This window comes from Sorex araneus, chromosome 4 (genome assembly GCF_027595985.1).
Source record: "Sorex araneus isolate mSorAra2 chromosome 4, mSorAra2.pri, whole genome shotgun sequence".
NCBI lineage: Eukaryota > Metazoa > Chordata > Mammalia > Eulipotyphla > Soricidae > Sorex > Sorex araneus.
Window position 1 is genome coordinate 114,951,314 of NC_073305.1, and position 72,089 is coordinate 115,023,402.

The 72,089-nt window shown below is 39.0% G+C and overlaps 1 pseudogene; it reads left to right on the forward strand.

The window, feature by feature from the left end:
• The first annotated feature begins 7,617 nt into the window (after nucleotides 1–7,617).
• LOC101544773 (NEDD4-binding protein 2-like) lies at nucleotides 7,618–54,763 on the forward strand (annotated as a pseudogene).
• Nucleotides 54,764–72,089: the final 17,326 nt, after the last annotated feature.

The following is a 72,089-nucleotide window of genomic DNA, read 5'->3' on the forward strand; positions in this document are numbered from 1 at the left end:
ATGAAATGGAAAAAAAATGTGTTTATTATGCTTGTTAACTAGCTGTCATGATTTTCCATGATCAAAAATAGACTTATAACATGGTGGACTTAATTTTGTTAGTTTTGAATAATTTTGGGGGGCCACATCTGGCTGTGTTAAGGGTTTATGCCTACCTCCATTCTCAGGGATCAGTACTGGAGGGGTTCCAGGGATCATACATGATGCCTGAGATTAAATCAAGGTCAGTTGTCTGCAAGGCAAATGTTCCACCTGTTGTACGATCTTTCTGCTCCAGTTTTGAATAGTGCTTTTTCGGTTTTCTTTTGGTTTAAGGGTCATGCTCAGAAGTGCTCCAGGCTTAGTCCAGTCTCTCTGCTCAGGCATCACTCCTGGTGGGACTCAGGGGACCATACAGGATCCCAGGGATTGAATCCAGAACTGCCGCATGCAAGACAATTGCCTTATTCGCTGTGCTATCTCTTCAGTCCCAAGATTTGAATAGTTCTTAATGTTTTATTTGAAGAGGACTAAGTGGACTCTTTAATTAGTCTAGAAATCCACAAACAGTCCTCCACAAAGAAACCACCACCTTTCTTAAATTGTTCTACTTTGGGCAAGGAGTAAGATTTTATGCCAAACATCTAGATAATATGTTAGCTAATCTGAATATGTATGATATAGTTAGTATAAATAATATGATTAATTAAATATTAATATATTACAGTTGTGGTTTCAGAGTATATTAGGCTTTTGATAATTATGTTTGTTATTTCCTGATGAGATAGCACATTAGATTTTTTTCCCAGAAATGCCATGCTGTTAATGCAGTGGTTATAAAATGCTTGGGCTTGTGAATTATTTCATCAAGGGTTAAAAACAGACCAATGGGACACACATCCCACTACTACCACCAGTTCTTATTTTCTTTGCCATCAGCTTTTCTTTTATGAGGATGTTTGTTTGCTTGCTTCACAAAAAATTGCCTTACTCTGTGTTTATGTGATGCACATGAATTACATCATAATTTTCTAGTTTGCCCTTGATATTAATAAACATGATTTTCTCATGGTTATAAGCATGAATGTTATCAATTTATGTGCACACTTGATCAGTTGTTTTCCTCATGCCTGGAAATGACAAGTTGAGAATCAGAACTCTCCAATATTATTGGAGAGTTGTACAGTCAGATATGGGGACTTCACGTACATCTGAGATTCCTCAATTTGCATGGAGAATTGTTATTCTCCCCTTTATTCACAGAAAAGATAATGAACTGTGTTTTCAGGGTCATGGAAGGCAGTGGACCTTCCACAGATGTGTGTAAATTGAGAAAAACATTAGCAACAAGCTATAGAACAATCCCTTGATCTTGCTCCTAAAGCTTCACACACACCCACTCTCTCTGACACCTCTTTATCTTGTTTCTAAAGCTGCAGGAGAAATGCCTGGAGTTAATAGCTATACTCATTGCCAGCTCCAACTGAAAAGCCCTTGGAAAGGATGGAAAAATAAAGAAGGAATAGTTTCTCTTCTCCTCAATTCAGGCGGGAACTCTGGCAGTCTCTCAAGGTCAAGAAGAGTACCAAAGTGAAAGGAGGATTTCTGAAAAACACTCCAAGGCCCATTGGAAAATGCATACTTTTATAACAGTGTTTTCAGTACCACAAGTTTTCTGGATAGAAGTGATGGCTTGGATTGCTAGGTTTCTGATCTTGACTTATATAATCAAGAAAAGGTAGGAAGATGGATTAAATAAAAGAAAAATATCACTTAGGCATTGATATCAGTTGTTTAAATAGTACATATTCATTTTGATTTAAGAAATTTCAGCCTGTAGTATAAGAATCCATGGTAAATTTCATTATATAATTTACAATCCAAATTGCCATGAAACATTTTGCCTCCAGGAGACTCAGTGTTTTTTATAATAAAGGAGGGAAAAGCCAAAGGAAGGTTTTGAAAACCTACATAGAAAGCCTTCTATGAAATATTTGTGATATGGTACATTTTTATAGTTTCCTCACTATAAGGGGCTAGAGCAATAGCACAGCGGGTAGGGCATTTGCCTTGCACTCGGCAGACTGGGTTGCATTCCTTCACCCCTCTCGGAGAGCCTGGCAAGCTACCTGGAGTATCACTATAAAGACTTTCAATTGCTTCGTTTTTTTTACTCTATTGACTGCAGTTAATAAGGATAAATGTGGAGGTTTCTGACAGTGGAAAGTGATAGAAGTCAAGAGACTTGTATTTTGCTTCCAGCTCCATTGCTAACTGTGCTCCTTTGGACAAACTATACACTCTCTTAAGATTCTTGTTTGTTATTCTGTAAAGTAAATGACTTAGGGCTCATAGAGATAGCACTGGGGTTAATAGAGAGATAGTATTTGCATTGCATATGGTCGACTCAGGTTTGATTCCATACCAAATATGGTCCTTCAAGCGCCATTGAAAGTGATCCCGGAGCACAGAGCTAGGAATAAGCCTTGAGCGCCACTGGGTGTGGTCCAAACCCACCCTCTCCCCCCTCAATTAAAGTAAGTTATTTGTTCATTCTTTCATTGAAAATGTGTTTTGGGTGTTCATTTAACTGAGCCGCTGTGATAAATTCTCAGAATCAAAAGACAAATAGATTCTTTCCTTAGCTTTTAAAACACACAATCAAGCAGGAGGCTATTGCAACACAGTCAAGATAGGAAAGGGATAGATGCCCTCCTGGAAAAGCAGAAGAGGATCAAGAAAAACAGGAACATACAAGGAACATACACAGAGCAATTTCTAGGGGTTCAAAGTCTGAACTCAAGACTTTAAAATAAATAAAGGCCATGATCTCAGAGACTCAGAAACAAATCTCGGAACCCAGCGGCTTTTGGCAGAAATCCCTCCAGATTTAATAATTAAAATTTCAGAATTCCAAAATCGTCATGACCACGCAACATCATATGCATTCATAATTGGCAATAGCCAACAAATTGTCTAATGTTGCCTTTTCAGTAGATCTGAGTGTTGCGGTAAAATCTCAAATATTGGTGGGTCTGGTGTTGAAATACTGAATGCAATCAAAGTAGAGAGAGGGTAATGTAGAAACCACCTGCTACACAGGTAGGGGGAGGGTGTAGGATGGGGAATATACTGGGGTTTTTGGTGGTGGAAAATGTGCACTGGTGAAGGGATGAGTGTTTCATCATTGTATGACTGAGATTTAAACCCAAAAGCTTTGTAACTGCTCTCACAGTGATTCAATAAATAAATTTATAAAAAAATAAATAAATAGGGTGGATCAGAAGAACTATAATAGAGGAGTGAGCCAGGGGATGCCAAAGGACTTTGCAAATCCAAGAATCACTAAGGAAAAACACATGAAGATACGAAACAATATGCCCCGATAGAAAAATTACTGGGGTACACTGTAGCTAGAGAAAAAGTTAGGAGGCAAAAGGTAAAGCATACTAAGGTGTTCGGATTTTAATAAATGGAAGCACTCTTGAAACAAGATAAAGAAGCAAGATGAATTTGCATTTGGAACGATGACTCCAACAACTAAGAGGCTTGGTGGGGAAATTAAAAGGGGAATGGTCTCCCCTGGTCGACAAACCCTTCTAAGAGAAGCAACCATATTCACTGACCCTGCTGAAAATAATTCAACAGTATTAGCTACAATATGACTCCACACTTTATATAAGATACTTAGTTCCAAGAGGTCAAATTTAGAGTTGCATGAACTGACTTGAAAAGATGAGCTATATTACAGGTTCACTTTCACAAAATTCAGAAAGCACCGTAATAAGTATTCATGAGGTTTTAGAGAAATGGCAACCCTTAGACTTTATACACCTTACTAGCTACAGCACTCTTAAAGGTGTAAAGCAAAAGAATAACGTTACTGATCAATAAAGGAAGGTATACACAGTTGTTTGTTGTAGTGCAGTTTTGAAAACAGGCAGTTGGAGGCAACCCAGATGTCTATCACTGTAATAATAAATAAGTAAAACATAATGGATGCATATGTTAGGGAAAACTGTGTAATCACAAGTACAAGTAGACACATAAACATAAAATTTTAAAATAGTGTTAAGAGAAAAAAGAAACAAGATGAGAGTAATACTACAGAAACTCACACAAAACAACACTATATAATTTTTCAAAGACATACACTATCCAAGGACTCATATTAATTACATATATTAAAGTCAATGCTTTTGGTGCATTTCTGTCAAAAGATGAAAAGACAAGGATAAGAAATAAGATTTAAAACAATGCATTTAGCCTTGTATAGCATGCCCAAGGATTAATTCCATTCTATACACTTGAGGTCTGGTTTAATAAAAGTAAAATGTGAGTTTAAATATTCATATTGTTACAGTGCACTTAGACCCTTGTCTTCAAGCAGCCAGAATTGGAAGTAGTACACCAGAGAAAACATGGCTAAATTTGGAAGAGATTTTCTTTTAAGAGACAAAAAAGAGGACAGGGAAACTTTCTTATGATGGGAGTGATATCCTAGATAAGATTCCAGGGAAAAATGGAAGCCTTTCTATTTTATATCTTCTTTCTTTTTTTAAATTTCTTATTAAAGAGCTCTGATTTACAAAGTCATTGATAGTTATTTTTAAATATGTCAAAAACTGTTTAGGCTATCATAATCCAACACCAATCCCCCCAACAGTGTCAACTTTCCTCTCTAGTGTTCCCAGATTCCCTCCTCATCCCAACCCCCACCACATCCCTGCCTGTTAACTGACAGGGACATTACAAAGTTTCAGTGGTTGCAGCTTAGGTCTCATGTTTTTGGTTTTATTGAGTCTGCATTTTTGGTTATATGGCTATACCACCCACTCATATCACCGGTACAACTGAAGCCTTGTATATAACGTGTCCATGTATCCATATGACAGATTATGTGTCTTTAGGTGTCCAATGACAGATGAATGGATTTTGAAGATGTGGAATACTATGCAGCTGCAAGGAATGATGAGATCATGCAATTTGCTGCAATGCGGTTGGAACTGAAAGATGTCATGTGGGGTGAAGTAAATCAGAAGAAGAAAGACAAACACAGGATGATTTCATTTATCTTTTTATATTTCTTAACTAAGGAGAATGTATAAGCACTTTTCATTGGGTGTAAAGTGTGCAGGATGGTAATATGGGGGGAGCAGGATACTGTGATGATGATCTTCTGATCTATATATGATTATATATATGATTATATATATATATATGATTATAGAGCAGATATAATGACTTTTCATCTTCCGATACCAGTCTAATCTAGCTCTGCTTCATATCCCCAACATGCTCCTGTCCCACCTGTCCTTCCAATTCTTGTCAATAATTTGTATGAAATAGGATGGAAATTGCATTTCTAATGAGTAAGCAAGGGATCTAAGTTCCATTTTTAATAGGATATCAAATGGAGGTTGTGCAAAATAACTCAAATCTAGCCTACAGAGAGCCTTTTAAAATATGGAAACACCTTATAGCTCCTCTCTCCTTAAAATTCAAACTGCCTTTAGTAGTTCTTTGTTGCTGCTCTCACAAGAGACCCAAATAGAATGTACATGTTCAAGAATATGACCACAGAGAGGTACACAAACCAATCTCGGAACCCAGCAGCTTTTGGCAGAAATGCATCTGGATTGAGCATTAAACTATGACACCATGCCACCCTGGATGGGGAAAGGTGTTTGTCCCTTCAACCTTCCCCCCTCTCCCCTCCCCTCCACTCTACCACATCAGACACTCAGGACCTAATGGGATGGGGGTGGGGTTGACTGGCCCTTCTCCCTGCCCCTACAGGCCCCGAATTGCCACCCACGAACAGCTCCTCTGTCTCCTGAATGGCCATGATCCCAGAGGCACACAAAACAATCTCCGAACCCAGCAGCTTCTGGCAGAAATCCCTCCATACTTATTACTAAAATATCAGAAATCCAAAATTGCTCGGCCACTTTGAGGCTGTGCGACATCATATGCTCTTCATAATCAGCAATAGAAAACAAATTGTCTATTGATGGCTTTTCAGCAGGTCTGATTGTTGGGGGAAATTCCAAATAATAATGGTGGATCTTTTGTCGAAATATTGAATGTGATCAAAGTGGAGAGAGAGTAAAGTGGAAATCATCTGTCACACAGGCAGGGGGAGGGGTGGGTTTGGGGGTATACTGGGGTTTTTGATGGTGGAAAATGTGCACTGGTGAGGGGATGGGTGTTTGATAATTTTAGGACCGAGACTTAAACTGGAAAGCTTTGTAACTGTTCTCACTGTGATTCAATTTAAAAAAGAAAAGAATATGACCACAATCAAAGGGTCTATTTATTAAGACATTCCAAGAAGAACAATGAATAGAGGCGACCAGAGCAATATAGCAGTGGGTAGGGCGTTATGCCTTGCCTTCGGGTTTGATCCCTGGCATCCCATATGGTATGCCAAGCACTGCCTAAAGTAATTTCTGAGTGCAAAGTCAAGAGTAACCCCTGAGCATCACTGGGTGTGACCCAAAAAGCCAAAAAATAAATAAAAAGAATAGCTAAGATAAAATGAGCAATAGTGTGTATACATCAACTATAGAAGACTTTTGAAGTCCTATAGGAATGAATGAGAACACAGTTATAAGTAGAGGGAAGAAAGTGGTCTTTTAAAGCATTATGTTAGGAGACATAAACCAACAGAAGTTACAGAAAAGGAATGAAATAAAAGTGAGATTCTTCTCTCATTTAAACCAACAGTTTTGAAGATGGGCAATCCTTATGACCTGTGGCCATCTATAAGGAAGGTATCAAATCCCCAACACTTCTCTTTTCTCTTTTCTACATAAAGATATAACATAATGCAGCTGTACATAAAAAACTTTAGGTGGATTCTGATCTGTGATCAGGATAGCTACACTCACAAAATAATTTCTCTTTAGCTTTATTTTTAAAATTAGGTATTACCTTATTTTAGAATTTTCTTTTGTAATTATAAAATAAGAAGCAATCAGGAGAAAGATAAAGACTTCATTTGCATATGTCTGCTCTAGAGGAAAAACATACTTTTCATTTTTTCTTGATTATATCAGCAAAAAGCATTCAGAACACAATGTTTTCAAATTACTGCATCAGGTTCTGATAAATTTTAAAGTTGTCATAAAATATTAGTTAAAGAAAAAATGATGAAGGAAAATCTCCAATTTTTCTGAACTATACCAACTAGTCATATGTTTGTGTTCAGAAAATAAACTTTAGAAGTTTTGATGGTGCCGCCAACAGGTCAGCCTGTACCTGTGGGGCAAGTGCATCAGCCTTCAGGCTTCCTGATACTCAAAAATTGCTGCTGTGCCTTTGGCCAAAACCCAACAACTCAGGGCCAAGTTTACCAAGAAATTAAAGGCCAAAAGTTAGGTATGTGGGAGCCACTCCCACAAACCACCTGCAGTTCAGCTAAACAAGCTCATTTATTGGCCTTATTTCAGAGACACATAAATCTCGAAAGAGATCAAAAGCCCAGTTAGAGGCAGCAGCGCAGCGCAATGCGGGAGAGCGGGTGTGCACTGCAGGGCATATGCCAATAATTTATTTCTCTGGAAAAGATGGAAACAAGGGCCATGATCCAAAGACATGCAAAAGAATCTCTGAACTGAGCATCTTGCTGCAGAGATGCCTCCGGACTTTAAGTCAGGCCGTCTTCACTGGGGTGCCTCAGATGGAGGCAGGTGCCATCGCTCCATCTGTCCCCTAAAAACCCTGGCAGTCGCCAACTTCCAGAACCCAATGAGAAGTGCAGGTACATGGGTTCAATGACAGAAACCCCAGGCCTCAAGGGATAGGGATGGGCCAGTCTCTCTCCAGACTCTAATTAGCTAAAATTTTAGAATTCCAGGAGCATGCAGCTGCTTTTGCGGCCGTGCAACATCTTATGCTATTTGTAACAAGCAATACAGAGAGAGTATAGGGGAGATTGCTTGTCATAGAGGCAGGGGGAGGGTGGGATTGGGGGAGGAAGATACTAGGGACCTTGGTGGTGGAAGATGTGTACTGTTGGAGGGTTGGATGTTCGATCATTGTATGACTGAAACTCAAATAGGAATGCTTTGTAACTGTGTCTCACGGTGATTAAAGAAAAAAAGAACAAAGTAAATTTTAAAAAAATAAATAAAAGTTTTGATGCAATATAATACAGTGAAAATTGTCCTATCTCAGGAAAGGGGGATGGGAGAATTTCTAAGTGCAGAAATGGATTTCATATGTTCATTGTCTTTGGTTTTGATATATGCTTAATGATATTGCATTCTAGGAGCAGCTAATTTCCATATAAAGTGTAGCTACTTTCAATTTTACTATGTCTTGTCTGCGGTGGAGGCTTTGATTTGTGTGCCCTAGGCTAGACCAGTGCAATGCATAATTTTCTTTAAGTTCTTTCTGTCACACACAATCGGGGAGTTCCAGTGCCAATTATAACACAGATGTTTAGAAAGACATAATCCAAAAGGAGAAATAACATAAATGGTATCAATAAAGGTTAGAAAAATCAAAGAAAAGGTATCAAAGAGAACCTGATGTCAGCTCCCCTGAATTGTATGCATTTGCATAGGTCCTCATGAGTTTAGGTCTGTTTTGACGATTATAACAGCCAATGCAAGACTGATAGCAGAGGGAAAACGCTGCAGTCATATCAAAGCATCTGCCATCACTCAGCTCCGGTGTGATGCTTAGAGCATGCTACCAAGAGTCTTGGTGATGCTCACACCAAGACTCATAGGAGATGTGGCTTATGGAATAGCATAAGACTTCATCCCCAAATATCTCCTAATGGCATTCTTTCATTTTATCTGCTCCCTCAATTCCCTTTGAAGATGTATGCTTTTGAAGTAGATCAAGGAATTCTGCTACCTGGAGGGGAATAAAAAATTGAGTCACACAATATCAGCCTATATCATAAATTAATTGCTTTTTTGGATTACCATTTAATGTAAAAAGAAAAGAATGAGGACACCTGAATTTTAGACCCAGCCCTGTAACAATGCCCTCAGAGCAAATCATGTATCATTTGAAGCTTCAGTTTCTTCATCTAACAAATGATGAGATTTGTCTTACTAGATGGAAATACCAACTTTGTAAGCACCCATAACTTAGTAGCTAAAAGGAATGGGACTCAGGCGAGTTTCATTTTTCTGGGTTTGATGATGAGAAAGGGAAAACTGATGAGTCATCTCCAGACAAGTTAACAAATTCTTAGATGCACAGCATTGAAAAATATAAATTGGGAAAGAAAACAAACTTCACATTCTATATTTGAGTTATTATATATTTATGGAATATTTTTACTTTAAAAATATTAAAAACTGGTCTTCAAAAATATCTTTGTTGGGTTGGATTTGTAGTATCACTATAAAAATTTTAAAAGAAATTATGTGACCTCATCCTTATTGTACATTCTGTAGGATTATCTTGTAAGATGATCATTACTAGGAGCTAGGGGCTCTCAAGCATATACATTAAATAATTTTCAGAATTTTTCAATCATATTCATTAAATAAGCAATTACATATACCTATATACATATATGTTTTCTGTATTCCCTCTGCCATAACAGGCTCCTCTTTATTTAGTCACTAGACTCACTGGACAGGACAATCCTCTCTGTATACTACAGGGCATATGTCAGGAAAAAATTCTGTACATTTGTATCTTAATTTCATTGCATTTTAATGGGTATAATTTTATTTATTTTGATAAGCTTAATTTTATTATACTTTAATAAGTTTAACCACAAAGAGATTCAGGAAAGTGAAGTTACCAAGCTAGATTTAGGCACTCTAAAGTGAGCTAAACTTTGCCAGGTTTCTTCAGAGCTAGAAGTAGAGGTTTATGTGTTAGAACTTAGATAAATCCAGGTAGCAGAAATGAGAGAAAGGAGTAAAGTGAAGAAGGATGGAGTAATGCCCCTGCTCAGATACATGCCTTATTTAATTGGCTGCCCACAAGAAATTCACACCAGGTCCATCCATTTAGGCTGAGTCAGTTAGAGAAAGAGTGATAGAGGAATATGCATTTGTTGAATAGATCTGTCCCCCACTGATTAGAGATTGATCTCGTGGAATGGAATGTTCACCGCCCCGCCTCCCACCCCAGCAACGTAAGTCTGGACAAATTTAGGCCTATGTGCACGACCCTGTGAAGTCCTGAATTGTGGTGTCAATCCAAGAAGCTTTGGAGTGGGACAAGAAGAGTCAGTTTGTACCTATGTGAACCCCACCTGAGAGACTATACTAAGTGATATAGTCTGGAAGAAGACAAGGTGAGGTGAAGACAGGAAATGAAAATAAAAGGTATGTACTGGACTGGAGCAATAGTACAGCAGGTAGGGTGTTTGCCTTGCATGCAGCCGACCCAGGTTCAAATTCTCCATCCCTCTCAGAGAGTCAGGCGAGATACTGAGAGTATCTCATCCGCACAGCAGAGCCTGGCAAGCTACCCGTGGCGTATTCAATATGCCAAAAACAGTAACAACAAGTCTCACAATGGAGATGTTACTGGTGCCCACTCCAGCAAATAGATGAACAACGGGATGACAGTGTTACAGTGTTACTGTAAATCACCAAACACGTACCAATTTACACTTCCACCACCATGCAAAGGTGTCCTCCCCTATACTTGCAATCAGGGCTTTACCAGCATTATAGTGAATGTTGGTATTATTCCCTTTCCTTTTGTTTTTCTATATCTCAGAGGTTGAATACCTTTGCATAAGTTTGCTATCCTTTTTATTTGGTCTTCTGAGATTTGTCTACTGCATTCTTTCCCTTTTCTCTGTTGTGTTGTTCTTCTAGGCCTAGGCCTCACTTTATTTTTTATTTTTTTTAAATTAATTTATTTATTTTTAATTCGTGAATCACCCTGAGGGCACATTTACAGATTTATACACTTTTGTGCTTATGCTTCCCTCATACAAAGTTCGGGAACCCATCCCTTCACCAGTGCCCATTCTCCACCACCAGTAAACCCAGCATCCCTCCCACCCTCCCCGATCCCATCTCCCCCCACCCCACCCTGCCACTGTGGCAGGGCATTCCCTTCTGTTCTCTCTCTCTAATTAGCTGTTGTGGTTTGCAATAAAGGTGTTGAGTGGCCACTGTGCTCAGTCTCTAGCCCTCATTCAGCCCGCAACTCCCTTCCCCCATATGGCCTTCGACTACATTATAGTTGGTGATCCCTTCTCTGAGTTGCCTAGGCCTCACTTTAAAAAACAGAACAAGAGTACTACGCCATGAAGTTCACTTTCATGGAGTTTTGTGAATATTCTCTTATCATCTGAAATACTATTATGCTGCTTTCCACTTGACCAGTTTCCGGCATTTAGTCTGAAAATGATGCAGTACTTACTCACAAATATAGTCTTTGTATTTTTGAAATTGCTGTATTTTTCAGAGTTAGAGTTAGAGCCCATTATATTTAATGGGTAATAGAAGATATGGTTTTTATTTAAGGATGAGTGCATTTTATTTACAAATTATTTTCAGACGGAAGTTACAGTTTTAAACCCTTCTTCTCATTCTTTGTTCTTTGGAATAATGACTGCATATACTTTTTTTTTCCTGGCAGAGAAATCTATTATCCTGTCATAGTCCAACTCCACTCTTATTGCTCCTTGTTAAATGGCTTCTGAAAGACTACAAGGACTTTTCTGTAACCTGCTCATGATATCACTTCAGCTCAAATAGTGCAACTGCCACTTATGATTTTGTCATTCAGTTATCAACCAACTAAGCAAGGTCCTCTTAGTTTTTTCCCTTGTTCTACAAATCCAACTTTTTGCTCTTTTCTGCCCTTTCACTGTCATAATAAGTGCAAGTACCTGGAGCTTCACTGTATCACTGTCATCCCATTGCTCATCGATCTGCTGGAGCGGGCACTAGTAACATCTCCATTGTGAGACTTGTTGTTGCTGTTTTTGGCATATCGAATATGCCACGGATAGCTTGCCAGGCTCTGCCGTGCGGGCGTGATACTCTCAGTAGCTTGCCAGGCTCTCTGAGAGAGGCGAAGCAAGGTCGGCCACGTGCAAGGTAAAGTCCCTACCCGCTGTGCTTTCCCCCAAGTATTTTTTTAAGGGCTGGAGCGATAGCACAGCCCACCCGGGTTTGATTCCTCTGCCCCTCTCGGATTGCCTGGCAAGCTACCGAGGGTATACCTCCCACACAGATACCCGTGGCGTATTCGATATGCCAAAAACAGTAACAACAAGTCTCACAATGGAGACATTACTGGTGCCCGCTTGAGCAAATCTATGAACAATGGGATGACAGTGATACAGTCATTTCTTTTAAAAAAGTGCATTAATGAAAAACAAAAATGCAGAAAAACAGTAAAGACTTTTCTTAAGGAGGCTGCTCTGAACAAGGTCATCACAATTATAAAAGATAAATTCTGAAGGAGATGTTATGTGATTTTATAATTGAGTATTGATTATAAAAACTAAATTGGATAAGTCTGATTGTCTAACTATGGGTTAAAACAAAATACTGAATGAGTAATTGCGTACATGTCACTTATAAAAGTATCTTCTAGCAGCATAATTCCTAGATAAGTCTTTCTTAGACAAACAGGATTTATGAATAATTTCTTTTGAACATTAAAAAGTTTGGATGTGAGTCAGGAGAAAACAACCAACTTACAATTCCAGGTTATACTATATTGGCCAGAGATGATCCTGTTTCCTTTATCTGAGTGATAAGGTCAAAGAGAAGTCTTGATGAGGAACCTGGAAGGAAAAGTGCTTTTCCCTAAGCAAGAACCCAGGAAGATATTCTATCTTCGCTTCTCTGTGTGCTATTGTGTATGATAATTATACCTTATGTGACTAGTTCTTACATACCTTATGTGTCTGAGTCTCTGATGGTGCCATTGAGCCACTGAATGAATTCACCTTAGAAGTTGCCCTGTCTCAGGCAGCAGGTAGGGCGTTTACCTTGCACACGGTGGCCCAAGTTTGATCACTGGCATCCCATATGATTCCCCAATCACAATCAGGAGTAATTCCTGAGTGCAGAACCAGGACTAACCCCTGAGCATTGCTGGGTGTGACCCAAAAAGCAAAAAAAAAAAAAAAAGAAAAGAAGTTGCCCAGTCTCTAGATTTTCTCTTATTTTGATTGTCATCAATTTGAGTTGAAACTCTGTTTTCATAAACCAATGCAACTAAGTTCCTTTTCAACTGGGTCATAAGGTTATGGAATTAATCTGGAGCATTAACCCTTTTCTTATAAGGTCCAGAGAAATTATTTATTGAACTGGCATATTTTCAGACTCGAAAAAGCAGTTTTCAAATTTTTTCAGAATAAAAACCACAAGACTCACCGTCTGTTTCCCAAGTGCCTTGTGATCTTAGGCAAATTGCTTTATTGTTTCTGAGCTTTGATTCTTTTTTCAACTTTAACATAGACATAATAAACATAATAAATATGGATGTTGTTATTTCATTGTTTACTTTAGAATTATATAGCATTCTGTATATGTTATGATTATTTTTCAGTTGTAATGTGGACATAATCATGATGATATAGTTATTATAAGAAATAACGGAAGATAACAATTAGACAAAGTTGAAAGTGACCTGAATGTCTTCTAGATTTCTTAAGCAGAGAAAATAAGTGCTAATGTGATAAATATTGCTGATTTTATACAAATCAGCATTTATAAGTTAATAATCTAATTATAATCATTCTTTTTAACTTTAGTTAAACACAGGATTTACAAAGCTGTTCATAATACAGTTGTTACAGGCTTTTCATGTTCCTACACCAGTTCCACTGTCGGTGTGACCTTCCCTCCACCATTATCCCCATTTTCCCAACCACTTTTCCAAGCCTGCCCTTATAGCAGCCATACAATAGTTTGTTTCATATTATTGCCTACAACCAAGTGGTTGAAGGAATTATCAAAAATACTTGAGCAAAAGAAAATTTGTGAGAGTTGTTTTATCTAACCATGGGGTTGTTAAGTCTTTGAGAATTTAATAAGCTGTTCACCACCAGTTGAGCCTTCTGTTTTTGTTGAGTTTTGTTGGCTTCTATGCTACTTTATCTAATTTTGTGTGCTCCTACTGTAATTTCATTACTGTGAGATTTGGAGGTGACATGGCAGTGTGGTCCACAAACTTCAGGATCTATAAAACTGAGGTGAGTCTGCAAAGATTTTTTTTATTTTTTGCTTTTGAGCCACACCTGGAAGTTCTTTTTTTTCTTTTTAGTTAAGTTACCATATAATAGACCATTATAAAGCTACTCATAACTTGGTTTTGTTTTTACAATGTTCCAACACCCATCCCTCTGCCAGTGTAAATTTCCCACCTTCAAAGTCCCCAGTTTTCCCCCTCTCACCATCCCACCACCCTCCAACACCTAAACACCTACCATCCTACCATTCCCCCAACCTGCCTTCATGGCAGTAACTTCTCTCCTCTCTCTCTCTCTCTCTCTCTCTCTATATATATATATATATATATACACATATGCATATATATATCTCCTTTTGTACATTATGGTTTGCAATACAGTTACTAGGTATTCATCATGTTTCCTCAGGGAATTCACTATTTTTATTGGGAAGGTACAGCTGGAGAAGCTTTTTTAACTGAGTGGCAGCTTTGGGGTGTGGATGTGACTGCTGGGGCTCCAGGAGTACAGGGAGGTGGGGGAGAGGAGGTAGCCAATTCCAATTCCAAGAAAGCTGGAGATTTCAGTCACAGAACCCAACATACCCAAATTTTCAGCAAATTAATATCTCAGTGAGGTCTGTCCCAAGACGGTGGAGTCTGGCCCAGGGCATGATGGTGATTTTGGCTTGTGGGGGCAAGCGGTTCTGTTTGAACGTACACTGGGTTAACCCACCCCTGCCCAATGTGCCCTGGGTTATTAAGCCATGTGCAGGTCCAAGATTTCCTGTGGCTTTTGATCTCTTTCGAGTTTTATTTATAAGTTTCTTTGGTAAAAAGCCATGGTCAATGGGCTTGAATGGCGGAGTCAGAGGTGGTGTGTGGGCGTGGCTCCTGTATACCTAAATTTTGGCAGCTTAATTTCCCAGAAAACTTGGTTTGGAGTTATGAGAGTCCAGCTAAAGGCACAATGGCGAATCCAGGGCATCAGGAAGCTGGAGGGCACCATCAGGCTGCTGATGCTGTTGCCCCATTAGACCAGGCTGACACTAGGTCCCAGTGGTCACAGCAGCACTGGCCCTGGCCAGGACAAGGACTGAGGCCAGAGGAGTTACTGTTTGCCGTTCAGTCACTCAGGGAAAGCCACAACCATCCACCCAACAAAACCTGACTAAAGAGGGGCTGGAGCGATAGCACAGCAGGTAGGGAGTTTGCCTTGCATGCGGCCGACCCGGGTTTGACAATGATCCTTATGGTTCTCCAAGCACTGCCAGGGGTAATTCCTGAGTGCAGAGCCAGGAGTAACCGTTGTGCATCTCTGTGTGTGGCCCAAAAAGGAAAAAAAATCCTGACCAAAGGCCACTCGATCCTGTCTTCAGGTGCCGAGGCCTCCTGAGTTTGCACCCCCACCACCCCAATGGTGGGAACCTGAGGCACCCCCTCAATTCCAGGACCCACACTCTGCTGCAAAGGTGCCAGGATGGACCCAAAGAGCACTAGTAATTCATGCCAAAATCCTGCCACCTTGGCAGACTACAGCCGATAGCTCTGTCAGCGTTTAACATTGTGCATCTGGTGCCAGTGTTGTCTTCTTCATATGCCCCACTCTGAACACTGAGATTTTTCACTTAGAGGCACTTTTTTTTTTTTTGCTTTTTTGGGGTCATACCCGGTGATGCACAGGGTTTACTTCTGGCTTTGTATTCAGGAATTTCTCCTGGCAGTGCTCAGGGGACCATGTGGGTTGCTGGGAATCCAAACCAGTTAGGCTGCGTGCAAGGCAAACGCTCTACCTGCTGTACTATCACTTCAGCCTGAGGCACTCTTTTTGACCAAGAAGAATTAAAGATAGAAGAATTAAAGGGTACTGACATTCATTCACACAGAAATGTTATGACCCCACCGGTCAGCTTTTCAAAGCGCTGAGAGCTGCCGCCAATCTGCCAGCTCTGGTGCCCGCCACTGCTGCCATCTTCTGCAGAGATTCTTACTGAAGCACTGAAGTTAGGCTATAGGCTGTTGGCATGGTGGCAGCAGTGACATGTGTGTGCCAAGGCTTTGGCAGGGTAGGGCTTTCAGTCCAACCCCCAACCCCCCACTCAAAAGTGCCCAGAGATTTTTTATTGGGAGGGGGTACCATTGCGTCCATGAATTTCAGCTGTTTGGCTTGCATCTCCTCAGAGATTTGGTTAGTGAATATGAAGAGAGGCCAGTGGGTAAGTTGACATGGTGGCATCTATAAGAAGTGGCTGTGGCTTCTGGGGCTCCCAGAAGAACAGTGGGTGGGAGGTTCTATGAATTCTTCTGTCTTCAGTTCCTTAAAGCAATTATTAACAGTTGTTTTCTAAATAAATGAAACTAGTTATTTTTCCAACAGTGAATACTTTCCTCATCAATATAAAATTTATGCCCTACTGTTTTGTTTCCATCCATTTCTCTGTACACAAGTTCTCTTTATCTCTATCTCAAACTATAGCATAATATTTTTAAATGTATTTAAAATGACAAACTCAATAAATGTAGTGTCAATTACACACCATTTACTGTAAGATACCAAATGTGAAAAACATACATCTTAGAATTGACGTAATAGAATGTTCATGAAATGACTCCCAGAGATATTTGGAGGGGTCAAGAAAGAGCAAATGTCCTGGTGTTTAACATCGTGCATCATTCAAATGAAAAGAATCAGCTAATTGTGTAAAAATGCTTTTAAAAATACAGATAAGTGATTTGAAAAGGTAATTTAAAGAAAAATACCATTTTCCCTCTACCAAATTAAGAAAGACTCAGAAGATAAAAAACATTCAATTTGGTGCAATAAAAGAGAAATGGACATTTTCAGGTACTGCAAGTATTAATTTTTATGGAAGAAAGCTCTAAGGCCTCCCTGACTTTATTTCTTTTGTACTTGGGTACTTGACAGAATAATTTGTTTGACCTTAATTTCACTATCTAATAGAAAATACAGAAAAGTACAGGCAATGAGGTGAGAAAAATATTAAAAACTGGCACTGAGTTCTTAGGGAGAAAATAGTCTTTGGGAAGGTTCTAAAAAATGTGTGTGACTGGAGGATCTCAACACCCATTCTTGAACCTCAGACCCTGAGTGTGGACTTCCAAGGACAAGGGAAGGGTGACTGCTTTTTATGAGGCAGTGTAGAGCCACTGACACTCTATAGAAGGGAGAAAGCAGCTGACAGAAGAAGGAAGGAAGAAGTGAGGGAGGAAAGGCATAGAGAGGGAGGAAGTTAGGGCAGACAATTCATAGCTGGAAGCAAAAGCACTGAACTTTAAGAATGGTGGTGTTAGGGAAAGAGGGGGCCAAAAAGGCCTAATTGGAGCAGTTCTATGAGGAGTACTGTAGTCTCAAAGTAAAGAATGCGTCACAACCAAGAGAAGCAAGGCATCCCCCAGGTATGAGAAAATTTATCAACGAAAACTGCCATCACCCAAGAGATTCAAATCTGCAGAACAAAGAATTTTGGACAAGTTCACAGCTAAGGAACATTTTCCCAGGGTGTGTGTGTGTGTGTGTGTGTGTGTGTGTGTGTGTGTGTGTGTGTGTGTGTGTGTGTGTGTGTGTGTCTGGAGGGCAGGGCGAGTGAACTCGAGGGAGGGGAGAAGCAGAAACTGAACAAGAAATGGGGTCAGCAAGTCTGGCAAGTTCATCACTGTCTCTGTCACTGTCATCTGTTGCTCATCAAATTGCTCGAGCAGGCACCAGTAACGTCTCCATTGTGAGACTTGCAGTTACTGTATTTGGCATATCGAATATGCCATGGTAGCTTGCCAGGCTCTGCCATGTGGGCAGGATACTCTCGGTAGCTTGCTGGGCTCTCCGAGAGGGGTGGAGGAATCGAACCCGGATCAGCCATGTGCAAGGCAAATGCCCTACCCGCTGCACTATCGCCTTGCAAGTTCATAGTGGACAGAAAATACCAATCTAAGGAGGCAGAGTGCTGAAGGCGAAGGACTTACAGGATATTGGTTTTATACTGGAACTTTCTAAGTGCAAAGAAGACTTGGGTCATATTGAACCCAAAAGGGAGCTACCCCAGCTTTAGCAGAGAGCGACCATTTCTGAAGTGAGTCACGCCCCATAGGGTGGCTGTCTCTGCTTCCTCTGACTGGCTCATTTCAAAGCTCAAGCTGCTCCCCCCCTCCCAGATAGATTTGTGCCAAAGTGCTGAGTAGTTACGGTTTCCAAAGAATCTAGTTTTATACTGTAACTCATGAATTGTGAAGTCTTGAGACTTGATAAACCAAATAAAAGATGGTTCCACCACTCAGGGCTTAGTCTGGCATCAGCCTTGACTGAGGTCAGCCCTGCTCATTATAATCACAACCCGACAGCCTCCTTGGGCCTGGGCCTGCCTGACAGACACAGCCTTGCCCTGCCCTGACAAACTAAGAAACTTTGACCCATAGGTCAGGCTCTTGCTGTCAAACCATCTTCCACCACAGCCAGAAAGGAATCCAAGAAAGATCCCCCAAATAGGTGCACCAAACTTCGTCCTCAATCTAAGTTAGAGGACACTAAAAAGGGACCTCCAAAGGTACAGTTTTGTGCCTGTGCCTATTGTGTCAGAAAGAAACCAGGACCTAAAAGTACCCAGCACAGAGTATGGCCACAGCAAGAGGCACTTACTCCCAAGAAAGCAATTGGAAATCTGTCACCCCAGATACCCCACTTTGTAGAAGATACCCCAAAGGTGAGCACCACTCCTGAGGCCCTGGCTCAGGGCAGCCATTCCCAAACCAGCAGTGGCAAACGCAAAAATCCTCCCTTAGCTATGAAAATCAGATTCTAAACAGCTTTATTGGGAACACATGGCCAAAATATGCTGTCTTTGCCCAAATCTGATAGACTATGACACCACAGAAGCTACAAGACTCTGGCCACTAATCACAAAATTCAGCATTACCAAGCAGTAATGAGAGGAAAGAGAAGTAATATGTGGACAGTAGTAGAGGGTTATGGGTATGTTGGTGGGGGTCAAGATACAGTGACTTTGTAAATCAAAATCATGAATGTTACTACTGTTAGAACAAAATAAGTTTTAGAAAGAGGTTCAGGGAGATAGCGCAGGGGTTAAGCGTTACAGTCAGTGAATAAATTCAATCCCTGGCATTGCATGTGATTCCCCCAAGCACTGTCAAGAATGATCCCTGAGCACAAATCCAGTAGTAAGTCCTGAGAAAGAATAGCTATGTTCCAGAGACTAAATAAATAAATAAGCAGAATAAGGTTGCTCATGTTTGATCCACTCTTCCCAAGAAGTCCCCACTAAGTTAACTAAGGTAACAAATGCTTGCTGTCAGCATTTTTTTAAACTGTAGGATTTTTATTTTAATGGAATCAACAGTAACAATAAGTCTCACAATGGAGACGTGACTGGTGCCCCCTCGAGCAAATCAATGAACAATGGGACAGCAGTGCGACACTACACAGTGCAATGGAATCAAAAAAGTACCAAATGACATGCTAAGATTACTTGGTGTGAATCAAAAGCAGGATGGGTTTCACAAGTCCCTCAGGATTAAAGGTCTCATCTTCCCATCACTACCACTAAACCCCTATTCACTCCCCACCTTGGTGAAATTCACAGTAATTGCTGGAGTAGTCTTGATTTTCTGAGCAACGGGCCGCAGTGTGATTCCTTTATTTGGTCCATATTATTGCTCAATAGCTATACGCCAGGGACTGTTCTAAATGACACGAAAGAATCGAAGAAATTCCTGTGCAGGAATTGACTGATAAAAAGTATTATTCAATGTCCTTTTTTCATGACTGCTTTTGAGAAATGAAGGCAGGGTGAGGAAGTGGAGATTGATAGGGCAAGAGTGAGTGCCTCACATGGCCAGCAAGCATTTTAGGCCTGAAAAGCAAATTAAAAGTCCCTGTGACAGGAACCATCTGGTTGATGTGTGTGAGAAGTTGTGCAGGGCCAAGGGGCAAGGGAAAGAGGTGCGAGAAGGGTCAAGGAGAGACACAGGGGCCAGGTCTTCAGAGAACACGACAGTCATTGCATTTTATTCAGAATGCAGCAGAGGCTTTGGAGGGACAGGAGTGATCAGGTCTGATTTATTGTTTGCTTGTTTAATATTTTTCCATGGGAACCACAGCTGGTAGTACCCAAGGCTTACTCCTGGGTCAGTGCCAAGGGATCACTACTGGTGGGAGCTGGGGGATCATATGTGGTGCCAGGGATTGAACTCAAGTTAGTAAGCATTTTCCCTGCAATACTAGCTCTCCGGTCCCTGATTTGTTTTGTTAAATGACACTCTGGGATCATGTGGAGAAGGTCCCATGACCTGGAACAAGTTAAGATGAGAAAATGATGGTCTATGCATGGATTTAGATATAGGTAAAGAAGGGTGGGGCTGGATATATTTTGAGAGAGGACTGACTAGACTAGCTTCTAGATTTGATATGAGATTTGAGAAATAGAAAAGAATGAAAATGACACATAGGTTCTGTTACTTATTTGGAGTGAGGGCAGTTGCAAGGCAGTTCTCGGGACACCTGGGGCGCCTCCTGATCTTAGTCAACCTGGCAAGTAGTTCAATGTCAGTGCCTGAAAATGTTGGTGCTGCCCAGCCCCTGCAGTGTTGAGATTACTTTAACTACCTGAGCAATTGTTCAGGGACCTCCAGTGCTACACCCAGTGTAGCGACCATATGGTTCTGAGGGTAAAAATGGGGTAGGGTACATGCAAGAGAGTTGCTATAAGACCTGTGCTATCTGTCCAATCCTACTTAGTTCTGTTTTTAAAACAATTTATTTTAATTTTAAAAGGAATATACATCTTCTGTAGGAAATTGAAAGAATCCAGAAGAAAATAACAGATAAATTGCTTAATAATATACATACATGAATATACATATATAAAAATGTTACACATGTAAAATATACATATATAAAATACATTAGTCATATATAGTTAGAAATATGAGATAGTAACTCTTTAGACTGTCTTTTCAGAGCATTTTATTTTGAGCTAAGTTTAGACTAAAAAATTAAAATGATTGGCAAAAGAAAAAACTAGAGTCCCCAGTTTCCAAATATAGTTCCCCAAACAGTAGCACCTAACCTACAATTGTTATTCAAAACCAGGAAATTAGTATTGGTATGATACTATTAATTAAAGTACGAATCCTACTCAAATTTCACCCACTTTTTTTTTCACCGAGTTCTTTTTCTTTTTCAGCATCCCACACTGCATTTAGCTGTTATTTCTCTTAATCTTCTCCCATCTGTGAGAGTTTCTCAATCTTTCCTTATCTTTCATGACTTTGGCACTTTTGAAGAGCACTGATGAGTTATTGAGCTATTTTGTAGATGTTCCCCAATCTGGAGTTTGATATTTTTCCACGACTGAAATAAGACTGTGCCTTTCTGATAGGAATCGCACAGAAGTGTTCTCCTTTGTCAGTACTGCGTCAAGGGCTTTGTGATGTTGATGTGCCTTATTAGCTATGATGCCTATAAATTATGAGCCCTTGATGAGGGTGGTATCTGATGGCTTTTCTCCCCAGTAAAGTTAATACATTTTCCAGTATAGGTAAATAATCTAGGAGTGATATATGAGACTGTGAATTGTGTTTCTCCTATTTATTTCAGCATATCTAAATACCAATAACTTGTGTTATTACTGTGAATTTTCCATTTCTATTCTTTTTTTCTCTATTTGTCTTTCCATCCATAGTACTAATTGAAATTCTACTGTAAAAAGATCTATCCCTCCTCCCCATTTTTGGATTATGTATATGAATTTGTAGATATATATTTTATTATGCACATTACAATTCAGTGCTACCAATATTTACTTGATTGTTCAAATTAGTCTAACTGGTTACTGAAATTCTTTAAGACTAGCTTCAGTGACTTTTAGACAAACCTTTAAATGGCCTTAAAATTGTGAGCTTCTTTACTTTCAGGAAAGCAATCAGTAATATAAAAATATATCTATAATATTAATAATATATGAAAAATGTATTTCTAAAATTCATAACACTTTAACCACAGTAATTGGATAAGGATATAGCAAAATGGAAGATGAGAAGGATGAAGAAGAAAATTAGTATTGGTTTCAGATGTGTCTGAGATGCCTGTTAGTTATCCGGTGAAGGACATTAAAGAGAGAGCCAAGGCTCAAGGCAGTTGTCAGGGCTAATCAATGAAACTGAGGGTCCCAGGCTGACATATGGGTTAAGGACAAAGAAATATATTCTACCACTCAAAGACAAATGCTTCTAATAAACACTTTTAAGTAATTCCTTCCAATTCCTATTTTATAGGGCTAAGATACACTGTTTATACAATTTTGCATTCTTCTTTGCTAATATTATAATATAAATAGTTTTTGAGTCTTTATATGTGGAATATATACATATTCCACATATTTATACATACCTATCTCTATATAAGATCTACCTCTACATAAAACTCAAACACATGAACATATGTTTCATGAAATAAACATCACATTTCATGGTTTATTCATAACATTTTAAGAATGTTCCCATATAGATCTTAATTTTAGAGTTTTTTCTTAATTTTTCTGGCCTTGCCAATTCTTCTTAGCTGTTTTCTGGACCAGAGTAGGTCCTTTCCCACACCTTGTAACTCCTTCTATAAGGACCTGCATTTGTGTTTAGACTCAATTTTTAAGTGTTCATATTTGGAAATGTATGATTTATACATTATACATTAAGGGTACTTGTCTTATTTCCTTTCAAATGTTAATTTTTAAATTAACTTTTTTGTTGTTTTCTCAAATCTTTTGAGAATTACTATTGTTGTAAGACTAGAAATTATCAATTATAATTGGTAATACAAGCAGATGTTTTTAAAGATTTTTTTAAATCTTGGGACATACTGCTGACTCACTATTTTATTTTACAATGGCATCATTAGGCATCTTAAACATGCAATTATATTTATAATCTCAACCTATAGATTTTCTAGCTAAGCTACCACTTAAGCCAAGCTTTTACTTAAGTCTCATATCAAATCCAGCCATTTTATATCTTCATTCCTCAGAGGAACAAATCTTTTCATATCCATCAGTGTGCCAAGTGAAAAATATCTGGGGAGATTATTTTGTTCTTTCTTTCCTGTGGCAAATTGTTCTCAGAGATTTGTGTTCTTCTTCTTCAATTTAGATAATGCTATATTTCTTAGAAGCCAGCTGTTCTTTTTACTTTTCTTTTCTTTCTGACTCTTTTTCTAATATCACTAAGATCTTTTAAAACAATATTGGGGCACAATGGAAAACTTCTCCATTCATCTGGGTTGTTCATGGGCTGGTTGAGTAATCAATACAGCAGAGACTGGTTGTCAGGAAGAAAATGATCAGTTTTGTAATGTATGCCCAGAAAATCTACAAGGGTTCAGTGACTCCCCAACTCAGTGGTACCAAGAGGAGAGAAGGGGAACTTGACATGACAAAGAGGGCAGAGGATTTCTATCCCCTCTGAAATAGAATGTCTCAAATAACAGACACATCCTAGGGTGGAGAATATAGCTCAACAGTAGAGCACTTGCCTTGCACATGTAAGGACCTGAATTCAACCATCGGAATCATACAAAATGAAGAAAAGTAAAATACAACAATTGAATTTCCCAAATATGATCCTAACCTGGATAACACTTGCCAGTCTTCATTTTTTGAGATAGAGAAAGGAGAACATTTACAACCCCGAACAATGGCTTCTTTCATTCAGAGGAAAGCAAGAGTTGCTCCTTAGCATCCAAGACTTCCATTGAGCTTAACTGAAAAAAAAAAAAAAAGTCTGCCTTCCAGTCTTGGGGAGACCAGTTCTAACAATCTTAGGCCGTGAGAACAGAGAGGTAGTACAAAAATAAAGGCACTCACCCTGCAGATGGCTAACCCTGGTTCAGTCCTCCCATACATACCACAAAGTCCCCAAGAATCACCTAGAGCATGTAAATCACCCTCCCCACCCTCCCGCCCACCAGCACTGAGAAGCTTAAGCAAACACTGCATTCTGGGACCTTCATATTGAACCTTTAGTCTCTCTGACTGAGAATTAGTAGGAGGTGTCCCCGGAGTTCCCGAGTACCAGTTGGGAGTCTGCTTGGCTCACAATAGATTAATATCATGCAATGTTGTTTTGAGCACCTTCCAGAAAGAAGTGTCTACAGAAATCTAAGTTTGTCAGGACACGTATATTGTACTCTGCCGCTGCTGGTCCTCTGAGTACAGGATTGATTTCTAAAGTGTGTGGGCAGCCTCTCTTATCTGTTGATTGGCAGGTTCTGGAGAGCTGAATAAAATCTGTCCATCAGAAGTACTCATCTGTTACAGAAGCTAAAATACCTTGTATTCTGAGACATCACTGAAATTGAAAGTCATCAGATTAGTAATCATGCTATATATACATTATACCACAATCAATGATATATGTAATGCATACAATAATAATTAAAGATATTGAAAGGATATGTACCATGGTTATTAAAAAGTAAAAATAGAGCCCATCTTCTCTGACCATAATGTAATATCATAGTCATGAAGAGGTTTCTTTTATTTGGGTGGGAGCAGGCCTAGTCGTGCTTGGAGGCTATGTTACTCCCAGGTCTGCGCTTGAGGGTCACTCCCAGTGGTCCTTCAAAACCATGAGATTTCAGGGATTGAACCTCCTACATATAAAGGAATTTTGTGCTTAGCCTATTGAGCTCTCTTTCCAGTCCATAATAAATTTTAACACATTTAAACAAATAACAAATTCCCCATAACAAATTTTAACAACTTAATCTCCTGTTGCAAGTTTTTAATGTGATACATTATTCAAAGATGGACATTATTAAGCACAATTCAGATATGATACAATTAGCACCAAATATTATTGTTAAATGTAAAATTTTTAAGGTGAGAAAAACATGTACGTGGCAAATTAGTGATGAAACGTGAATGGAATTGCAAGCTAACCTGCTTCTAACCTGAGTGTAAAAACTCACAAATGGACCAGCATCCTTGAGACATTGTACCCTTGTTATACAGAAAATTTAATGGTTGTATTATCCTATGAACTCTCAACTGAAGGTTTTCCCATCTTCCTTTGCAAAGAAAAATTGAAAGCAAACCAGAACCAGCTTCTCATGCAAGCTATTACTGGAAGTACACAATTATACTACAGTAAACAATATCAATGTTATTTCACTCATTCTTTCTTGGGGAAGCATTTTTCTTTCCCTTCTACATCCTTATTTGAAGGTCCCTTCTATGGAAGACCTGTAGGCTTATAGGAACCTTCATGATTTTTCTAGTCAGTATTCTATAGTTCACACACAGACTCTAAGGCTGATTTCTTAGTTGTGACCTTCCATTTCATTGCCTCATTAGATTAGGATTTTTTGAAAGCAATACAATTCTCAAGGAGCGTTTAGCAGCATAACTGTACTCTCTTCAAAGAGGAACAATGAAAGAAAGGCAGCATATAAGCCTGGTGTATCAAAAACATGTCTTTTCCTTAAAGATCTTAAATTTTGTGCTGTCGAAACCCAAATCATAAATTTCAAAACTCAAACAACAACCACCATCAAATGATGACAGCAAAATCTAAACGCACTCATCCAGAAATGCAGACCGGAAGATATAATGACACTCAGGAATGCAATTGCTTTCACCCAAGAGCTCTGACAGCTGAGAAGGAGATCAAATCAATAAGATACAGAGAGTAGAAATGACACATACTGTTTAATTAAGCACTTATCAAACAGCTCTTGATTTTTGTGCAAATTAAGAAGAGATGAGCCAGTATACCATCAGTAATAAATATATCATTTAAGAGTTCCTGAAAATCTCTTGCCCCATGCACCTCAGCCTCGATCCCAACTCTGTTTCTTCAATTCCTCAAGCTCCAAGCTTGGGTTAAGGTTCTTAAAGCCTCTGTTTAAATCTAACTATATTTTCAAAAATTAATTAAAAAAACCCTTTCCTCTCCCCTTTCCTTCCCAGTTGTTTCCTGAGAGTAACATATTAAGAAAAAAAAATTTAACTCTTAGTTGATCAACTTTGTTACACCTATGAAGTAATGCAACTCTAAAAAGAAACATTTACATACTAAAAGATTCTTATTAAATTCATGTATGGTGTGGTTTTCAAAATCAGCAGTACAGAAAAGCGTGTAATAAGAACAGCTAACTGTTAATTAAGTAGCTCTTTGGAGCAATTAATGTCTGGAGTATCCAGGAAGCAGCCTGAATGCACTATAGCAAGATAGAGAGGACACATCAGGGAACAGAGAAGATGTACTGAGATGAAATTCTACCTACTAAGTGATTTTTTGGGGACAGGGGGAACTTTAGCTTTGAGGGAGGAAGAAGAAAAACAAATTTTAAAAAGTAAAGTTAAATTGTTCTTTTCATCTACTTTTTCGATCATTTCTAATTCCACCTGTAAAGCATTATTTCACTACTTCTCTTATTTCTGGTTGAGATACTGATCTATAGCAAAATGATATTAAGGCAGCCAGGTAGGCAAAATAAGTGATATAAAAAAGTGCACATAGTTACTCAGAGGAAACAGGTGGTGTTTCAGTTTTTATGCAAGGGTAGTGTCAGCAGAGTCCCAGAGCAGCTGAACTTCCACCAGTCCTGAGTTTGATAAGATGAAATGAAGTCCACCCACTGCGATTCCACTCCCCAATTTAAAAAGAGCCAGTAGAGCCTAGAAGGGAGCTGACCCTCCACATCACCCTATACCAAAAGATAAAAAAAAAAAAATTGCACAATCTCTGCTTCCCTCCAAATAGAAGTGGTATGGTATTTTTCAAGTGTTAAAAGAAAAAGATAATTAACCCTGAATTCTAAACCTAGCAAAATGTTCTTGAGGAATGAAGGGCAAATAAAGATATTTTCAGATGAAGAAATACACAGAGAATTTCTTGCCAGCTGCTTTATCCTTAAAGAATGGCTGAAAGCATTTTTCTTAATGGATAGCAAATAATAGGTGGAGACTAGAATTTTAGAAAGAAAAAAAGATAATGGATTGGGCAAAATAGCACTGCACTATAGCACTGTTGTCCCATTGTTCATCAATTTGCTTGAGTGGGCACCAGTAACGTCTCCATTGTGAAACTTGTTGTTACTGTTTTTGGCATATCGAATACACCACGGGGAGCTTATCAGGCTCTGCAGTTCGGGTGGAATACTCTCAGTAGCTTGCCGATCTCATGAAGAGGGACAGAGGAATTGAACCAAGGTCAGTCGCGTGAAAGGCAAATGCCCTACCCACTGTGCTATCGCTCCAGACCAGATTGGGCAAAATAGAAATGAAAATGGTAAACTTTCCATTTTTCCTTGAGTTTTTAAAACTGTGTTTAATGGTTTAAACAAAAATTATAACAAGTGCTGTTGTGGTGTGTTATTTACATTGAGGAAATACTTCACTGTCATTGTCATCCTGTTGCTCATCGATTTGCTTGAACAGGTACCAGTAGTGTCTCCATTGTGAGAGTTGCTACTGTTTTTGGCATATCGAATATGCCACGGGTAGCTTGGCAGGCTCTGCCATGCAGGGAGGAAATACTTAAGACACATATTTAAAGTAAAAAAGATACAAAAGCCAAAATGAAAGTAAGATTTTTCACACTTAGAGTGGTAAAATAAATTGTGATATAAAACATGTATATTATAATACGGGTTGGAGCAATAGCACAGCAGGTAGGGCGTTTTGCCTTGCACATGGCCAATCCGAGTTCGATTCCTCTGCCCCTCTCAGAGAGATCAGCAAGCTACTGAGAGTATCTCGCCTACATGACAGAGCCTGGCAAGTTACCTGTGGTGTATTTGATATGCCAAAAACAGTAACAACAAATCTCACAATGGAGACATTACTGGTGCCCGCTCAAGCGAATCAATGAGCAATGGGATGACAGTGACAGTGATATTATAATATGCAGCTGTATCTCTTCTTAAAAGAACACATATTTCAATATTTTATGAATTAAAATACTATTTTGTTATTGGAGGAGTATTTTGGGCCACAGTCGGTGGTACTCAGGGTTTATCACCAGGCTGTGCTAGGGGTGTCTCCTGAAAATGCTTCTATCATGTGGTGCTGGGGATCTAATAAGGGTTGGCCACTTGCAAGCAAGCACCTTAATCCCTTTACTATCTCTCTGGCTCCTAAGACATAATTTTTTAAATGTTCAAATAACCCACAGAATTGGCACTTTGGTACTGAGTATGGTGTGATAACACTGTGCCCTTAAATCACAGACATTTGCTTTCTTCAATTCCTCAATTCAAAACAAGTAATACATAAGAAGAGATGAAAACATGGATAAGAAACACAATGAACAAAGGAAAAACAATAAAGGGACATACCTTATATATCAATACTTGGGTTTAAATGGAAATGGTATAATATAATATCATAATCAAAACAGAAGATTGACATTGACATAGATTTCAAAAATAAGTCCTGGAGGAAATATCTCAAAAGGCTCAGTGCATTGTTTTGCATATGAATGTTTTTATTTCAGTGCTAGGGCACTGCACTCAGATCGTGTCTGAATACTGTCCAATGTGAAAGTAGCTTCTGAGTCTTCTCAGAACTGCTCAGGAGGTCAACTCCAAAATTAAAATATAAATCAAAATATAACCCAACAATATACTATAAAGAATATCTTCAAATCTAATATGGAGCATATGAAAGTAAAAAGATGGGGGGTGGAAATGATGTGTGAGTATTGCAAATGAAAACCAGGAATGGTTGTGTTAATGTGAGCTACGATATAATTCAGAGTGAAGGATATTATTAGGAACAAAGAGAAACATTGCATAATAATAAAAGGACCAGTCAATTATTAAAATTTAGGGTTCTCAAATCAGCATATGCCAAAGTTTCAAAATACATGAAGCTAAAGTTAAAAGATGTGAAAGAAAAGTGTACATGAATCATGAGGCTTTTAATTGGTTTTGATTTTTAATTTTTTTCATTTTAATTTGAAAATAATGCAGTAACGACCAATTGTAATTCCTTCAAACGGTATCAAGAGCAGTACAAGATTACAGCTTTCTCATCTGCGTTACTTTTCTGAAAAGGCACAGAGGTTTCAGCCACAGGGACCCTGTACCTGCAGTTTTGGCAGGGTTAAGTTCTCTGGGAAGCTCAGTACACCTGAGATGATAGAGTCCAGTGGCTTTGGGGTGTGTAAGTGAGCAGCTACCAGGGCATTGTTTCAGTGGGTGCTGGCCTTGTCCCTTCCAGCCATGGACAGGTGCCAAGAAGTTTTTGCAACTAGTTGATCTCTTTCGAGATTTACTTATGAATCTCTGGAACAAGGCAAGAAAAGATGAGCTTACATGGTGGCAGAAGCAGATTGTAGGTGTGACTGCCAAGGCTTCTACTTTCTCTTATTTGCCTAGCATTTATCGAGTAAACACTTTGGGCTAATGGCATTATCTAAAATCTAAATACTATGTGATCATATAGCAAGAAGAACAGAATAAAGTGGCAAAGAGAACCATAGAAATTATCATAAAATAAATGAGAAGTCACTAAGTACAAGAAGCATAAATAACAAGTGTGTAGAACTTTCTACCCCAGACAGAAATACATAGATGAAAAAAAACCCAAAAACAAGAAATCAGACTGGCAGATTGAGGATAATATTTTGAGATTTGTTCTTTCTTGTACTCAAATGGCCTACTAATACTACCAGTTCATCACTTTATGAAGAGATGTAACATCAGATCAATCTGACTGAGATTAGGAACTGATTAAAAACATCTTCCTTCTCTACACCCATAGGTCTCACAAATAAAACCGATGGAGATCATTATCTCATTGTGTGCTTTCTCAAATGGCTTAGGGGAAAATCTATAAAATATATAGTTACTGAATATGATCATGTCTAAGATGAATATCAGTCAACAGAGATCTTTCTTCAGGAATACACCTATTCCTTCTCATTACCCATAATAAAGGAGATAATTTAGGGTTTACAGTACAGCAGTAATAATATAAACTGAGATACATCCTGAAAAATTAAGATAATGCCACTAGAACTGCATGTTCATATGAGAATAATTTGATATTGAGAATTTCAGTCAGTATAAAGAAAACAGCAGTAAATAAACTCTTCCAAACCAAGCAAAAGTAAATGAATAAAATATCAGTGATTTATGTTAAACTTAATATTTATCTTCAAAACAATGGAAAGGATATTAGCTTTAAAAAAGCATTAACAAGAAGTCATGAAAATAAATATGAAATGGGGGCTGGAGAGATAGCACAGCGGGTAGGGCGTTTGCCTTGCACGTGGCCGACCCAGGTTCAAATCCCAGCATCCCATATGGTCCCCTGAGCACGGCCAGGGGTAATTCCTGAGTACAGAGCCAGGAGTAACCCCTGTGCATCGCCAGGTGTGACCCAAAAAGCAAAAAAAAATAAATAAAAATAAAAAAATAAATATGAAATAATGCACATGAGAAATAAAACAGGTGAATAAAAATCAAGACTAAATAAGAATAATAGTACAATTACAACATGTAAGTCAAATGATGAGGTTAAAGAATTGACCCCTGAACACAGCACAGCGCTGAGGTATCTTGTATCATTTGTCATCCTGTTGCTAGAGTGGGTGCAGTAATGTCTCCATTCATCCCTGTCGCATGCTGGTGTAGCCCAATGGCATCTGCTCACTCTAGGAACACAAAGAGCCTCAAACCATTTATTTGTTCAGGGTCTTGACAAAGAAGTCTGACCATCTCATAGGTGGATGGCCAGGCGTTCTTTTGAGGTCCCGTGGAATCCAGTCGGTAACACTTCTAGTCCATTGTTTGTCTCCAAATCTCATTACGTGTCCGACCCATCTGACTTTCTATGCCTTGGCAGATGAGACAGCATCCCTGATTCTCAATCGTCGATGGAAGTGGAACTCCGGAATACAGCAACTAGATATAAAAATTATTTTTAAGTTAAGATACAGAAGTACTGATAGGCAAATTAACTAAAAGCAGAGTAAATAAAAACACAAAAGAGAGAATATACAGTTTTAAAAGCCATTAAAAAGTTCTTAAATTCTAAAAAAAGAGAGAGAGAGAGAATATAGTGATAAACCTCTCAGAAATAAGACAAAGAAACTCAGATGGGAAAGGTTCAGAAAGGTCAAGTAGATTAAAGATAAAGTAATAATTCACTTATTATGATGAAATTTGATCATCTAACTTTAGAGTGAAATTCAGTAACACTCAAAAGCTTCTAGAAAGATTCTATAATGTCTTAAAAAAAAGCAAGAAACAGATTTTCATCTGACTTCTCAATAGCAACATTGAATTCAAGGGGACAATAGACTAATGTTGTTTTAATATTGATGAGAAAAATATTCCAAATTAGAAATAACAGTCTTACTGCCATCTAAATGTAGGATATGTCCAAGGAGAAAACACTTGATACTATTAATATATATTAGTCTAGTCCTGCTTAATTTGGCGTCTTAACTTTAAGGATGTATTTATAAGCATCCCAGATTACACTGAAATGACAGTTTTACTTTTGCTCATTAAATACTGATGAATAGATATGTGATACCAGCAGTTGGATAAAGAAATATATTGCAGGCATTGTTATTTATTGTTGCATCTAGTTTAAACACACTTGATCACTAATCTTCAAAATGTTATTCTCTTTGAATGCCAAATGTACTTCTGTGAATGCAGATTTAGTAAATAATAATGATATAAGTGAAAGGAAGATGTTTAAAATTGGAAAACTCAATAAAATAGTCTATATTGTCAATCATACTATCTGATCTGACATCACTGGTCTTCAAAAAATTAATTGTAAGTGAAAAAGTAAATAAATGCAAGTGATAAATTTTAGGTATATAAAGTTTTAAAAGTTGCCAGCCGTGACCCCATACCTGCCCAGGAGGGGAAAGGTATTTCTTTCTCGCGCCTGTCCCTTCCCGGGGATGAAGGGCATGGGGACTCCACATTATGACGACCACAGATGGGATTTTACGACAAAAACTGCAGCAAAAGGGCACGAGGGTGCTCTTGGGAAGGTGGGAGGCACCGGCCCCTCCCACCGCTGCTGAGATGTGACCCCGGGGGCCGCACGCACGTGCAGCTCCTCCGCAGCTGCACAAGCGTGAATCCAGACCCAGCTGAACCAACTTCAACATGGGCAGCCACTTGCAGAATGTCTCTAGCCTGAGAACCAAGCCAGGACCCCATGCCCGCCCAGGAGGGGAAAGGTATTTCTCTCTCTCTCGCCTATCCCTTCCCGGGGATGAAGGGCGTGGGGACACCATATTATGATGACCACAGATGGGATTTTACGACAAAAACTGCAGCAAAAGGGCGCGAGGGTGCTCTTGGGAAGGTGGGAGGCACCGGCCCCTCCCACCGCTACTGAGATGTGACCCCGGGGGCCGCACACGCATGCGGCTCCTCCGCACCTGCACGAGCGTGAATCCAGACCCAGCTGAACCAACTTCAACATGGGCAGCTACTTGCAGAATGTCTCCAGCCAGAGAACTAAGCCACGACCCCCATGCCCACCCCGGAGGGGAAAGGTATTTCTCTCTCGCGCCTCTTCCTTTCCAGGGATGAAGAGTGTGGGGACTGCCATATTATGACGACCACAGATGGGGTTACAAGCTTGCAATGATCCAATATCTGGAAGAAATCTCCCTGGACTTAGTTGTTAAAGTACAGAAATCCAAAACCTCATTTCCCTTCACAACAGGTCTGACTCTAGTGGGGTACTCCTAACAATAATGGTGAGGACTGTGTTGAAATATTGAATGTAACCAAAGTAAATAGAAAGTAAAATGAAATTTATCAGTTACAAGGGGGGGTGCGGGGGTGGGCAGGATGGGAGGCGTACTGTGTGTGTGTGTGTTTTTTTTGGTGGTGGTGGGATATGGGCACTGGTGAAGGGATGGTTGTTTCAGCATTGTATGACTGAGACTTAAGCCTGAAAGCATTGTAATTTTCCACACGGTGATTCAATAAAATAAAATTTAAAAAATATATTAAAAAAGTTTTAAAAGTTGCCACATTAAAATATAAATTGCTTCAGTCTCTGGAAAATGTACTGGAGATGACTTGAAAAAAAAAACGCAAAACAGAAATTCTATATGATACCACCCCCAAGTATTTATCTAAAGGATAAAAAATATTAATTCAAACACATGTGCAGAGTTGGAGAAATAATTTATTTGACTGGAGTACATATTTAGAATCCAAAAACCCTTGATTTGATCCATAGCAAGCCATAGACCGAGAGCAACACCAGGAGCAATCCTTGAACACCAAGCCTAGAGAAGTCCCTGAGTATTCATTAAACAGAAACCAAAGAATATTTATATGCCTCTGTTTAAATGAGCATTATTCACAAAAATCAAAACATAAGATCAATCTAATGCATAGCCATGTGGCCCCAAAACGAACAAAAAGAACAATTTTGGTGTAAAAATTTATTCCAAAGACATGTAGCATGACTATGAAGAACTTCCAAACAGATTTAGAAAGACTCTATAAGAAACAAGGAGATTAAACAGCATCAAGTAACTTGGAAAATGTAACACTTAAAAAGGTGATCATCAAAAATAGAAATATGTATAAAGCAAATAAAAACAAGGAGAAAGCATTCATAACAGCCTAAAACTCATCTTTAACATGGTAAATTCTGAGAAAGAAAAATTGTTAGAGACAGTGAAGAAGATAATAGTGTACAAAAGCACTAATTCTGCTCAGGGAAACATATGGGACAAATACATCGATTAATATTTACATAAATTAATTTTAATGTACACTAGTATAAAATTTAAGTATTTAGTCACTAATGTCTGAATGACAGATATAATAAAGAATTTTCAAACTAAAGTTGAGTTAACCAAGGGAAGATTTTAGGGAAGGAGAAAATAAATAAAGATCCTAGGAAGAAATCCTTACAAAATAATTTTTAAAAGACAGTTTGGGGCTGGAACAATAGCACAGCAGGTAGAGTGCTTGCCTTGCATACAGACAACCCTGGTTCAATCACCATATATGGTTCCCCAAGCCCTGCCAATAGAGATTCCTGAGCAAAGTCATGGATAAACCCTGAGCATTGCCCCAAAAAAACAAACACAAACAAATTTAACATATTACACTCATTCCAAAGACATTAAGCATGAATTAAAAAAATAATACCCTCTAATATTATCATACTGCACTAAATTTTATATAAAGAACTTAATAGTTGAATTCAAAAGATGTGAAAAAGAGGTTGAAAGTGATAGTACAGCAGGGAGGGCATTTGCCTTACACATGGCTGACCTGGGTTTGATCCTTGATATCCCATATGGTTCTCCAAGAACTTCCAGGAATAATTCCTGAATACAGAGGCAGAACCCTTGAGCATCACTGGGTGTAACCTAAAAAGAAAAAAAAGTGAACCAGATATATAGAGCACTTACAAAAGATAACTTTATGAAAGTAACTTTACTTTATGATGAAAAAACTTAAGACAAAGTTAACTTAAGCCAAAGATATATCTTATGGATCAAAAAATAAGTGTTATAATATGGGAAGTGAAAAAGTGGAAACAGGAAGTGCAGATGAGACAGGAAATTTATCTAAAAAAAAGGAGGAACATTGCGTAGTAGACTGAGGGAGAAGTGGAATTGTGGAGGACATTAACAGATGAAGTTTCTTGAAAAGGTAACATGGTCAAAATAGAGAAGAGATAAAACATTCAGTGCAGAATAAAGAGTAAAAGACAAGGAATGCAGAATGCAGAAGTGAGCCTAAAGATTTGTAAGAGAAAGGGAAGATCACCCTTCCACCTCCAAATACATGAAATTAAAATATTTTATTTCCTTTAATATGTAAAAGAGAGTCAGAAGGGTCCGGTTTTATGTACTGGTATCCAGTTTTGTGTGCTTGATACCTAGCAAGCAAGATAGAAGGTGGGGGGCAACTGAAGCAGAACAATGTAAATTATCTGTTTGAAAAGCAGATTCGGGGCTATGATGTCACTAACAGGTCAATCTTTACCTGCAGGGTGAGTGAATCAGCACCTGTACCTGATGGTGCCTTCAGGCTTCCTGACACTCCAAAATTTCCACTGTGCCTTTGGCTGGACCCCAACAACTTGGGACCAATTTCACCAAGAAATTAAATGACCCAAATCTAGGTATGTGGGAACCATGCCCACAAACCACCTCTGGCTCAGTTATACAAGCTGATACATTGGCTTTATTTCAGAGACCCATAGATAAATCTTGAAATAGACCAAAAGTCACAGTTAATCTCAGATCTACGCATGGCTGAACAGACTGAGGGAAATCAGAGGGAGGCAGGTTGGCCTGTACCTGCCCAAGCAGAGCCCCCATCAGCAGCTTGCTTCCACAATCCAAAATCACTGCCATAGCCCCTGCCTGACTCCACTGTCTCAGGACTGACCTCACAAAAATTTAATCTGCTGAAAATTTGGGTATGCAGGTTTTGTGACTGAAATCTCCAGCCTTTCACAGAGTTGGGGTGTGCTACCTCCCCCCACTTCCCAGTACACATAGAAGCACTGGCAGTCATCCCCACAAACCAACTCCAGTGCCACCCTGTAAACTCTATTATTGGCCTGGCTTCAGAGACCCATAAATAAATCTTTAAAGAGATCAAAAGCCAGAGACACAACAGTGAGTCCCAGAAGACACCACAGAGCCAGAGATCTATCTGGGCCCCATATCGAGCCAATTTCACCAGGTCTCCCCAGATGGAGCAGGTACACTCTCCCTGCCTACTCCAGATGGAATCCCAGTGACCAAGAGCTTCCACAAGCAAGGCCCAGGTATGCGGGTTCCAGGACTAAATCTCCAGGCACCTGGCTGTTCCTCCCAGGCCCCCCACCCACTCTTGGCCTGTCTGTCACACTCACAATGTTCCTCTGTGCCATCTTAGTGCAACAATAGCCCTGATCCAGAGACACCCAGTTGAATCCCAAAATGAATTAGTGTGACCCAAAAAGCAAAAAAAAAAAAAAGGATTCCAGAAGTGCGTGACCATGACATCCAAGATATTCAAAATGAGCAATGAACAATAAATGATCTAGCATCTGCACCTAGCAGGCAGACTTGAATGGTGGTGGGAAAATTTGAGCAAAGCATAATGCCCAAAAGTAGAGAGAGAGCATTGGGAAAATTGCCAGCCATGGAGGCAGGGTGAAAACGGATGGGGAGGGAGGATATACTAGGGTTACTGGTGGTTGAAAGTGTACACTGGTGGAGGCATGGGTGTTCGATCATTGTATGGCTGAATCTTGAACATGAAAGTTTTGTAACTGTATCTCATGGTGATTCAATCTTTTAAAAAGGAAAAAAAGTAACATGGAGTTCATGCCCAATTCAATAAGCTTAATCAATGACTGAATAAATAGCAGTACTCCTACATAAACGAAAAAAGGTAACCATTTGTTTTTAAAGATGATAATAAGTAGATATGCATAGGTATATACCTGGCTATGCCAAGATCTGTCCAAATTTAAATAGACCTGTAGAATTGATAGCATGCCTCTGGAAAGCTCTAGAGATGCACAGTAGAATTAAACCAATCTGCGACACTTCTGGACTCCAGGCCATCTCCAGGTTTTGGCTGAAACAAGGGTAGACTTTAACTGAAAACTTGGCCTGCCTGCCCCTTGAATGAATGACAGCCTGGAATTATCTGGATTTTAACCACTGCCTTCCTTCCTGTGTTAGTGTCCTGTCTCTCAAACATTGCCATGTAGTTTGTATCTCTTTCTATTTTGATTGCTAATTATGTCTTATATATCTCTGGACTGGAACCATAGCACAGTGGGTAGGGCATTTGCCTTGCACACAGCCGACTTGGGTTAGATTCCTCCGTCCCTCTCGGAGAGCCTGGGAAGCTATCAAGAGTATCCTGCTCACACGGCAGAGCCTGGCAAGTTACCTGTGGCATATTCCATATGCCAAAAACAGTAACAATAAGTCACAATGGAGATGCTACTGGTGCCCGCTTCAGCAAATCGATGAACAACGGGATGACAGTGCTACAATGCTACTTATATTTCTTTAATGTAGATTCTTCCCAACAAATTCATATCATAGTTATATGCATCTCATTTGAATCCTAGGTGAAGCCTCTCTACATAAAAACCAACTTCCATACATCTAAGATGTTCAAAGATGATCTCTGAGTGTCCAAATTGCTCCTACACTGAACAACCAGCGTGGGGTGGGGTGCAGAATTGCATTCTACCACGAAAAGGCATATCAAAATGTTGGGTGGAAAGCATGGAGAGCAGGGATAGAGTAGCTACAGTAGAGTATTACCAGACCTCAGCCCTTCTGATCTACCCCCCATCTCTCTGGGGTAGTGCCTGGTTGAGTTGTGAGGAAGCATTAGGACTTATCGAGTCTATACAAGCAGCAGTCAGGTAAGGACACTAGGATCTTACCTGTTCCACGAGACAGCTGTCAAGTTGCACCTGGGATGTATTAGATCAACACAGCATGATAACTTACCCTATCTGGTTAAGTTACCCTGAAAAAGGTTTATCAGGGTTTTCAGGGAACTGTGGCTCTATGTAGGAGTAAATTTGCTCCTTCACAGAAAAGGGAAATGAATCTTGACTCCCTTTCAGATTTCCCAGATTTGTAGTCTGTTAGTTCCTTCCGACAAAGCTATGAAACCAACTGGACCAGCTGAACTTCAAGAAAGCTCCCAGGACCTGGACAGGAGGTGACTGAGTGGATTCAGAGGAACTGACTTTTCCCAGATACATTAATAATTGGCAATCACTGGTGGCTGGACTTGAACGTGGAATGTTGATGTCTATGGAATCTAGACAAATAACTGATTGATAATAATGGAATCTAGACAAACAACTGATTTGTATCAGTGATGGAATCTAGATAAATAATTTTGTTTCTGCTTATACAAATCTTACCCATTGATCTAACTTTTCATCTAACTCTTATCATCTACCCTCGTCCTGCATGTATTGCATCCCATTTGCTCCTATATAATCACTGTTGATACTAAAAAAAAAGATCTTCAGCCTGTAGTCCATATTTATTGACCATTAGTCATAAACTGCATTGGAATCAGCTCTGTATATCCAATGTACACAGATACTGTATCTGGACAGTATCAGCATCTATTCCTACAAAGAAGAATTTCAGGAGAAGAATAGAGGAGCAAGTTGCTTTAATTATAACTTAAGAATAATGAGAGAGAAGAGGATAAAAGTTATCACATGAAGGAAAAGAAGGTTATTTCATATTCTCAATTGGAATGTGACTCCATAATGGAAATGCATGTTGCTTGCTTTTGCAAAGTTGGTTTTATAGGGGTTATAGATTGTCCAGACTTGGATCTTTTTATGTATAGATAAGAATCCATTACTAAGGGGATGTCAAGGAAAATGGACTTTGAACATTTCCCCTTTCATATTCTCCTGGTGGGAGGGGAGGGAGGCAGCAGGTAGACCCAGAGGTCCTGGCAATGCAGATTAAAGAATTCACTCAGGCACCAGCCTAAGACATGAATGCTGGAGACCCACTGAGATGCAGGAATGAAGGCCCGAGAAAGCTAGATCCCCGTCGATAGAGGAAAATCTGTGGAAACAAAGTCTGTGGTACAAGTATGAAAGAAGACCATCAAAATTTCCAAGATCTTCCCCTTGACAACACCCTAAACTACAAAGAAAATGCCAAATAGGGACTTGGGAAATCCTTATAAAAATAACTTTGCAGAGGTGAATAGGATGTGTTTCCTACAAAGAAGGGGTGTCCACATTTCAAGTGCTCAGCTTGGGATGTATACTCTCAGCTCTCTACCTTCTGGAGGTACCTACTTTCTCTCTGAATGTGTTTTTCTCTCTTTCCCATTTATTTCCTGAATAAAGGTATATTATTTCATTATTCTCTGTCCTGCAATTCTTATCTGCTTAAAGAGATAATGGAGACTGGAACCTGACAAAGATCAGGACTAGTTTTCCCTTTTTTCTGCAAATAGCAATTCCTCATGCCAGGTAAGTAATTCAGATTGTGGGACCTCACCCCGAAGCTTGGGGATCAAATAGATCTTGTGTATAACTTGGCAGCTGCCCATTGGGGCTGGGGCAATGTAAGAATCAATGCCTTATAGGTCTGTGAGGAAGCTCTACCAGCCCCAAGAGCCAACAGTCCCCACCCAGGCACTTCCTTGGGTCTGAGGTGGGTGGTAGAAAACAGAAAGGTGGCAATACTCCCTGAGTCTCAAAACTACTTCCTTTCCTTCTCCTGAAATTCTTCTTTGTAGGAATAGATACTGATACTGTCCAGATACAGTATCTGTGTACATTGGATACACAGAGCTGATTCCAATGCAGTCTATGACTAATGGTCAATAAATATGGACTACAGGCTGAAGATCATTTTATTTAGGATCAACAGTGATTATATAGGGGCAAATGGGATGCAATACATGCAGGATGAGGGTAGATGATAAGAGTTAGATGAAAAGTTAGATCAATGGGTAAGATTTGTATAAGCAGAAACAAAATTATTTATCTAGATTCCATCACTGATACAAATCAGTTGTTTGTCTAGACTCCATTATTATCAATCAGTTATTTGTCTAGATTCCATAGGCATCAACATTCCACATTCAAGTCCAGCCACCAGGCTACTTCCTTCATTTTTGTGTGTGGTGGGGAGGGACACACCTGGGACTGTTCAGGGCTTACTCCTGGCGCTGTGCTCAGGATAACTCCTTGTGAAATTCTGGTGACCATATGCAGTGTAAAGTGATGGGGATCAACCCAGGGTCAGGTGCATGTAAAAGCCCTACCCACTGTACTGTTTGGGGGACCTTCAGACCTTCAATATTCTTTGTTTGTTTGTTTGTTTTGTTTTATTTTTTGGGTCACACCCGGCGATGCAAAGGGGTCACTCCTGGCTCTGCACTCAGGAATTACCCCTGGCGGACCATATGGGATGCTGGAACGAGGGTAGGCCTCTATCCACTGTGCTCTTGCTCCAGCACACCCCTCCCACCCCCTTCCCCCAACACCTTCAATATTCTTATAATGGCCTTTCTTCTGCTCTTCTGAGTGGGTCCTGCCTTCCAGAGAGGGTGCTGGCATTCGGCACCTTATTGGGCAGCAGTTCCTGAACGTCCAAAGGAGGTTCCATTTTAGCACTTTGGGACAGGCAAAAGGTTGGAGGCAGAGTGATTTCTCTTTGGATCTTCTTTTCACTTCATTAATCCAGAATGTCATTGCTAAAGGTGTCTGCCTGAAGTACATGCCTGTCTTATTATTTCAATCCACTTAAAAATATATCCTGCCTTTAAATTTCTCATTTGTGTGTGTATTTTCCTTTGACTCGTCTCTCTGCTATGTTTAAATGTTGAAAAACCGGGCATTTAAAATGCAGGCTAATTCACAAAAAATTAGCCTGCATAAAATATACCTCTCAGATTCTCAATTTCTATAGTTTGGATGTACATGTGAACTACATCTTTGAAACTTGTGATGTTTGCCATCTCTGACAGAAATGTCTGCCTCAGGAATGTGCCTTTATTGCACTGAGAATGAAAACCATCCGTTACAGTAAGTGGCCTGACATCTTCATAAGGGACTTTGAAATACGCGAAGGAAAATCTTGCCCAGGGATCCAGAGCAATGGTGCGTCTTGTTCTGGTGTACAAAAAGAACAAGAGACACAGAAGACTTGATCTGACTTTCTTGGTCTAAAAAAATAATGGAGAGGGTTTTCTGGGGTTTTTTCCCCCCCTGGAAACAAAAAACAGTGCAACATGTTGTGCCTGGAGGAGAGAACAAAGGTTGCTATTTTTCCTTAATGACAGCACTGAGTCTGAAATTGAGCACAGCAGGTAGGAATAGCATGTATAGATTTCAAAAGGTATCTAAATGTTTCGCATGCACTTCTCTTAGAATGAGCCTGCACCAAGGGTATTAGCTGTTTTCTTTATTTTTCAACCCAAGCCAAGAGAAAAATAATCCCCGCATTTTTGTCTCTCCCTGCTTTGATTTACACTCAAAATGGAGAGATTTGACTCCGATGGAAATTGGGACTGAGAAATGCTAACCTCTATCCTGGTGACTTACCACCTTCAATTAATTCCCAGCCTCAGGGGATAGTTTGTCCAGCCCCTTTCTTTGTTTCTAAAATTGTCATCATTATTGTTTGCTAAATGCATCCCTGTGCTCTTTATAGCATACAGTTTCAGGATCCTAATGGATTCTCCTATTCTGGCACCTTTCAGAGACAAATTGTGGAGATTGAGAAACTCTCTCTAGCCTGATGGTATTTGATGCAATTAAGAGAAATCCTAAAAAAGGAGATAAAAAAAATGTAACGTTGACCAAATGTAAGTGTAAACAATGGGAAAAAATTGGAAAAATACAATTTTTTAAAAGATGTTTGTACTAAGCAATTTTATCTCCATAGATTAGATATTAGGAGGACAAAAGAGAATCGAACTTGGAAAAATAGCTACAGGGTAATTCAAGGAGGACATGAAAATCCCAATCATTGCTGGCTATAAGAAATTAGACACTGACCCTCAGCCATATATCAAAAGAGTATAATTAATAGTTGATGAAAAACTAGGTATGAATATTCAATTGCCATGCCATGACTGGAAATGTTAATGTGGCTCCAAGAGACAGAATCCAGACACTAGCTATTTAAGAAGAAATTCTTTCCTTCCATATTTATGGACAGACCCATAGACAGACGATGAACGTTTGTAGGAGGAAGAAGCATGTCTAGCACTTTGCTAAAAGGCGTGGTAGGAGAGGAAATATGAATGATAATAGAAAACAATCCATCATGGTTAGATAATTGAGTAAATTATTGTGTTGAGAAAACACATACACAGAGATTTCTAAGTTAGAATGAATCAATTTTGCAACAATCAGAAGAAATTGAATCACAAAAAACTCTGTTTAGATCAGGAAGGGATGAATAACAATAAAAAAATGAAGACAGAAAAGCAAGAGCAAAGATCACTGAGGTATAGGAATTAAAATGATGAGTGATTTCTATTACAGCCAGGACAATTGCATTTGTGCAACAGTCTGGGCCTCTTTTAGTAAGCCTCACTCTCCCACACTCCCAACAGGAATAGGGAAAAAGTCTGCATGCCTGAGAAATTCTTACAATCCCTGAAAATCTGTGACCTTTGTGTGCACAGAATTACTTATTTTTTCCCTCTGCATTGCAGGGAGAAACTCTAGTCATAATAAGTTTAGTTTCTCATCTAAAGTGTATGTCCTTGGAATTATGAGATCATTTTCTTGGGCTGGTTGTCTCTGACTATGTGGGTATTGCTTAATCCAAATTTTAAATTTGGGGCAGAAGGGAGATATTTGAAATGCAAACAGAGAATGGTAAAACAATAAAGACTCTCTGATGACTAGTATAATTCTTTAGCATAATTTGGCGTCCCTTAAATTTCCCCATTTTCTTCTTTGTATGCTTTCTTAGATGAGACAGCAGGTAGGAATAAGCTGAAATGAATTGAACTGGGGTAGGAGGGATTGGTAAGTACTTCAGTAGGATGTGAAAAGATGAAATACTGAAATTGACTAGATTCCTAGTCTCCTAGAAATGATATCAGAGGCATTTGTTTTAAAATCAATTTTCTCCTTATTCCTTCCTCAATAAGACTTTGTTGACTGCTTTCACTTTAGTGGTTAAGTGAAAAAGAATAGTGTTTGGGTTATCTAGAGTCTTACTTTAATGAAAAAATATTACCTTTAATATTTCCTCTGTGTTAACTGACTGGCTTAGGTCTTCATGTGATGAAAACAGATTATCCAAAGAAATGTTCCACTAAAAGCAGATACCTTTGGACTGGGCATTCATCCTAATGATTCAGCAGCTCAATTTGCCTCCAGCAGAAGTTAGACACTCAAAACAAGAAAAAAAATGGTGGTGGGGTGAGGAGACAATTGTAGCTCTTGCCCAGTAGTTGAAATTTCTCATGCACTCTCATAGGAGAACCATTTGCTCAGGTTATGACAGTAATAGCTGGATTTACTTAAGATTGAAGAATTATAATGATTTCCCTTCTTCTCTCCCTTACTCTAATCCCAGGAGGCTGACTAACTAAATTCTGCCATCTGCAAAGCAGGTGTGACCTTTGAAGGAGGGAAAAGTTACAAAGATGAGTAAAGGACCAAGGGGCAGGCATCATGCAAAGACCGGGTGAGTGGTTCAACACAGGGGTACTATCTCACTACTCTCACAAGAGATGGTTGTGCTCATAGACTGGTATTTATTATCCAATTTGAACAAGGTGCAATTTCCATTATTCGGATCCTGAAAATGACTTAAAGTCTTATCTTTTCAGTACAACTCATCAATTGCACAAAGCCTGGGAATAGAAATCTTTTCAGTAACTGATTTTGTTCAGAATTGAATTATTTTCTATGATTAGTTTAGCACCTGTATTTCTTTCCCAGGTAATCTGTAACAAAGGATCACAGACTGGGAGTCTTACAGAAATTTAGTGTAACAATGTTCCATAGCTCAAAGTTATCTTGGCAGAGTTTATTCCTTCTGAGGAGCGTGAACAAGTACCTGTTGGAATCCACTCCTCTAGCTTCTGGTGGTCTTTAGTCAATTTTAGATATCCCTTAGCTTGTACCTGCGTCATCCCAATCATAAAGGTACTCAATGTGTACATGTCTCTATGTTAAAAATTTTGCTTCTTTATAAAGATGGCAGTCATGGCATAGGGTACACACCATCACCTTCCTTTAACTTGGTTATCTTGATTAAGACTACCTCCAAAAAAGGTCTCATTGAGGGTTCCAGGGGATAAGATTCAAAGTATCATTTCTCAGATAACATGACTCAATCCATGACACTATCCAAATTGTGAGAACTCAATTTTTTTACAATTGTCTTTAAATGAGAATGATGACCTATAAGAAGGCTCCCAACATTTCCAAAAGCCTTCTGCATAACTCTCTCAAAGAAACAGTTTCAAATCCTTTCCAAATGAAGCTGTGACTCTTACTACCCAAGGAACATAAATAACAACTACAATGGTAGTTAATCTCATTCCACCTGTGTGAGTTTGTGTGTGTGTGGTATGTGTGTGTGTGTGTGTGTGTGTGTGTGAGAGAGAGAGAGAGAGAGAGAGAGAGAGAGAGAGAGAGAGAGAGAGAGAGAGAGAGAGAGCTGGCTATGCTCAGGGCTTACTTCTGGCTCTGCACTCATGAATTACTCCTGGCTGGCAGGCTTGGGGGAACCATAAGGGATACTGAGGATTTAACTTGAGTTGACTGTATGCAAGGCAAAACCCTTACCTCACGGTACTATCTCTCCAGCTCCCTCCTGCCACAATTTGAGGTAAATTACTAGGACTCCAAATTTCCTTCCCGTGACTTGTCTTTGTTGAAAAGAAGGATGTCACAGTCTAACTAAAGTTCCCCCAAAGAGTGCAGTATCAATGGATGAAATACCTATATCTACCAGAAATTCTATCTCTGCTATTTACTTCCCTTTCTGTTGAGATTGGAAAGAACCTTAATATTGATGTTTTTCTAAGTGGTACCAATGCTTAGACATCTGAAAACACAATTCCCTTCCTTCAACTTGATATTCCTCTGCTGAAAATATGAGGACATTGCCTTAGCATTGGGATCAGAGATATTTGAGGACTTCATATAATGTCTCTCTTCACTTGATATTACAAATTATGCAATTGCGTCATGAAGCTTTTGAAATCATACCATTTCAGGAAGCCTGTTTAACCACATCTGGGATCTTGGACATATGGGGAGATAACACCATAGAACTTCAAAGATGGTTTAAGACAGCATGATTTAAAAATAAGTGGTATGAAAATGAACCAATTTTATAGGCATCAGATTATAGTTATCCTTTTATTACTGTATGGAATTGTTCTTCCTACAATTGAGTCCTTTTCAGAAACAAGAATGCTATGAAATATGAAGCACCTATGAAGAGCTTTAGCCTCCACATGTAGGTCTCATATGGGAACGACTCTGATGTGTGTTCCAGGATTAACGCCTACAGATCTCCCTTTAGGTATTTACCTAGCAAAGTTACATCACAAACACCAAAAACTGACCATAGGGATGTTGATTTAAATAATTTAGGGACTTAGAAAAAAAACATGATCAAAAACTCATACTGTTAAATGGAATTTTGGGGGTCACATATATGGATTTTATTTATCACTTATATTTTATAAGGAATTGTATCCTAAGTACATCCAACCAAAATAGTGATGAGTTGGTGATGAGGCAGGTGTGTGAGGGAGCACAAAGAATGGGGTCCTTTGGAAACCTAAGTAATAAAAATCAAATGGTCTCCCTTATGATTGTGAGCAGAAGGAAGTTCTTGAGAAAAATGGCAGTTTTTCCTCCTCTAGTATTCTTTCCACAAGTTGGGTAATGAGACCAGGTGAAACTATTTTTTTAATAGAGAGTAATGAAAAAAACATATTGTCCATAGAAGAAAGCATATTTTAGCTTTGGCTTTTTAAGCCTGCATTGTAACACATACATTTAGTTTTTAATACAAGTACTTGGCTATTATTTCTGGCAAAAGAAAGAGTGTTTACTATTTGTGAAAAGCTGAAATAAGAAGGACTGAATTATTTTATCATTTTGTGAAAATTGGTTTTTTCTTTTGACTGACATAAAGAACTTTTCCTGCAGTCTGTTAGAAAGTAATTGCAATCACTAAAATATATGTGCCAGACTCTCAAGTTGAATAGATGGGTGAAAGTTGACTTTGTACACTGCTCACATGCCATCTACTTTACTGATACTCAGAACAGATTTAATAGGTACAGAAAAATACTTCTGTCTGAGTGATAAACAAAAACCAAATGAATCGTGAGAGAAAATAGAATACAAAAGGCTATGTTGAGGAGTATAGGAGAGATGCTGTGAACCAACATTCTAAAAGTTCTACAATATATTCACTCTTGAAGCTAGAGAGATGTCAGAAGGTAAAGCACTTACCTTCTCTGTGCCCAGCCCAATTCAATCCCCAACTCTACATGGACTGCTGAAAACTATCAGGAGTAATTCCTTAGTGTAGAGCCAGGACTAAGCTCTGAGCATCCCCAAACACACACACACACACACACACACACACACATACACACACAACACACACATATGTAATACTTCCTTTGACTGCTAAAAGTCACCCATTGTTCATGCCCCACTTGAACACAGGTGAACATACTTACTAAAACCTCTTGCTTCTGGGAGGAAAGTAGATATAGTAGTCTTATTATTATTTGGAAGTGGGTTTGGGGGAAGCCCATACATCTGTGCTCAGGGCTTACTCCTGGATCTGAGCTCAGGAATCACTTGTGAGGAGCTTGGGGAACCATATGGGGTGCCAGGGAATCAACTCATGTTGGTTGTGTTCAAGGCAAGCATCCTATCCATTGTACTATCTCTCTGGCCCCAGTAGTCTTATTCTTTGTTCTGGTCACAAGAAAAGTAATAGAGAGTCTACCTGGAGAGCCTGATAAAGAGCATTCAGTGCACTGGCAGGATGAGCAACCCACCTCCATCCCACAGTGATAATAATTGGCAAGAGGAAGAGTATGCCTGAACCATATTTAGGGCTGAAGTAGTCCAGCAGATTTGAAAAGTGAAGAAACTAGTCCAGAGTCCATCCTATGGGTCTTCTTTCTTGCCTTACCATAGATTGAATCATGTGCTTATACTCCACCAATAAAAAAATGCTCCCAGAGGCCCATGAACTGACTCCAGCACCAAGGAAGCTCATTCACTGGCCATGATCCAGAGACTCGTAAATAAATCTTGAAAGAGATCAACAAGTTGCAGAATTTCTCTCAGGTTTCTCTCAAGGCTGTGTTTTTCAGATCACCCCAAAGGAGGACTAATAACCCAGCACCCATCCAAACAGTGACCTTGCAGCCAAAAACCTCCACACTGCACAATTGCAGCCATGGTCCTAGCCAGACTCCACTGCTCGGGATGAGCCTCATTCAGAAATTAATCTGTTGAAAACCTCAGGTATGCAGCTTTTGTGACTGAAATCTCCAGACTTTCAGGAATCAGAGATAGTCTACCTTCCTGTACTTGCCTATACTTTTGGAAGCTCTGCATAATGTACACACCCCAAAGCCACCATTCAGTAAAAAATTTAACTCCATCTGTATTATCCTGTTAAAATGTCAGACTTCCAGTAGCAACATCTCAAACTCTGTAACACTGATAAACCAGGAATAGCACACCAGATTGGATAGGATGGAATGCAGAAGGCAGCCATCTCTCTTAACCAAATATAAAAGTAGGGAAGGGATATTCTTGATAATCTTTTAGTATCAATTTTGCAAACCACAAGGCCCAAAAGGGGAGAGAGAGAGAGAGAGAGAGAGAGCGAGGGGGAGAGAGAGAAAGAGAGAAAGAGAAAGAGAGAGAGAGAGAGAGAGAGAAAGAGAGAGAGAGAGAGAGAGAGAAGTGTCTGCCATAAAGGCAGGTAGGGGGTGGGTGGTGATGGGAGGGAACCAAAAACGAAGAAAAAATATTTATATAAACACAGAAAGCTTAAACTGTAACATCATAGTAATCTCTTATACAAGGGCTTAATGGCTCCATGGTGAGATACAACATCTTCACTTTCTTCTAAGGAAACATTTTTTGATCATTCTTTTAGCAAATTATTTATAACAAGCAATACTAAACAAATTATTGAGGGACTGCTATGAGGGGGCAGGCTTAAGAGGTGGTTGGGAAAATTGGAAATGGTGGTGGGAAGGTGCAATTATGTGAGGATACAGAATTTGAGTATAATAAAAATTTCTATGATGAAGGACAAATTGGGTCATTTTCTCTGGGACTAAATTTGAAGGAAATTATTAGCCAAAGAGGATCCTTTGAGGATTCTAATTTTTCTGTGCCAGAGTATAGTCATGGAATTGGTATCGGTGACACTAATATGAGATCTACAGAAAAAAAAAAACTTAGAACAGGCAGAAACAAGAGCCACACCACTGACAAACCTGCATTAACAGCGAGTATATTTTCTAATGGCAATGCAGATCTAAAGAACACTAAGAAGCCCTAACTATAGTCATGCTGAACTTTCAGGATTATATAATGCTAAGCAGTCATTTCCAGGTATTCTCAAAGCTACTGCTGATAAAGATAAAAGTGAAATTGAGAATCTAGAAGTCAAAGAGATTGGAGACAGTAGATGTTCTTTGAATTTGTCTAATAACTTTATATTGAGCACATCAAATCTTGCACTAAATGAAACAACTTATTTCACCAACTTTTTTGAAATGAGGAAAAATGAAAGTTCCAAAGGATCATGGGAAATTTAAAAATACAGAAGAATTGATGAATGAAGTTGAACAGGAAATGGAGAAACTTTTAATTACAGGGAGTACTTTGTCAGCTGGTGGTGGTGAAGAAGGTAAAACAGAGATGTTGAGTGCCACACCAGTGATGGCCAAATCTCTGACTATAGACTGTCTGGAATTGGCATTACCCCTGAACTGGCTTGTCAACTCAGTGAATTATTTGGTCCTGTTGGTATTGACTCAGTATCTCTAACAGTTAAGGATTGTGTGGTTCATATAGATCTCAATCTAGCTAAAGTGATTCATGAGAAATGGAAAAAGTCTGTAATTGAATGACAGTGACAGGAAGAGATATTCTTGGGCAAACTTACACGAGATACTTCCCTGGTTGAACATTGTGGTTTTGATAGTACTGAACAGAAAACAGGCAAAAAATCTCTAAAGACTTTAGCAGCATCCGAAATGCTACCCTTATTGGATCATCGGAATACTCAAACTAAAGAAGTTTCACTCAGAGAAATAATGTCAGAAGAAATTGCCTTACGGGAAAAGCATGGTTTGAAAAGGGATCCACTTATGTTTGAAAAAGATTGTGCCACTAAAATAAAAGAGAAGCAGCTCTTTAAGATATTTCCAGCCATAAACAACTCCCATAATAAAAAAGCTGGGGTAGCCATCCTAGTATAAGGCCACATTTATTTCAGACTGAAGAAGGTGACAAGAGACGGTGAAGGTCATTTCTTATTGATAAAGGGATCTGTACAACAGGAAGAACTTACAATATTAAAAGTATATGCACTTAATGAGGGACCAGCAAAGTACTTAAAACAACTAGGCATAGACTTGAAGAAAGACATTGATAGCAACACAATACTAGTGGGAGACTTCAATACCTCTTTATCACCTCTTGATAGATCAACAAGACTCAAGCTTAGCAAAGACATACTTCATCTGAGGGAAGAAATGGAAGAAGGGGACTTAGTAGATATATACAGGACACTTCATCTTCAAAAATCTGAATACACATTCTTCTCAAGTGTGCATGGAATATTCTCCAAGATAGACCACATGCTGAGCCACAAAACATACCTCCATAAAATTAAGAAGATAGAGATTGTATCAATGATATTCTCAGACCATGATGCACTAAAGTTAGAAATAAATCACACACACAAACAGAAAACAAAATCAAACACCTGGAAATTAAAGAGCTCACTATTGGACAACAATTGGCTTAGAAAGGAAATCAAAGAGGAAATCAAAAGATTTCTGGAAACGAACAAAATGAGGACATGAGTTACCAAAACTTATGGGACACAGCAAAAGCTGTGTTAAGAAGAAAGTTTATAGTTCTACAAGCATTCCTTAGGAAGGAGGAGCGAACCCACATAAGTAACCTAACCTCACAGCTTAAGAACTTGGAGAATGACCAACAAAAGGAGCCCAATCAAACAGGAGAAAGGAAATAATAAAACTCAGAGCAGAAATTGCAAGACCAAACAAACAAACAAAAATCTAAAAGATCAATGAAACCAAGAGCTTGTTCTTTGAGAAAAGAAACAAAATCGATAAACCTCTAGCAAGATTCACAAAAAAAGGGAGAGAGAAAACCCTAATAAACTGAATCAGAAATGAAAAGGGGGACATTACAACAGAAATTACAGAAATTCAAAGGATCCTCAGAGATTACTTTGAGAATCTTTATGCCATGAAACATGGAAACCTCGAGGAAATGGATAAATTCCTCGATTCCTATAGCTCCCAAGGCTGAACCAAGAAGACCTGGAATACCTGAATTGACATATCACCATCAAGGAAATTGAAACAGTAATATAAAGTCTTAACAAGCACAATATCCTGCCCCATATGGTGGATTCACTAGTGAATTCTTCCAAACCTTTTTTTTTTCTTTTTATGTCACACCCGGTGATGCACATGGGTCGCTTCTGGCTCTGCACTCAGGAATTACTCCTGGCGGTGCTCAGGGGGCCATATGGGATGCTGGGAATCGAACCCGGGTCAACCGTGTGCAAGGCAAACGCCCTATCCGCTGTACTATCACTCCAGCCTGGAATTCTTCCAAACCTTTAAAGAGGACTTACTCCCAATCCACTTTAAGCTTTTCCAGGAAATCGAAGTATCAAAAACACTTCCAAACAGTTTCTGTGAAGCAAATATCACCCTGATATCAAAAGCAGACAAAGATACCACAAAGAAAGAGAATTACAGACCGATATCCCTGATGAACACAGATGCAAAGATTCTCAACAAAATACAAGCAAATAGAATCCAACAACTCATCAAAAAGATCATACACCATGACCAAGTAGGATTCATCCCAGGGATGCAAGGATGGTTTAACATTTGCAAGTCAATCAGCATAATTCATCATATCAATAAAAGAAATAATAAAAACCATATGATCATATCAATAGATGCAGAGAAAGCATTTGACAAGATCCAGCACCCATTTATGATGAAAACTCTCAGCAAAATGGGCATTAAAGGAACTTCCCTCAATAAAGTCAAAGCCATCTACCAAAAGCCCATGACAAGTATCATTCTCAATGGGGAAAAACTAAAAACCTTCCCTCTAAGATCAGGCACAAGACAAGGTTGCCAGCTTTCGCCACTCCTATTCAATATAGTACTGGAAGTCCTGGCCATAGCAGTTAGACAAGGAAAAGATATCAAGGGCATACAGATAGGAAAGGAAGAAGTCAAGTTATCACTATTTGCAAATGATATGATACTATACTTAGAAAACCCTAAGTACTCTACAGAAAAGCCCCTAGAAACAATAAGTCAATATAGTAAGGTGGCAGTCTACAAAATCAGCATCCAAAAGTCCATGGCTTTCTTATATACAAATAATGAAAGAGAAGAAAAACACATTAAAAAAACAAGCCCATTCACAGTAGTACCTCAGAAAATCAAGTACCTTGGAATCAGCTTAACAAAAGATGTAAAGGACCTATACAAAGAAAATTACAAAACACTACTTCAATAAATAAAAGATGACACTAGGAAATGGAGATACATCCCCTGCTCATGGATAGGAAGAATTAACATGATCAAAATGGCAATACTTCCCAAAGTACTATACAAATTTAATGTGGTCCCTATCAGGATACCAATGACATTTTCCAAAGAAATAGACAAAACACTCCTGAAATTCATATGGAACAATAAACCCCCATGAATAGTAAAGCAATCCTTGGGAAAAAGAAGATGGGTGACAACACCTTCCCCTATTTAAAACTCTACTACAAAGCAGTAGTAATTAAAACAGCATGGTATTGGGCTAGAAACATACCTGCAGAATTGAATATCCTGTCACAGACCCCCAAATATATGGCCACTTAATCTTTGACAAAGGAGCAAGAAATGCAAAGTGGAACAAGGAAATCCTTTTCAACAAGTGGTGCTGGGAAAACTGGATAGCTACCTGCCAAAAAATGAACTCTGACCTCTTTCTAATGCCAGGCACAAACGTCAGATCAAAGTATACTAAAGACCTCAATATCAGACATGAATCTATAAGGTTCACAGAAGAAAATGTAGGTAGAACTCTCCATGACTCTTCCATTGAAGCTAAAAGCATCTTTAAGGTTGAAACAGCACTGACCATGCAAGTGGAAGCAAACATAAACAAATGGGACTACATCAAACTAAGAAGCTTCTGCACTTCAAAAGAAACAGTGACCAAAATACAGAAAGTGCCCACAAAATAGGAAAGAATATTTACCCACTACCCATCTGATAAGGGATTAATATCCAGGATATACAAGACACTAGTAGAATTGTATAAGAAAAAAACCTCCAACCCCACCAAAAAATGGGGAGAAGAAATAAACAGAAGTTTCCTCAAAAAGGAAATGCAAATGGCCAAAAGGCACATGAAAAAATGCTCTATGTTGATCCACTTATATGCAAACACGGAAAGTATTATGTTGAGTGAAATGAGTCAGAAAGAAAGAGACAGACATAGAAAGATTGCACTCATATGTGGAATATAAAGTAGCAGAGAGGTTCAAGCTTGCAATGATGCAACTTCTGGCAGATATTTCTCTGGACTTAGTTACTAAAATACTAAAATACAGAAATCCAAAACCTTTTGGCCACTATTGTAGCCACACGACCTCATATCTCTTCATTCTCAGCAATGGAAAACAATCAAATGCTTCCTTTCCAGCAGGTCTGACTTTGGGTGGGGGGGGACTCCAAACAATAATAGTGTTTTTTGTTAAAATATTGAATGTAATCAAAGTAAAGAGAAAGTAAAGTGAAATTTATCAGCTACACAAGTGGGGGGGGCTGGGGAGGTGAGGGGGTGGGGGGGAGGTTTACTGTGGTTCTTGGTGGTGGAATATGTGCACTGGTGAAGGGATGGGTGTTTGAGCATTGTGTAACTGAGACTTAAGCATGAAAGCTTTGTGACTTGCCACATGGTGATTCAATAAAAAATGAAAAATAAAAATAATAAAATAAAAAAATGCTCCACATTGCTAGTCATCAGGGAGATGCAAATCAAAACAACAATGGATATCATCTCACACCACAGAGACTGGCACACATTCAAAAGAACAAAAGCAACCAGTGCTGGTGTGGATGTGGGGAAAAAGGGACGCTCTTTCACTGTTGGTGGGAATGTCTACTGGTCCAGCCTTTCTGGAAAACAATATGGACAGTCCTTCAAAACTAGAAATTGAGCTTCCATATGACCCCACAATACTACTTCTGGAAATATATCCTGAGGATGCAAAAAGGCAGAGTAGAAATGACATCTGTACCTATATGTTCACTGCAGCACTGCTCACAATATCCAAAATCTGGACACAACCCGAATGCCCTAGAACAGTTAAAGAAACTTTGGTACTTCTACACAATGGAATACTATGCAACTGTTAGGAGAGATGAAATCATGAAATTTGCTTATAAATGGATAAACATGGAGAGTATCATGCTAAGTGAAATGAGTCAGAAAGAGAGGGACAGACATAGAAGGACTGCACTCATCTGTGGAATATAGAATAGCATCACATGAGGCTGACACCCAAGGACAGTAGATACGAGGGACAGGAGGATTGCCCCATAGCTGGAAGACTGCTTCATGAGCGGAGGAGAGAAGGCAGATGGAATAGAGAAGGGATCACTAAGAAAATGATGACTGGAGGAACCAGTTGGGACGGGAGATGCATGCCGAAAGTAGATAATGGAACACACATGATGACCTCTCAGTGTCTGTGTTGCAAACCATAATGCCCAAAAGTAGAGAGACAGTCTGGGGAATATTGTCTGCCATGGAGGCAGGGAGAGGTTGGGAAAGGAGGGTATACTGGAGATTTTGGTGATGGGGAATGTGCACTGGTGGAAGAATGGGTGTTTGATCATTGTGTGATTGTAACCCAAACATGAAAGCTTATAACCATCTCACAGTGATTCAATAAAATTTAAAAAATAAAATGAAATAAAAGATATTTCCAGCCATTAATCAAAATTTCCTGGTGGACATTTTCAAGGGCCACAACTATTCATTAGAACACACAATACAATTTCTAAATTGTGTTTTACAGTTCCACTGTAAAAACAGTGGTAGCTCCAGAGTTTGTTCACCAAAATGAGAGTGTCATTTCTCATACTACACCGAAGTCTAAGGAGAAAAAGACAAAGAAATGAAATCAAAAGAGACTGAATATGTGCCAGGGGAACCATCTTTCCAGGTCTTTGAGTACCCAGAGTATGATGACTACAAGGCAGAGGCTTTCCTGCGCCAGCAGAAGAGGATAGAATGCTATAGCAAAGCAAAAGAAGCTTATGGGGGAAGAGGGGGGATGTTGCTACATTTTATGCTCAGCAGGGTTGTCTCCATGAGCAGAATATGAGAGAAGCCAGTCACCTTGCTGCTTGAGATCTTTGAGAAAGTCAAAGATCTTTGACTTGCCTCCCTGTTACCACAGAATGTTTTAGACCTCCATGGATTACATGTGGATGAAGCAATTGAACACTTGACACACTTGATGGCAGTTTTACAGTAAAAAACTGAAGAATTTAAGCCGAACGGTGGGAAGTCCTACCTGACAGTGGTTACAGGGAGAGGAAACCATAGTCAGAGAGGAGTTGCTCACATTAAACCAGCTGTCAGTAAATAACTCACAAGCCATAGTTTCAGGTTCTCTGAAATCAAACCAGGGTGCTTGAAAGTCATGCTAAAGTAAAATAAATGTATTTGATTTAGAATCATAAAGGTTTGTAGGATAAAATTAGTTTTTGTAGTAAATTCTGCTTTACTGTAAATGTGTTGTATTAAAAATAATGTCCGGTTATAAAATAGAAAAGCATTATGATGTTTTTCAGAATTCAAAAGTTTAGATTTTGTACTGAATCACATGCCAAATATGTTGCCTGTTATTAAAGATATTTTATTGATTACAACTAGAGCGATAGCACAGTGAGTAGGGTGTTTGCCTTGCACGCAGCCAACCTGGGTTCGATTCCTCCGTCCCTCTTGAAAGCCAGGCAAGCTACTGAGAGTATCCCACCCTCACGGCAGAGCCTGGCAAGCTGCTTGTGGTGTATTTGATATGCCAAAAATAGTAACAAGTCTCACAATGGAGATGTTACTGGTGCCCACTCGAGCAAATCGATGAACAATGGGAAGACAGAGCTACAGTGGAGAGGTGCAATGGTAGTGGGATTGGTGTTGAAATATTGAATGTCTGTAACAAATCATTGTGAACAACTTTGTAAACCAGAGTGTTTATGTAAAGTGTAAGGGGAAAATAAAATTTTAAAAAATAAGAATTTTTTAAAAAATGCTCCCAGAATCATCTTAGACACATAAAGTTCACTCTAAAACTGAGAGCTTTCCTGAAGCTCTTTACTATATCCGTGCTCATGTAGTAAATTAGAATGTCTAACAAAAAACTCAGAGTCACTAGAATGAGGAAGGGGCAACTGATTTGCAACAGAATTATCTGCTATGCTCCTCTCATTCTGAACTGTCTGTATTTTAACTTTAGGTGGGAAACTATTTGTTTTTATGCTTTTGATTTGGAGCTAGGGATTTATACTCGAGAGACTTCTAAAATCTCAGGGTTAGGACGAATGGAGATGTTACTGAGACCACTCGAGAAAATCGATGATCAAAGGGATGATGATGATGATGATGATGACCCTTCTTGCTACATGAAAAGTTACTTGAGTGACACATTTTTATCATAATGATTAGTACAACATAGAAGAATACAGAAGAAAGCACAAAACATGCCTGCAGAGGAGAGGAAGGGAAGGAGGGAGAAAAATGGAGTTGGCCAGAATATTTATTCCTCTTCTCTACTCTCAGTGGTCAGTCTATGTCGCTTGAAAAAGTCTAGTTCCTTTCAAAACAGCTTCTGTCCAGCCACTCTTCATCTGGATTCCAGAAACTCTTCCTTGTTCCTTCAGACCTTCGGAAGGTGACAGCTGTCTATTTCTAAACCCATGCATGATATTTCACTGCTCTTAAGGTTCCCATTTAGCTGCCCCACAACTTAGTAAAATTGCTAAAAGACCCTCAAATTATTCTGTTTTGGGAACATTTCATAAATATAAGGAAATAAAGTTGAATCCATATTTTGTTAGAAAACTGATACTCTAGCCAGCCTATTTTCAGTCCAACCCCATACAAACTGTAGACATCAATTTCATAAACAGGTTTTAGACTATTTATTCTGGATATACTTTCATATGCATGTGTATAACATGATATCTATACAAAAATATACATACACATACACTTCTGTCTGTATGCATATAGAGTTAATCTTCACTTAATGGTAAGTATACATTTTGAAAAATTTATCCTTAGGCAATTTTGTCATTACACAGACATTAAAAAATATAATTATGATTTATAGCTTATATGTACTCTGCTACAGACATAGGTTATATGACATAGTTTATCAAGACCACATTGTATACCTGGTTTGTTACAGACCAAAAAGTCATTAAGAGATTCATAATTTCAAGTATATACAAGTATCATGTTCATAGACACAGATATATGCACATACTTGTTGTGTTTTTCAATGAGCTATCATGTTTTACATATTGTTTCTGTTACTTTTCTTTTACTCCAGTATTTGATAGGAAATAGTTTCATGTCAATGAGTATTAATTTATCTTACTTTTTAAAATGGCTGAAGTTTGTCTTAAAATCAATTACCATAATTTATTCAACTTCCAATCAATTTATCTAGCTTATAACTTTAAAATATAAACAATATGACAATTCTTTTCTTAAATTTACACCTTCATTCATATGTGCATAAATTTCTATTAAAAAGATTCTTAGCGGTGAAGTCATGAACTTTGCATATAAGTGGATCAACATGGAAAGTATCATGCTAAGTGAAATGAGCCAGAAAGAGAGGGACAGACATACAAAGATTGCACTCATCTGTGGAATATAAAATGGCAGAGTAGGAGACTAATATCCAAGAATAGTAGTATATAATACCAGGAGGTTGGCTCCATGGCTTGGAAGCTAGCCTCACACGCTGGGGGAAAGTCATTCTAGATAGAGAAGGGAGCACCAAGTAAAATATGATTGGAAATCCCAAGCTGGGAGGGAGATGCACGCTGAAAGTAGACTAGAGACTGAACATGATGGCGACTCAATATCCCTATTGCTAACTACAACACCCAAAAGGAGAGAGAAAGAGAACAAATTGGAATGCTCTGCCACAGAGGCGGAGCGGGGTGGGGGGGATGGGATAAAGGGGTGGGAGGGATACTGGGTTCATAAGTTGTGGAGAATGGACACTGGTGGAGGGATGGGTTCTTGAACATTGTATGAGGGAAACACAAGCACGAAGATGGGTAAATTTGTAACTGTACACTCACCGTGACTCACCAATTAAAAAATAAATAAATTGCTTAAAAAAGTAATAAAAAAGTAAAAAGATTCTTAGAAGTTATTGGATTTAAGGTACAGCTTTAAAATTTTCATTGAGACTGCCAAGTTGAGGGGCAGGAGCGATAGTATAGGAGGTAGCATGCCTTACTTGCGTGCAACCAACCACGGTTCAATCCCTGGTATTCCATATGGTTCTCTGAGCATCCTCAGAGCCAGGAATAACCCCTGAGTATCACCAGGTGTGACCTAAAACAGAAAAAAAAAAAAAAGAAACTTCCAAGCTGTGTCCAAAAGAGTATCACCAGTTTTCTCTTCCATCCACAGCGAAAGAAGAGGCCGGTTTCTTCATACTTGCTTAAATAGATATTATCCATATTTTCAATTTGGGCATTAGAGGGTTAAAAAAATTTCATTACTGTTTTGTTGCACATTTTTCTGATTACTATTGTTGTTGAGCATCTTTTCATATGTTTATTGGCCATTTGGGTTTTTTATTCTAGGAACCGGCTCTTCATATCTTTCATATATTTTTTCTAATTGTTTGTCTTTTGTAAAATATAAAGGACAGTTGTATATGTTCAGTATATTAATCTTTTGCCTTTTAAATCTATTGCAAACATTTTCACCCCATGTCACTTATCTTTTGCTATTGTTTATAGAGTTTTTTTTGTCTCTAGAAATTACTAATTCCATAAAGTTAAATCCATTAGCTCTTTTGTCATTTTATTCTTTAAGCTCTTTCTAGCTGAGGAATATAAGGAGAAAAACATTTAAAGAGGTAAATTAAAGTCTCTTAATTATGTTATGAGTTTATTTAATGAACTTATCTTACTATTATTTTTTAAATAGCGTGATAAAAAGTCGGCTATTTCCTTTGTTTTACAGGTCTCTTGCATTTAACACAAGCAAAGATTATTTTGTAAACAAACACCACACTATAATAAAGAACAGTTTCATCAACCCAAAAATACTCCTGTTGATTCACTTTAGTAACACAACCCTTGCCGTAGATTTCTGGACAGTCTGATGATCATTATTATTATTCATCATTACTATTATCCCATATTTCCCAGAACATCATATAAAAGGGATCATACAACATGTTACAATACTTCGTTTGTTGTTGTGCCGTACGTGGCAGTGCTCAGAACTAATCTAGGCCTGGTGGTCAGGGATCACTTTCAGTGGTGTTCAGGGGATTGTGCGGAGCCAGGAATAAAAACTGAGTACCTCACACTTGAAGGCAAGTGCTCTTCCGGAATCACATCCCCAGCCTCAGAGTATTAAAAATATTTTAGTCTACTTCTTTCACTGAAAATAGTACCTTAAAAATTGATCTAAGGAAGGCGTTGTATGTACCAATACTTATTTCTCATCACTAAATAATATTGTACTGTATAAATAAAGTAGCCACAATAAATCTAACCACCTACTGAAAGTTTTGGAGGGTTAGTTTCAGGGATAATGTATAGAAGGGTCACGCGGCCGACCCAAGTTCGATTCCTCTGCCCCTCTTGGAGAGCCCGGCAAGCTACCGACAGTATCGAGCCCTCGCGGCAGCGCCTGGCAAGCTACCCGTGTGTATTGGATATGCCAAAAACAGTAACAATAAGTCTCTCAATGAGAGACGTTACTGGTGCCCGCTCGAACAAATTGATGAGCAATGGGATGACAGTGACATAAATATTCAGGTACATATTTTTGAGTATATAGAAGTTTAAAATTTCAATAAATTCAATCCACCAAATTTTCTATTATGAATTATGCTTTTGTTGTCATGACTAAATATTTGTTGATTTTCCTTCTATATTTTCTTTTATTTTTATTTATTTATTTATTTTTGCTTTTTGGGTCACACCTGGTGATGCACAGGGGTTACTCCTGGCTCTGCACTCAGGAATTGCTCCTGGCGATGCTCAGGGGACCATATGGGATGCTGGGATTTGAACCCGGGTCGACTGAGTGCAAGGCAAATGCCCTACCCGCTGTGCTATTCCTCCAGTCCCCCTATATTTTCTTTTATAGGGCTTATAAGTTTATATACTTTTTGCAATAAAGAGATCATTTTTAATTGATTTTCACTAAAACTTGATTTGAGTTTTATGTCAAGGAATATTGTCCTGTGTGTACATGTTAAATATTTCTCATAATTCTTCTTGAAAGATTGTTCATATCTATTAAATTATCTTTGAACAGCTATCAAAATTAATTAGTTATCAGGGGATGGAACGATTTATGGACTGTTTGTCCTGTTTCAGTAATCTATGTTCTTATCCCCTCACATACCATGCATTGCTTTATAGTAAACCTCAAAAATAAGATTCTGTTATTTCCCCTTTCATTTCCTTTTCAAAAATATTTTGAAACTCTCTTGGTGCTTTGACTTTACATATACAACACCACCCTTTTCTGTTATAGGTGAATTTGAGGGATACTGACATCTCTGCTATGCTGAGTCTTTTGGTGATTGAACACCATGTATTCTATCACATACTGAGAACTTAAAAAAAAAATGCAAGTGAACACCATGTATTCTATCAGATACTGAGAACTTTATTGGACCAGGAACATGAGTTTAACAAAGAACAAAGGAACAAAATTTTCTTGGTTTAATACTAAAAAGTTGTGTGGTTGTAAACACTGGTCCATTTCCTTTGAGTTTAACAAAGAACATGTGATTACTATGTGCAAGTGTGTGAGTTCAATCCATGGCACTGTATGGGCCCACAGCACCACTGGATGTAGCTTGATTTCCTGCAACACTTCGAGAAGGGGAATGCTGGTGGCCTCTTGGGCTTGAGCAAGCAATACCGTGAGGAGAGAATTGCTTGGAGAATTCTGGAACCCCTAGATACTATGGGTATAATTCTTTAAAATAAATTTCTTTCACCATAATTTTGTAGTTTTTATTATACAGGTCCCACATGTTTGAGGATGACCCTTCTCTTTAGCCCCATCCCCACCCCCCCCTCAGCACTTCAATTTTTGCAATCCCTCAGCACTTCAATTTTTTAGGAAGGGCTTGAATAGTATTGGTACTATATCACTGTATCACTGTCATTCTGTTGCTCATTGATTTGCTCAAGCGGGCACCAGTAACGTCTCCATTGTGAGACTTGTTGTTATTGTTTTTGGCATAACAAATACTCCACGAGTAGCTTGCCAGGCTCTGCTGTGCAGACGAGATACTCTCAGTAGTTTGCCGGGCTCTTCGAGAGGGATGGAGGAATTGAACCCGGGTTGGCCACGTGCAAGGCAAACACCCTACCCACTGTGCTATCGTTTCTTCTTTTAAAGCTTTTCGAATTAAGGGTAATACCATATGGTCCTGGCCCATTGTTCTTAGGGAGACTTGTTTGAGTTGGAGGCCACACAGTACTTACTCCTGATTTTCTGCTCAGGGATCACTTCTGGTGGCACTCTGGAAACTACATGTTGTACCAGGGATTCAAATCTCAGGTAGCAAATGCCTTAATCTCTACAATATTTCTCTGGGCCCTGTAGAGAGACTTTCAATGACCATTTCAATATCTTCACTTAAGATTTATCTGTTCAAGCAAAATTTTCTGGGTTTAATATTAGAAAGTTATGTGGTTGTGAACACTTGTCCATTTCCTTTAAGTTGTACAATTTGTTTGCAATGAGCATTCATAGCTATTCTTTGACTTCTGGTTCTTTTTTATTTTCCTCTTTGAGTCACACCCGGCAATGCACAGAGGTTACTCCTGGCTCTGCACTCAGGCGGTGCTCAGGGGACCATATGGGATGCTGGGAATCAAACCCGGGTCGGCCGCGTGCAAGGCAAATGCCCTACCTGCTGTGCTATTGCTCCAGCCCCTGGATTTTTTTTCTTAATAAGTCTTCTCTGGTTTTCATGATGACTCTAGCAAGAGGAATCTACCAGTGATCCAGAAGCTAACATGCAGCAGTATTTTAATTCCCCGAGTCTTGGACATGCACCCAGGACCTGACTTGACTTAGGTCTGAAGTTCATTGTCAGGGGAGACACTCTGCTTGCAGTCAAGGTCTGACAAAATTGCTAAAATTCAGAACTGTAACAGCACACAGCATGACATAGCCAAGTGGATCTTTCCCTCTACAGGCGCCCACTGAGTGACTCCGTAGTCCTGCCTCTCCCCTGCTTGATCTGCAATTCTCACCTCAAAAGTTCTCTCCTCTGTCTGGAGAGTTCCAGGAACTCTAACCCTCTAACCACCCCCAACCCCTCTCCCTTGGACATTATGGTTTGCACTACAGGTATTGAAAAGTTCATGTGTTTGTCCCTTTACCTACTTTTAGCACCCAATTCTTGTCCAGAGTGATCATTTCTAACTATCATTGTCATAGTGATCCTTTGTCTATCCTAACTGCCTTCCTGTCCTCAATACCACTTGTGGCAAGCTTCCAACCAGTCCTCCTGGCTCTTGTTTCTATTGTTCTTGGTTATTCATCTCACATTTGTTTTTAATATCCCACAAATAAATGCAGTTATTCTATGTGTCCTTCTTTTTCTGACTTATTTCACTTAGCATGATACTCCCCATGTCCATCCATTTATAAGTGAATTTCATGACTTCATTTTTCTTACAGCTGCATAGTATTCCATTATATAGATGTACTGTAGTTTCTTTATCCAGTCATCTATTCTCGGGTACTCAGTTATTTCCAGATTCTGGCTACTCTGAATTGTGCTGAAATGAACATATAAATGCAGATGGTATTTCTACTGTGTGTTATGGGGCCCTTATGATATATTCCTAGAAGTGGTATTGCTAGGTCATACAGAAGTTTAATATCTAGTTTTTTGAGGAATTCCCATTTTGTTTTCCAAAATATTGGACCAGTTGTCATTTTCACCAAAAATGAAGGAGTGTCTCTTCCGCTCCACACCCATGCCAGCACTGGTTGGTCTCATTCTTTTTGAAGTGTTCCAATTTCTGTAGTGTGAGAGATCTAATTGCTTTTATTTGCATCTTGAAACAATGTGATTAGATCAGGTAATGCATTTAAAGCATCAGGCATAGTTCCAGTAATCGAAAATACTTTTTAAAACTAAAAACTAAAATACTCTAATCATTATTAGCTATTATGAGCATTCAGAAGCAGCATTTTAAAAATTTTTTCTCAGTATTTCTGTATTAAGAAATTCAAATGACACCTTGCCTTATGTGAAACCCTAAACTATGGGGAATATGAAGTTGTAAAATGTGTCACATCTTCCTTCCAAATCTTGTCATCTGAAGGAGGAATAAGACGTGTCCAAGAATATGTAATATGTGACTGAATAAAAGTCATGCTATAGTATATATATATATATATATATATATATATAGGAATACTACTTGGTCATAAGAAAAAGTCATGCAATTTTCTGCTACATGGAGGGATCTGGAGAGTATCATGGTGAGTGAAGTTAGCAAGACAGAGAGAGATTGACACACAATGATCTTTCACATATGTGGGATATAAAGAGATATCATGGTGCAATAACAATGCCAAAGACAATGGAAATAAAGAACATGAGAACTGGTATTCGGTAGAAAACATGCCACTTGAGGAGGCTAAGGGAAAGGGATAGGATGGGAGGTGCAGGGGCCAGGGCAGTGGAGGCAGGGGGGGATAAGCAACACTTATGGTGGAGGGAAGCATTCAACTGGGAGGAGAATGTGTTGCTTAAAGGTGGTAAAATATTATGTATGATACCCTACTAGTGGGCTGGAGCGATAGCACAGCAGGTAAGGCATTTGCCTTGCACACAGCAGACCTGGGTTCAATTCCTCCATCCCTCTCAGAGAGCCCGGCAAACTACTGAGAGTATCCCGCCCGCACAGTAGAGGCTGGCAAGCTACCCGTGGTGTATTCGATATGCCAGAAACAGTAACAACAAATCTCACAATGGAGACTTTACTGGTGCCCGCTTGAGCAAATCAATGAACAATGGGATGACAGTGCAGTGCTACAGTGCCACCCTATCAGTAACATGCAAAACATGTCTGTACACATTTCTCTGGACTTAGTTACTAAAATACTAAAATACAGAAACCCAAAACTATGCTGCTGCTAGTGCGGCCTCCTGACCTCATATCTCTTCATTCTCAGCAATGGAAAATAAATTACCAAATGCTTTCTTTTCAGCAGATCGACTTTAGGGGGTAGAAACTCCAAATCAATAATAGTGAATTTTTTTTGTTTAAATATTGAATGTAATCAAAGTAAAGTGAAAGTAAAGTGAAATTTACCAGTTACACATGCGGGGTGGGGGGCTGGGGAGGTGGGGGGAAGGGGGGAGGTATATAGTGATTCTTGGTGGTGGAATATGTGCACTGGTGAAGGGATGGGTGTTTGAGCATTGTATAACTGAGACTTAAACCTGAAAGCTTTGTAACTTTCCACATGGTGAATCAATAAAAGAATTAAAAAAAAAACATGTCTGTACATGTTTAGATGTATAAACATATATAAAAATATATACCGACATAGATACACATTATATATAGAAGCAGATTGGTGGGCGGGAGGCAAATTGGGGCGGGGGGGCGGTCATTGGTGGAGGGAAGTCACCCCTGGTGAAGAGATAGATGTTGAAACTTTGTGTAACTGAAACCCAATCATGAATAACTTTGTAACTTCAAGGTGACAAAATAAATTAAAATACAAAATCAGGTAAAGAAAAAAAAGGAAAGACATGGGTAAAATGAGTAAACTTAAAAGATCAGGGATGTGACCTTGTGGGAGAAGGTGTGCGTGCACATGTGAGCCTAAGGTTGATCCTGGCAGTAGAGGCAAGAAGTATACCTGAGGATGACAAATCAGGGGTGGCTTCAGAGCCACCAACAATCACGGGAGAGCACAAGCTCGTCTCAATCAGGAGGAGCCAATGTGTGAAGCTGACAGGCACTTAAAAGCACTCCCCAAATACCGATTTCTTGCCCAATATCAAAAATAATCCTGGCCAGTTTTAAGTAGCTACTCTAAATGTAATGTATTTTTTTAAATAACGGAATATATAGTGCTAATTTGAGTATCTTGGTTTTTTTTTCCTTCTTGTTTCGACCACAGTCAAATTTAATTATATGGTATTCTTTAAAAAAAATAGTAAAGGAATTCTTGCAAGTCTGCCTAATAAGTACTAATTAATTCAGCCAAGTTAAACGAGCTGTAAACGAAACTGACAAATGCTATTTTCCCACTTTCCGTATTTTTCCTTAATTTCCTTTTCTATCCAGTAGAAAAGAGTTTCAGGATATTGAAACTCCTGCCACTGTACAGGGAGTCAAGGAATGAGGATAATTAACGTGGACAAGTGCTGAATCCGTTTCCTTTCCATCTTTAACATGCAGTAAAAGCCACTGGACTATCAGTGTAGAGGTTTGTAGTCAGTAGTCTTGATGCCCCGTAAAAGGCATCAGTTTTAATGATCTCTTCTTCAGTCGCGTCTGCCTTCTGTCTGTGGCTGGAAGAAAGGCCAAGCTCCAGGGAGGAAAGCATTCTCTGCTTTTTGCAGAAGGAGTCAGATGAGACTGCTCACAGTGAGTGAGCAGAGGTTCTTAATGGGGGTTTATGCCCTTGGCTGGAGAAATTGTACAGGGATCCAGGATCAGTTCTGGTCTGTGGTCCAATATCCCTTCACTAAAACAAACAGTTGTTTATGCTCTGGGAGTGAGTATGATAGTTGATACTCTGTCAATTAAATCTTTGCTAATTCATATGGAAACACATTTTGTAAATGACTGTGTTGCGAGTTTGGAGGACTTAGGGTCTGTCCTGCTATACAATGTGAGAATCACCCCTCCTCTCCCCCAAGCTCTCCAGGACTGATTCTTGTGCGCAGAGCCGGGAGTAAGTCCCAAACACTGCTGAGTGTGGCACCCAAACAAAGATGTAAAGACCTCGGACACAGGTTTCTACATGTATTCTAGGTGCTTATCTTCTCTTGGAAGTCTACTTTTAAAACACAGTTGTTGCTGGAAAGACAAGACATAGAATTGGTTTGTCGATATCCCCCTAATCATCATCATCATGTCATCTTCTAGATCGCCGTGACCACTTAGCTATCAAGTGCCTATTTTATGCCATACTGGGGTTAGAAATGGTGCACTCACAGAGACTTAAGTTCCATTTTTAAATCATTCATATCAGTGAGAGCTGGAGCAGACATTTTTAATTATTTATCAAAGCTCTTCAGGCCCAGCAAGTTGCTTTCCTCTGGTTAATTTCTAAATATTCAATTCTACTCATAGGACAGAATAATTTTTATTTAGGTTTGACATGACACACGGTGCTTTTGGTTAAATGTAAATGTGCCCATTAAGTCAGCAACGCAGGAAGACTCTACCATGGTTTGAATACTCATGTAACCTCAAATTCACAGGTTGAAATTTTATTTATTTATTTATTTTTTCAATTTTATCTTTTTTAAATTTTGTTTATAATTTATTTTATTGAATCACCAAGTGGAAAGTTACAAAGTTCTCAGGCTTATATCTCAGTTATACAATGCTCAAACACCCATCCCTTCACCAGTGCCCATATTCCACCACCAATAAAAACAAAAACAAAACAAAAACAAAAACAAAACAGTATACATCCCACCCCTCACCCCCTAACACCCCCCATGCGTGAGTGATAATTTCACTTCCTTTTCTCTTTACCTTGATTACATTCCAGATTTCAACACACAACACACTATTGTTGTTAGAGTTTCAAAACAGACTCACTATTTTTGTTGGAATTTATCCCCCAAGAGTACAGCTCTATTGACAAGGAAATATTTGATAATAAGTTTTACACTGATGAGAATGAAGAGATAAAATGTCTTAAAAGAGATAAAAGAGATAAAATTGTATACCGCGGCTGCGCGGTTTACAATTTCTGTATTATAGTAATTAAGTCCGCGGAGATTTAAGTTGGAAAATGAATCATTTCCCTTCCTGGAACAGCATGTAGCAAAAGCTTAGTTCACAGTCTCCATACATGGGTGCAAGCACTTGCTGGAAACCCAAATCCTAAAGCTGTCTCTGGTTCCCGCTCGTTCCACATCCACCAGCTGTGCAGAGGCATGGGCACCCGGGCCGAAACTCGGCCGGAGCCAAGCACCGGCCCCGGCTGGGGCTGCCCCGGTATCCCGCGGCTGTTTCAAGTTCAAAGCACATTTTTTTTTCCCGCGCCAAAAGTTCATACCTTCTCAAAGGACCCACAAAATGTCGGACACCACGCCTTCTCCCGGAGGGGAGAGAGACCAAGAAGAAAGGATATTTCCTCCGTTAGCCGGCGTGGGGCAAGAGCTTAGAGGTTGAAATCTTAATGCCCAATGTTATGGGCTTGCAGAAGGTGCCTAGGTGATGAGTGTAGTAGCATCCTCAACCAAAGGAAGTAGTATTCTTTTCCTAAAAAGGAAGGCTTCTTAGCCTTCAGCCTTATGAGCAGGAGTGAGTAGTGGCCTGGAAGCAGATTTTCATCACATAGACTTGGCACCTACCTAGTTCTCCGAGCTCCAGAGGGATAAGAAATGAATGTTTCTTGCTTATAATTTACTCAGTCTGTGGTATTTTGGTATAGTAGCCCCAATAGACTAAATCAACATCTAAGCAAACAATTGCATCATTGCATACTCCATAAACATCTCTCCTAGGAGAGCAAGGGAACTGCTGAGATTGTGTACAACCTTCTTGATGCTGATGGGCTCACACTCTGCCTCTCCACTCAGACGTGGTTCCCTGTTGGAAAATACTGGGTTGTCCTTGCTCCTCCCGTAGGGAGCTTAGGTTTATTGAGCTACTCTCACAACAGTGCCCCTGAGGCACACCCAATTCCATCAAGCACTAATAATCCTATATTGCTTCTCTCTTTCCTTTATGTCATTTGCATGGTTAATATAGCAATGTCCTTTTTGTATAGACATAGAAAAGTTGATGCTATGTTTTGTAACGTTGGAGTTAATTGACTACAAAATAATATTTACTCCAGGGCATACATATTTACTGGACTTAAGCCTCAGTTTCCCTTAGTTCCTGTTACTTTAAGAGCAGGTCCCAACAAAGGACTGGATGGACCCAGGGCAAACTGCAAGCTACCGTGGCATCAAAATGGGCCAGGCCAAGTGCCGTAATACTTAACTATAAGTTAAGAGCACAGTCATGGACAAACTGTGTCATGACCCAAAAAGAAGTAACTGAATATGGACCCTGCTGGGGTTAGGAAAGACTAGCCTGGCCTGAAGACTGTGGTCTGGAATATATAGCAAGATATTCCCAGGAAGAGCCAAACTTTAAGCTTAGTATATCTCTTACTGTGTTCATAAAAAATAAATAGAAATACTATAAGAAGTAAATTTACTATGATTGTTTAAATGGATTGCTAGATGAGGAAAGGAGAAAGCAATACACCCTGGATGGAATCCCGCCCTTGAGTGGATCTCTTAGTAATCTGGAGTAATCTCTTCAGGTGAGATTTTTTATCCTTGAGTAAATCTCTTGAAGGAGTAGCTTTACAGCTGTTTGTTGTTATAACAATGTTAAACCCTACCTTAGTGTATCCCCACCCTTGGTGATTTCTATGTAACAATGCTTTAAGGTGTAAGAGGGGACTAGAAAGTCGGAACTAGATGTTGAAAACTAGAGGAGGAGAATGGGGACTTTGGGACTGAGGTCTTTGAGGACTAGAAAGCCAATGACCAGAAGGAAGATGAGAATTGAGACTTTGGAGACTTTGGGACTTTGGAACTAGGAGGAGGAATAGATGACGATGATGACTGGAAGTACAGGACTTTGAGGTCTATGAGGAGACTACGATGATGGAACTATGATGACTGGGACTATGACCAAAACTACGACTATGATTGCTCCAGAGGGAGAGATAGAACCATGCTGGGAGGAGAGAGAAATAAACTGTCTACCGACCAGCTGGGGCCCAGTCAGTTCCAGTTTCTCTGTTCGCCCCAGTCTTCCATCTGCTCGTGTGCTTGTTGTCCATAGTCCAACCTGGGGAGGTGGCTCCTGGCCACCGAAAGCTCGAGTCCCCTCTGTGCCCACGACACCTTTTCTTTGGAAACTCACAGTTCCCAAAGAAGCTCATTTCTGGAGTGGGGAGAAGAGCTCACATTTTCTCAGAAAAAGCTGATATTATGAGTGGATAACTATTCTCTATATCACCTATCTACCTACCTACCTACCTACCCTCTCTCTATCATCTATTCATATCATGTCAGTGTATATTAATATACATGTCACTTCATCCAATGACATATGTTGCAGTACAATTTTCTATCACACATCCTTGTGCAAATATATTTAATTAGAATAGACTTTATTTAATCACAATTGGGCCATTTGGTCTCATTGCAGGGCATGTGCTTCCTTGGCACTAGATCCACATCTAAACTGCCTCACAGTTACTGTCATTCTGTAATTATATAGTGATAATTATATGATGATGATGTCTTAGCTACTTAGTACCTAATACTTATTGAACCACCTGTGGCCACCAACAAGGATTTGATATTCAAGAACCTCAGTTGAAGTAGGCACACTTAGGCAGTATAGAGCTTTCCCTTATTTGAACTTGCATCCTTCAGTGCCCTGCATGCCTATTTTTGTTCCTTGGTTTTCTTTTCTTTCTTCTAAACCCTGTTATAACTATCTGACATATTGTGTACATATGTGTGTGTATTTTTAAAAATCTTCTTTGCAGAGGTGAAAATCAAATCCAGGGCCTCAAACACATAAGGCCAACTTCTATCTCTCACCACTAGGTATAAGCTCTGAGAACAAAAAAATAGTTTTTTCTTAATCTTGTTATTACAATGTCCATAATATAATTATCCGGCAAAATAGGTATTCAATGAAGAATTAGTATACAATGTTTTCCATTCTTAGCCCTTTGTTCTGTAAATATAAAATTAATACAAAATATGGAAATTTTGTTGGTGGTGGTGATTCTGGGGTCACACTTGTCAGTGTTCAGGAGGTACTCCTGACTCTGTGCACAAGGGCCACTCCTAACATGAATTAGGGGAGATCATACATGATAATGGACACTGGACCTGGACCAGTCACATGCAAGGAAAGTGCTATAACCATGCACATCCTCTTCATACTGTTACGGAAAATTTTTAGAGGTTACTCTCAGCAGTGCTTTGGTGGTCTGACTCACTCCCTGCAATGCTCAACATGGTCATATGGATCCTACTGCTACTCAGGCTTAGCAACACTGTGCACAAGAGGGAAGACCAGGGACACACCCTGTGATAAACTGTACTGTGAGGAGGGGGAATGCATGGCAGGAATCAAATTCAGGACCTGAAAGATGCAAGCAGGAATGCACTCTCCCAGTTGAGTCACTTGCCCACGTGGGACTTTTGTAAACTGCAGAAAAGTACCAGGAAGAATATTTTAAAAACCATTCCCATGACACAACCTTCCAGGCATGCCACTGTTCTAGTGTCTATGATTTAAGGTTAGATTTTCCGAATTTTTTTCAGGCTGGAGCGATAGCACAGCGGTTGGGCGTTCGCCTTTCACTGGGCTGACCTGTGTTCAATTCCTCCACCCCTCTCAGAGAGCCCGACAAGCTACCAAAAGTATCGAGCTCGCACGGCAGAGCCTGGCAAGCTACCCATGCGTATTGGATATGCCCAAAACAGTAACAATAAGTCTCTCAATGAGAGATGTTACTGGGGCCCGCTCTAAGAAATCGATGAGCAATGGGATGGCAGTTAAACTAGTTAAACATTAGTGTATATACATTGCACACATTGGTGTATAAACTATTTCTTATGTGCAAGCACTTTCTCACATACAGCTCTGTGTTGTTGGGTGATACCTCAGCTGACCAAGGACCACATAGAGGATTGTGTTCCTCACTGGATATACTACATACCTCAGTGGGTGGTGGGTTGTAGTAAACAAGCCAAATCCTCTGTGGTTTGTGTAACTACTCTATGACATTCTCACCACAATAAAATTGCCAATAGCACATTTCTAAGAATGTATCCCATTATTATGCATGGCATGACTACAATGACATTTTCTTCTGCTCCATGATTTTTAATAGCTGCATAATATTCTAGACCATAGTCATATCCTGATGTATTGACTCACTTATTTTCCGATGTGTTTTGTTGGTGGAGAGCTATTTGATCTAGCTCTATAGTTAGCAGGCCAAACCCTCTGTGGTTTGTGTAATTACTTTATGACACTCTCACCACAATAAAATTGCCTAATAACACATTTCTCAGAATGTATCCCATTATTAAGCATGGCATGACTACAATGACATTTTCTTCTGCTCCATGATTTTTAATAGCTGCATAATATTCTAGACCATAGTCATAACCTAATGTATTGACTCACTTGCTTTCTTCTGTGTTTTGTTCATGGAGAGCTCTCTGAAAATACCCTCTGCTGTCATATATTCAATTTTCCTCTGTAAGAAGTATGCAGATTTAATGAAGAGACGATTTCTATTGCTGATAAGTAAGATGTGCTTTCAACTATGTAATTTCTTTAAAGTGGGTTATATAGAAGCTATAAAGTAAGATTATGTCTGAAATCCCCACACTGAAAATTTACTCTTTGTTGAAAAAGTTTGCTTGTTTACTCCACTGCTTTACTTCTTATTTTACTTATAAAAAAGGGGAAAATGCTGTTCTTGAATATTTTAAATGAGATGAAATTCTCCTTTAAGACATTAAGACATGACCTGAAAGTAGCATTATCTTCATAAAAAAAAAGAGACTGGATGGTTCTCTCTTACTCTCTTACAGTGACCATTTAGAAGATTAAAGAGGACCAAGTGCACCTCAATCAGTCATTCCAATGCCACCTCCATCACTAAAGTCATCTAGCCCAGTGCTACAAAGGTGTATGAATATTGTCTCACACCTTGGACTGAGGACAAAGACAACAGAGACAATATACATGCTATGATATTGTTAATCATCAGATCTTATAGTAAAATATTTTCAGGGGTCATTTTACTGTTATCCTGTATATTTATTTTTATGACTATATACATATATTTTTGTATATGATGGAATATTAAAGAAGGAATTATCCCTGATCTTAGCAGCTCACTAATGAGATGATTTCTAATTCTTCATGCTTATACATAGCACTGCTTGATTTTATTAGCAACATATCTTTGTGCACAGCTATAATTATTCCCTTAAGTTACATTTCTGAAAAAACGCATTAATATGTAAAAGGATTGCAAGAATTTTAAGATTCTTAATTCTATTTTACATATCCTCAGAAAGCAATTGAAGGATTTCTCTTTTTCTACACTCTGTCAAATATTCACACTTAAAATAAATTTAAGATATCTTTTACACAGTTTTGTAGAAGTTTATAGACACATTTCGACACAATTCACGATTCACTTTTCCTTAAAGTGTGGGTGTCATACACCTCAGATGGTGTTGTTACAAATAGTGTTTCCAGAGAAAACAATTTGAGGGCTTTTTTCCTAGCCTCATGATGTATTTTCAAAAAGTTTACACTCATGATTGTGTAACTTGAAAGGCATATAAAACTGAAATATAGAAGTAGTGGGTTATCTTTCAATTATTTTAAATTTAGTCACCATGAAATTGGAAACTTAGTCATGATTGGGTTTCAGTCATACGATGTTTGAACACTGAGCCCTTCGCCAGTGTCCACTTTCCTCAATCAATTCCCACCCCCATTGTGAAAACTATGCACGCACCCGCGGGCTCTCCGAGCGGCTCTGTCTCAC